The sequence below is a fragment of the Erythrolamprus reginae genome, chromosome 10, assembly GCF_031021105.1.
Source record: "Erythrolamprus reginae isolate rEryReg1 chromosome 10, rEryReg1.hap1, whole genome shotgun sequence".
Classification (NCBI taxonomy): Eukaryota; Metazoa; Chordata; class Lepidosauria; order Squamata; family Dipsadidae; genus Erythrolamprus; species Erythrolamprus reginae.
Genome location: NC_091959.1, coordinates 46,363,979 through 46,431,572, shown reverse-complemented (window position 1 = coordinate 46,431,572; position 67,594 = coordinate 46,363,979). Strand labels below are relative to the sequence as shown.

The 67,594-nt window shown below is 44.4% G+C and overlaps 1 protein-coding gene across 8 annotated transcripts; it reads left to right on the top strand.

Moving 5' to 3' along the window:
• Positions 1–6,884: 6,884 nt before the first annotated feature.
• Positions 6,885–56,203, top strand: NF2 (NF2, moesin-ezrin-radixin like (MERLIN) tumor suppressor). Of its 8 annotated transcripts, none has more exons than XM_070763127.1 (13): positions 6,885–6,975; positions 8,715–8,797; positions 10,343–10,418; positions 11,286–11,420; positions 14,971–15,045; positions 17,781–17,894; positions 23,504–23,626; positions 25,428–25,645; positions 26,764–26,869; positions 33,468–33,598; positions 35,075–35,234; positions 44,453–44,512; positions 53,962–56,203. In XM_070763127.1, the coding sequence occupies exons 2-12, from the start codon at positions 8,733–8,735 to the stop codon at positions 44,486–44,488; spliced, it is 1,239 nt and encodes a 412-aa protein (XP_070619228.1). In that variant the 5' UTR covers positions 6,885–6,975; positions 8,715–8,732; the 3' UTR covers positions 44,489–44,512; positions 53,962–56,203. The 8 variants fall into 8 exon arrangements, with proteins under 8 accessions (XP_070619228.1, XP_070619225.1, XP_070619224.1 ...); XM_070763124.1 differs by having other exon boundaries at positions 14,950–15,045; positions 33,471–33,598; XM_070763123.1 differs by having other exon boundaries at positions 14,950–15,045.
• Positions 56,204–67,594: the final 11,391 nt, after the last annotated feature.

Sequence of the window (67,594 nt, the reverse complement as noted above, 5' to 3'; positions counted from 1 at the left end):
ATCCGTGTTCTTTCGAGAAGAACCGTTTCCCTGGTGCTTGCAAAAGAGGGAATTTAAGTTAGCTGGTTTTTCATACCAGCCTCTCTTGAAATATTCATGTTCCTCTTCGTCTCTTCACCCACCTTTTTGAATCTGAAGCCCAGTTCACTAAGGGGGGGGGGAAATATTTCTTCATTTTTGATAACTGAGAAGCCGGTTTGGTCTGATGGTTAAAGAACCAGGCTAGAAAAAGACCTGACAGTGGGTTCTAGTCCTGCCTTAGACATGAAAGGTAGGTGACTTTAGGGCAATCGTCAGGAGACGGTGAGTTCTAGTTCATCCTTAGCATGAAAGCTGGCTGGGTGACTTTGGGCCAACCCACACTCAGTAAAAGACACTTGGAATACTAATATCGAATGACCTAAGTACTAAAGCCCACTGCAACAATATCGCCAAAAAAGCTTCTAGAGTTGCTAACCTGATCCTACGCAGCTTCTGCTCAGGCAATCTCACACTACTCACAAGAGCCTACAAAACTTTTGCCAGACCCATCCTAGACTACTGCTCATCTGTCTGGAACCCATACCACATCTCAGACATCAACATCCTTGAAAATGTCCAAAGATATTTCACCAGAAGAGCCCTTCTCCACTCGAAACAGAATGCCCTACGAAAATAGACTAACAATCCTGAGCCTAGAAAGCCTAGAACTACGGGGCCTAAAACATGATTTGAGTATTGCCCACAAGATCTTATGCTGCAACGTCCTACCGGTCAATGACTACTTCAGCTTCAACCGCAACAACACAAGAGCACGCAACAGATTCAAACTTAATACGAACTGCTCCAAACTTGACTGTAAAAAATATGATTTCAACAATCGAGTTATTGAAGCGTGGAACTCATTACCGGACTCAATTGTGTCAACCCCTAACCCCCAACATTTCTCCCTTAGACTCTCCACGATTGACCTCGCCAGGTTCCTAAGAGGCCAGTAAGGGGCGTATATATAAATAAATAAAATATAAGTGCACTGGTGTGCCTATTCGTCCCCTATCCAATTGTCTTTCCTTTCTCTCACTTATCATATATATTTTCTTTCTTTCATATATCCTCTCCCCCAAGTTCACTTTACCCTTATATATATTACTACATGTCTATTTTTCTTCCTATGTATTTGTGTATTGGATGAATGAATGAATGAATGAATGAATGAATAAATCGCTAGGCGCCTGCGAGTTCTAGTCCCACCTTATGAACGAAAGCTGGCTGGGTGACTTTGGAGCAATCACCAGGTGTCTGGGAGTTCTAGTCCCTCCTTATGCACGAAAGCGATTTGAATGACTTTGGGACAATTACCAGGAGACGGTGAGTTCTAGTTCCTCCTCCAAGCATGAAATCTTGCTGGGAGACTTTGGGCCAATCACCAGGAGTCTGGGAGTTCTAGTCCATTCTTAGCACGAAAGCCGGCTGGGTGACTTTGGGCCAATCAACAGGAGATGGTGAGTTCTAGTCCTTCCTTAGCATGAAATCTGGTTGGGAGACTTTGGGTCCATCACTAGGTGCCTGCGAGTTCTAGTCTCACCTTATGCACAAAAGCTGGCTGGGTGACTTTGGGCCAATCACCAGGAGACGGTAGTTCTAGTTCATCCTTAGCATGAAATCTAGTTGGGAGACTTTAGGTCCATCACTAGGCGCCTGCGAGTTCTAGTCCCACCTTATGCACGAAAGCTGGCTGGGTGACTTTGGGGCAATCATCAGGTGTCTGGCAGTTCTAGTCCCTCCTTATGCATGAAAACCATTTGGATGACTTTGGGACAATTACCAGGAGACAGTGAGTTCTAGTTCCTCCCCCAAGCATGAAATCTTGCTAGGAGACTTTGGGTCCATCACCACAAGTCTGGGAGTTCCAGTCCATTCTTAGCACGAACGCCGGCTGGATGACTTGGGGTCAATCACCAGGAGATGGTGAGTTCTAGTCCTTCCTTAGCATGAAATCTGGTTGGGAGACTTTGGGTCCATCACTAGGCGCCTGCGAGTTCTAGTCCGTTCTTAGCACGAAAGCCGGCTGGGTGACTTTGGGGCAATCGCCAGGAGACGGTGAGTTCTAGCACCCCTTAGCATAAAAGCACCAGTAGCAGCCGCTGGTGACGTCACGCCGACATCCCAGAACCGGTTCTGTCGATGCCGGCCGGGGACCCTGCCATTAATTTTTTTTTGGGGGGGGGGGGGGAGAGAGGGATTTTGGGAGTGGCCGTCCTCCTCCATTGAAACCGGGTGGAATTGGTGGCCGGGGTTTTTAATCGCTAATGCTTCCGCTGGCTCTTTGAAGGGTACTGCTCTTTGGATTGCACGGACGTCCGTGAATAATGATTCGGTCCTCTCTCCGTAACCCAATTTAGGTAAAAGAGCTTTTGGCAGCCAGACAAGGGCTTGTCTGAGATGCTTCCGGCTGGCCCTCTAAATCTCGCCTCCAGCAAAAAAGACCTTCACAGGTGGCAGTCAAGTTCAACGATGCAGAATCCACCGCAGGGAAGGGGTGGAGGGTTTTAAAAGGGCCCCTGAGGGCTTATTTCTCCCCCCCCCCTTTTTTAAAAATAAAAGTTTTTATTTACAAAGATACAATAAATACATTTAATTACAATTAACTATATAGACATGTCAAAATACAAAGGGAAAAGGAATATGAGGAATGGGTAGTTGGAGATTAAAACAATAATCATGTCGAATTATAGTCTAAACAATATGCATTTGACAATAGACAAACAAATAAACAAAAAACGTCGGCAGACATACAGAGAGAAAAGGTAGAAAGAAGAAGGAAGAGAAGAGTGAAAGAAAGGAAAGAGCGGGCGGGTGTATGGTAGATCTGTATTGAAATTGTGAACTAGACATATTTTCAGTAGCTCATTTCCTTATACAGTGATACCTTGTCTTACAAACTTAATTGGTTCCGGGACGAGGTTCTTAAGGTGAAAAGTTTGTAAGACGAAGCAATGTTTCCCATAGGAATCAATGGAAAAGCGATTAATGCGTGCAAGCCCAAAATTCACCCCTTTTGCCAGCCGAAGTGCCCGTTTTTGCACTGCTGGGATTCACCTGACGCTCCCCTCCATGGGAAACCCCACCTCCGGAGTGCAGGGGAATCCCAGCATCGCAAAAACGAGCGCTTTGCTGGCAATGGAAGTCCAGAGGTGGGGTTTCCCAGTGAAGGGAGCATCAGTGAAATCGCAGCATCGCAAAACCACCGAAGCCCTCGAAACTCCACCTCCGGACCTCTGTGCTTTTGCGATGCTGCGATTTCACTGAGTCTCCCCTCGCTGGGAAACCCCACTTCCGGACTTCCGTTGCGAAACTCCCATTTTTACGATGCTGGGATTCCCCTGCTGGGATTCCCCTGCAGCATCACAAAAACGCGTGCAAGCCCAAAATTCACCCCTTTTGCCAGCCGAAGTGCCCATTTTTGCGCTGCTGGGATTCCCCTGAGTCTCCCCTTGCTGGGAAACCCCACCTCCGGACTTCCGTTGCCAGCAAAGCGCCCGTTTTTTACGCTGCTGGGATACCCCTGCAGCATCACAAAAACATGGAGGGGAGCCTCAGGGGAATCCCAGCAACGCAAAAATGGGTGCTTCGCTGGCAACGGAAGTCCGGAGGTGGGGCATCCCAGCGGCGGCAGTGGGTTTGTAAGGTGAAAATAGTTTGTAAGAAGAGGCAAAAAAATCTTAAACCCTGGGTTTGTATCTCGAAAAGTTTGTATGACGAGGCGTTTGTAAGATGAGGTATCACTGTATCTAATATTTTAAGATTATAGATAAATAAGAGAAAGTGTTGAATAAATCAAGATAAAGAGATTTTAAGAAAGCCAATCTAATTTTAGCATATATATCGATGTCTCATACATTTTTTTCCTTTTTATTTATCATTTTATTTAGTTGTTTTGTCAAGTACGTATTGACAAAATTGATATATATGGATATATTGACCTGCAGGTCAGCACTTCAAATCCCAGCACTGGCTCAAGGTCCATCCTTCCGAGGTGGGTCAAATGAGAACCCGGATTGTGTGGGCCATAGGCTGGCTTTGTTAAAAAAAGTGCTATTACTAACATTTTGTAAGCCGCCCTGAGTCTAAGGAGAAGGGCGGCATTAAAAAAAAATTGAATAAATAAATAAATAGTGGTGGTATGCAAAGGTATAATAATATTCATATACATGATACTAGTAGAAACGCAAAAAAACTATTAGGACAGGGGACGGAAGGCATGCTGGTGCACTTATGCGCGCCCAGAAATCAATGTTAGGGCCTCTTTGTGATTGGTAGCAATAGCACTTAAGACTTATACACCGCTTCACGGTGCTCTGATAGCCCTCTCTAAGCGGTTGACAGAATCAGCCTCTTGCAAGCCCCCAACCATCTGGGTTTCCTCATTTGACCCACCTAGGAAGGATGGAAGGATGGGTCACCCTTGAGTCAGGAAGGAAAGAAAGAAGGGAGGGAGGGAGGAAGGAAGGAGGGAAGGAAGGAAGGACAATAGTACTTAAACTTATATACTTCTTCACAGTGCTTTCAAGCCATCTCTAAGCAGTTTATAGAATCAGCCTCTTGCCCCCAACCTCATTTTACCCACCTTGGAAGGATGGACGAATAGGTCAATCTTTAGTCAGGAAGGAAGAGAGGGAGGAGAGGAAGGAAGGAAAGAAGGAAGGAGGGAGGGAGGGAGGGAGGGAAGGAAGGAAGGAAGGAAGGAAGGAAGGAAGGAAGGAAGGAAGGAAGGAATTGGTCTGCAAGACACTTGTGACTATGAAAGGAGAGACGAGCGTAACATCTTGGAAATGACCAGCAAGTCATCCTACATACATGAATTATACCTACCTACCTACCTACCTACCTACCTACATGAATTGTTGCAACCTGCTGGCTGTCATGCCTAAGGTGGGACTAGAACTCACTGTCTCCTAGAGATTGGCCCAAAGTCATGGAGCTGACTTTCATACTAAGGCGGAGCTAGAAATCACCGTCGCCTAGAGATTGGCCCGAATTGACGCAGCTGGCTTCCATGTCTAAGATGGGACTAGGACTCACAGTCTCCTGGTGATTGGCTCAAGGTCATCTAGAAGGCTTCCATGCCTAAGGCAAGGCTAGAACTCACCGTCTCTGGCGATTGACCCAAAGCCCCCCAGCTAGCTTCCATGCCTAAAATGAGACTAGAATTCACCGTCTCCTGGTTTTTACCGTCTCCTGGTTCTCTAGCCTTTAACCACTAAACCAAACCAGCTCATCTGCTGGATATTTTTTTTTTTTTAGAAACCCCACATATTTGCCGAAGGAATAATTATATAGAGACGGGTCGGTTCCTTCCTCTTGTCCTCCTTTCCACTTTTATCCCTCATTCGGAATCCAGCCACGGTTATCTTTTGGCATTAAGTCAGGTCTTAGATGTTCCATTTTTCCTGCAGGCCCCATTAATTATCCAAAATCTTATCCTTTCGGTGAGAAAAAAAAAGGACCGTTTTCTTTTCCTGCTCCAGTTCTGCAGCCCTGCCGTAAATATCGCCTTGACGCCAACCGTTCTACTTTTATTTTTAATTTCCTTCCAAAGATCTAAGGGTTATCCTAGACTAGAGGCTCCAGAGGAATTTCAAAGGGTGGGTTTTGCTGTCTCTCTCTTTCTCTCCCTTCCCATGCGGAGTGGAATCAGTTACATAATAGATATTTGCATGCCGAATTCATCCCTGAGCCACTGAACTCAGCTATTTCTCCCCCCTCCTTCAATGTTAGTGAGCTGGCTTAGGAGCCCAATGCAGCAGCAGTAGCCTCTCTGCTTTTTGGTCCATTTGCTTAAAAAAACCCAAAAAAACAAATTTGCTGCGCACACCATCATTTTTAATGGACGGCTTTCTTAAAAAACCGAATCTTAATTGTGGAAAGGGGGAGCGTGTTCAGTTTTTATAGCAGGACGAAGAATAAACACACTGGTCCCATCCAGAGTTTGCAGGAAGGTTGTGCGGGAAGGGGTATACATTTTTAAAAATCCTTTATCCCAAGAAAGAAAGAAAGAGAGAGAGAGAGAGAGAGAGAGAGAGAGAGAGAGAGAGAAGGAGACAGAGATAGAGACAGAGAGGAAGGAAGGAAGGAAAGAGAGAGAGGGAGACAGAAGGAGGAAGGAAGGAAAGAAAGAAAGAGAGGGAGACAGAGACAGGGAGAGAAGAAGGAAGGAAGGAAGAGGGAGGGGAAGAGAGAAAGAAAAAGAGAGAGAGGAAGGAAGGAAAGAAAGGAAGGAAGGAGGAGGGAGGGGAAGAAAGAAAGAGGGGAAGGGAGAGAGGAAGGAAGGGGAAGAAAGAGAAAGAAAAAGAGAGAGAGGAAGGAAGGAAGGAAGGAGGGAAAGAAAGAGAGTAAAAAGCAAAACAAGACTGAATATAAAACAATATAACCTTAGAATTGTTTTGCCGATAGAAATAGCCGTAAGAAAACCCTTGGGGGTATAGTTTATTGAATAATAATGCAATAATTTTAATGCATATATAGTTTATAGCTTATTAGATTTGTATGCCGCCCCTCTCCGGAGACTCGGGGCGGCTCACAGCAATATATGTATATATGTTTTCGTTGTTGTTTTGTTTTCTGTTTTCTTATTGTTTTTTCTTTTTGTATTGTTTTTAATGTATATAATTCAATAAAAATTATATTTTTTAAAAAAGAAAGGTCTGAAAGAAAACCACCAAGGTCAGAGAAGATCAGGGACCCCATAGTCCTTTTCCCCCTCTTCTTCCTCCTCCTCCTCTTTCGCAACCCCACTCCCTTCTAGTACTGATGGTGTTACCTAGCAGGTCAATGAAACGTCTGTAAGAAAGCCACCAAGGTCAGAAAACCTCAAGGACCTCACAGCCACAATGGTTCTAACTCCAGAAATCCCTCTTTTCTTTGCAGTATGGAGATTACGATCCCAGCGTTCACAAGCGCGGCTTCTTGGCTCAAGAGGAGCTGCTTCCAAAACGGGTAAGGGTGATGGATTTCATACTCACTCGGCTCGGCTGGGATTAGCGGGAGGGGGTCTGCCTTGGTGGGAAAGCGCGATGCACCGGAAAGGACCAGAAGCAATAGCAATCGCCCTTTGACTTATATACCGCCTCACAGTGCTTTCCAGGCCCCTCTAAGCGGCTCACAGAATCAGCCTCTTGTCCCCCAACAATCTGGATCCTCATTTGACCCACCTTGGAAGGATGGAAGGATGGGTCAACCTTGGGGAAGGAAGGAAGAAGAAAAGGAAGGAAAAATAAGGAAGGAAGGAAAAGAAGAAGGGAAAAAGAAGGAAGGAAAAGAGAGAAAGAGAAGAAGGGAAGGAAGGAAGGAAGGAAGGAAGGAAGGACAATAGCAATAGCACTTAGACTTATATACCACTTCACAGTACTTTTACAGCACTCTCTCTAAGTGGTTTACGGAATCAGCCTCTTGTCCTGCAAAATCTGGGTCCTCTTTTGACCCATCTCGGAAGGATGGAAGGATGGGTCAACCTCGGGGAAGGAAGGAAGAAGAAAAGGAAGGAAAAATAAGGAAGGAAGGGAAAGAAGAAGGGAAAAAGAAGGAAGGAAAAGAGAGAAAGAGAAGAAGGGAAGGAAGGAAGGAAGGAAGGACAATAGCAATAGCACTTAGACTTATATACCACTTCACAGTACTTTTACAGCACTCTCTCTAAGTGGTTTACGGAATCAGCCTCTTGTCCTGCAAAATCTGGGTCCTCTTTTGACCCATCTCGGAAGGATGGAAGGATGGGTCAACCTCGAGGAAGGAAGGAAGAAGGAAAGGAAGGAAAAATAAGGAAAGAAGCAAGGAAGGAAAAGAAGAAAGAGAAGAAGGAAGGAAAATAAGGAAAGAAGGAAAAATAGAAAGGAAGGAAAAGAAGAAAGGAAAAGGGAGGAAGGAAAAATAGGAAGGAAGGAAGGAAGGAAGGAAGGACAATAGCAATAGCACTTATACTTATTTATTGATTGATTTGATTTGATTTGATTTGATTTGATTTGATTTGATTTGATTTGTATGCCGCCCCTCTCCGTGGACTCAGGGTGGCTAACAACAGTGATAAAGACAATATGTAGCAATCCAATAATAAAACAACTAAAAACCCTTATTATAAAAACCAGACATACATACTGACATACCATGCATAAACTGTAGACGCCCAGGGGGAAAGAACATCTCAGTTCCCCCATGCCTGACAGCAGAGGTGGGTTTTAAGGAGCTTACGAAAGGCAAGGAGGGTGGGGGGCAATTCTGATCTCTGGAGGGAGTTGGTTCCAGAGGGCCAGGGCCGCCACAGAGAAGGCTCTTCCCCTGGGTGCTTTCCAGCCATCTCTGTTTACAGAATCAGCTTCTTGTCCCCCAACAATCTGGGTCCTCATTTGACCCACCTTGGAAGGACGGAAGGCTGAATCAACCTTGAGCCTGGTGAGATTTGAACTGCCCAGAATTCAATAACAACAACAATAACAAAACAGAGTTGGAAGGGACCTTGGAGGTCATCTAGTCCAACCCCCTGCTTAGTCAGGAAACCCTACACTAATTCAGACAGATGGCTATCCAACATCTTGTTAAAAACTTCCAGTGTTGGGGCATTCACGACTTCTGGAGGCAATTCTGGGAATTGAAGTCCACACAACTTAAGTTTTCAAGATTGAAAACCTTGGATTATATTAAGACTGTGAGTTATGGTTCTATTGATTTATTTATTTCAATCCTAGGTGATCAATCTCTACCAGATGACTCCGGAAATGTGGGAAGAAAGAATCACAGCCTGGTATGGCCAACATCGAGGTAGAGCCAGGTGAGTGACTTAAAAGGGACAGGTAAGCACAGATTACCTACGGGATCGTCTTCTGCCTCATGCGTCTCAGTGGCCGGTCGGTCCCACAGAGTCGGCCTTCTCCAGGTCCCGTCACTTGGCGGGCCTAGGGGAAGAGCCTTCTCAGGCGGCCCCAGATTTTTGGAACCAACTTCCCCCAGAGATTCACACTGCTCCCATCCTCCTCGCCGTTCACAAGAGACCCATCTTTTCCCGACAGGCTTGGGGGCCGCTAAGACCAACAACTAGCCCCGGCCAATGAATGAATTTATGTCTGCTAGTCTGAATACAAATGACTGGTTTTTTTTAAAGATACTACGGATTTAATATGGTTTTTTAAAATTTAGATTTCTATAGGTTTTGTATTACTTTATTGTGAGCTGCCTTGAGTTTGAGGATAGATAGATAGATAGATAGATAGATAGATAGATAGATAGATAGATAGATAGATAGACAGACAGACAGACAGTCAGACAGACAGTCAGACAGACAGTAGAGAGATAGATAGATATTGTTGTTGTTGTTATTATTATTATTGTTCTAGTTTCTGGTAGAAATTTAGTAATTACAAATAACTCTTATTAAATGCATCATTTCATGAATAAAGCAACTCCGTTTATTTCTCTGCTCTCCTGTACTTCAAACACATTCCATACCGCACTCGGTCCGTTATCTCTCTCTTAGCCGCATTTTTCACATTCCTTTTCCTGCTTCATTTAAACAAGATTTATTTTCCTAACCACATAAATTTGAAAAAACAGCAGCACTGACTAAATACAATACAAAATACTTTGGCTTACTTTAGCGTGGCAAAAACACATCCATTATTCTTTTCGGCAAGGTTGAAACTCCACCCTTCTTCTCCACTAGCCCCCTGATGTGCCAAATACATCACTACAATATTTAACCCATTCCTCTCCTTAATATCTTCTTCTAGACCTCTGCTCTCTATGTTTCTGGACCCTTCTGAATTTAGGGTTAACCCAGCGAGCGTCTGATTCTCCCTCACTAGATCCTGAACTCATAGCCCCATCCTGTGGCTGGCCTCCCACCTGTTCTACTACCTGTAACCCCAGGCCCCCCACTACTTCATAAACACTATCTGAATCCGAGTCCTCAATATCTTCATCATCCTCCAACTGATCAGGAGTATGTACAACAATTATTAATTAGATTTATATCCTTCTCTGAAGACTCAGGGCGGTTCACAAGATAGATAGATAGATAGATAGATAGATAGATAGATAGATAGATAGATAGATAGATAGACAGACAGACAGATATGGATGGATGGATGGATGGATGGATGGATGATAGACGGACAGACAGACAGACAAACAGAGTAGATAGGTAGGTAGTTGGTAGGTAGGTAGGTAAGTAGGCAAACAGACAGAGAAAGTAGATAGATGGATAGGTAGGTATGTAGGTAGGTAGGTAGGTAGAGTCCACAAGTCTTAAAGTTGCCAGGTTCGAGGACCTCTGCTCTAAACTGTCCCCACCATTTCTTTCCCACACCCCCTTTTGCAGGGACGAAGCAGAAATGGAGTACTTGAAAATAGCGCAGGATCTAGAGATGTACGGCGTGAATTACTTCGCCATCCGGGTACGTACATCTAGAAATACATAGCGCGTAACATCACTCTGCAGTTTGGGGTGTTGATGGAGGCGGCGAGCGGGGGGGGGGGGACGGGACGGACGAGGACGAAGCCTTCAGGCCGAACCCTGGTCCCATTTGCCGAGAAGCGTTCTGTGACTTTTTTTTTTTATAAAATACTTTATTAAATATGTACATTAAAAAAGAAAGAAAACGAAGAGAAAACAGAACAACAATACAACATTTGATATACTGTATACATATAACATACAACAAAAAATAAAGCATCATGCTTTATACATGGATTATTTGATATCATAGTTTAGTATTAACACCTGCTGAATAGCAGTGTAATTAGTTTGCAGCTCATTCATTTTATTTATTATTTAGATTTGTATTTATAATAATATTTTCCCTTTATTGGTTATTACACATATATACATCTTGTTAATTTTCCTATTAATATGTCCATTTTTTTGTTTCATTTTCTCAATGGTATAATAGTGCCTTATATTAATAATATTTCCTCTTAATATCAATTTGATTTTTCTCTCTAAATTTAATATTTTAAATAATTTTATCGTTATTCCCATTTTTCTTTTCTTTTGTTTTGTTTTTCGCAATCTAGACAAATAGCATTTCCCTTGTCACATCCCCGGGGAGGCCGGGGGGGGGGGGGGGGGGGGCAGAAGGAAATTTCTGATGGGGAACAAACGAGTCATTGGCACCGCAGTCCATGACAAGTTGGAAAATTCCCAAATTTAATGCAGCAGAACCAAAGTGGAGGGAGTTAAAGGAGCAAATATATGTGGTTGATTTGCATGACGGCTTCGAGTGGAATTAAGTCTCTCCATCCCACTCCCCGTTTTCTTTTAGAACAAGAAGGGGACAGAACTGCTCCTCGGTGTCGATGCGTTGGGCCTCCACATATACGACCCGGAAAACAGGCTGACCCCCAAAATCTCCTTTCCGTGGAACGAGATTCGCAATGTCTCTTACAGCGATAAGGAGGTAGGCCCCAAACTGTATAAGCACGGAGAAAGCAACAGTACAGTGGTACCTCCACCTACGAACGCCTCTACTTACAAACTTTTCTAGATAAGAACCTGGGTGTTCAAGATTTTTTTGCCTCTGCCTCAAGAACCGTTTTCCACTTACAACCCTGAGCCTCCAAAACACACCGCAAAAGGCAGGGAGAAGCCTCCGTGGGGCCTCTCTAGGAATCTCCTGGGAGGAAACAGGGCCGGAAAAGGCAGGGAGAAGCCTCCGTGGGGCATCTCTAGGAATCTCCTGGGAGAAAACAGGGCCGGAAAAGGCAGGGAGAAGCCTCCGTAGGGCCTCTAGGAATCTCCTGGGAGGAAACAGGGCCGGAAAAGGCAGGGAGAAGCCTCCGTGGGGCATCTCTAGGAATCTCCTGGGAGAAAACAGGGCCGGAAAAGGCAGGGGAGAAGCCTCCGTAGGGCCTCTCTAGGAATCTCCTGGGAGAAAACAGGGCTGGAAAAGGCAGGAAGAAGCCTCCATAGGGCCTCTCTAGGAATCTCCTGGGAGGAAACAGGGCCGGAAAAGGCATTGAGAAGCCTCCGTGGGGCCTCTCTAGGCATCTCCTGGGAGAAAACAGGGGCCGGAAAAGGCAGGGAGAAGCCTCCATAGGGGCCTCTCTAGGAATCTCCTGTGAGAAAACGGCCAGAAAAGGCAGGAAGAAGCCTCCATAGGGCCTCTCTAGGAATCTCCTGGGAGGAAACAGGGCCGGAAAAAGCAGGGAGAAGCCTCCGTGGGGCCTCTCTAGGCATCTCCTGGGAGGAAACAGGGCTGGAAAAGGCAGGGAGAAGTCTCCGTGGGGCCTCTCTAGGAATCTCCTGGGAGGAAACAGGGCCGGAAAAGGCGTGGAGAAGCCTCCATGGGGCCTCTCTAGGCATCTCCTGGGAGGAAACAGGGCCGGAAAAGGCGTGGAGAAGCCTCTGTGGGGCCTCTCTAGGAATCTCCTGGGAGGAAACAGGGCCTCCACCCTCCCTGTGGTTTCCCCAATCACACACATTATTTGCTTTTACATTGATTCCTATGGAAAAATTGCTTTTTCTTGCAAACTTTTCTACTTAAGAACCTGGTCACGGAACGAATTAAGTTCGTGAGTAGAGGTACCACTGTATATATATATGTAAGTATGTATGTGTGTGTGTGTGTGTGTGTGTATCTATATCTATATCTAATCTATCTAATCTGTCTGTCTGTCTGTCTGTCTGTCTGTCTGTCTGTCTGTCTGTCTGTCTGTCTGTCTGTCTGTCTGTCTATCTATCTATCTATCTATCTATCTATCTATCTATCTATCTATCTATCTATCTATCTATCTATCTATCTGCCACTCACTCCAAACGGACTCTGAACGGCTAACAATAAGAATAAATACAACAACAATAAAAACAGTTAAAATCTAATAATAATGAATGTTTTTCCTCTCCCTCCGTCTCTATTTATAAATAAGCTTTTGGCTTCTCATTTGGAACTGACGAACGTTTTCCTGCTGTGCTTCAATTAACCTGACCTCCCTTTCCCAGGTCTCGCAATTGCCTTTCTAATTGCCCTTTCTACTGTGTTTATGTACAACCGCACAATTGGAACCCTGGCGGTCCGGCAGCCCTTAAGTGAAATTTCTAAGTGCTGCATTTAAAAAATCCAGAGGCATTCAAGAAGTTTGGAAAGTGAATAGGAGCCTTCCTTCTTGGGGGGTATAGACTGAGCCTTTTAAGACAGACAGAAGCACTAATTTGCAAGGAGGAGGGGGTCTTGTTTTTCTTAGATTTTACCAGATAACTTTGATAAAGAAGGGACATATTTAATTATACGTATAATTACAGCAGCTACGATTGTATACGCACCAAGTTGGAAATTGAATGGGATTCCAACGGAACCGGACGTTTTGAGAAAAATTATGGGATTGTGCAGAGATGAGTAGATTGACTTTGAAACTTAAAGATAAAAAGGACTCGGATTATTTATTTATTTATTCATTCATTCATTCATTCATTCATTCATTCATTCATTCATTCATTCATTCATTTATTGGATTTGTATGCCGCCCCTCTCCGGAGACTCGGGGCAGCTAACAGCAACAATAAAACAGTGTACAATAGTAATTCAATACTAAGAACAATTAAAAACCCATTAATATAAAAAACCAAACATACATGCAGACATACCATGCATAAAATTGTAAAGGCCTAGGGAGAAAGAGGATCTCAATTCCCCCATGCCTGACGGCAGAGGTGGGTTTTAAGTAGTTTACAAAAGGCAAGGAGGGTGGGGGCGATTCTAATCTTTGGGGGGAGTTGGTTCCAGAGGGCCGGGGGCCGCCACAGAGAAGGCTCTTCCCCTGGGTCCCGCCAAGCGGGTTATAAAATTATAAATTATAAAATTTGGGGGAGGTTTTATGCTTGGATAGAAAACTAAGAGATATGTACGTATTAGTAATTGGTTAATTTTGGGAAAAATTGAAATATGAGAATTTGATTTAAATTTTGGAAGCTGTTTCCATGAACAGATCGGTGATCCCAGGTGTATTGGGGGACAGCCCAACACTAATTCTATCCTATCCCTATCCCTATCCCTATTTCTCTTATTCTATTCTAGGCTAAATTTTAGCAGGGGGTAGAAAAAAAACAGGCAATTCAGGCTATTTTTTTTTTCTGGACCAGTGCCCAATATTTTAGAAGGAACGGGGATGTTTCATAGAAACACAGAAACATAGAAGATTGACGGCAGAAAAAGACCTCATGGTCCATCTAGTCTGCCCTTATACTATTTCTTGCATTTTATCTTAGGATGGATCTATGTTTATCCCAGGGATGTTTCAATTCAGTTAATGTGGATTTACCAGCCACGTCTGCTGGAAGCTTGTTCCAAGCATGTACTACTCTTTCAGTCAAATAATATTTTCTCACGTTACTTCTAATCTTTCCCCCAACTAACCTCAGATTGTGTTCAGTTTCCTATTAAAAATACCTCTCCTGAACCTTATTTAACCCTTTAACATATTTAAATGTCTCGATCATGTCCCCCCTTTGCCTTCTGTCCTCCAGACTATACAGGTTGAGTTCATTAAGTCTTTCCTGATACGTTTTATGCTTAAGACCTTCCACCGTTTTTGTAGCCCGTCTTTGGACCCGTTCAATTTGATCCATATCTTTTTGTAGGTGAGGTCTCCAGAACTGAACACAGTATTATTCCAGATGGGGTCTCACCAGCACTCTGTATAGCAGGATCATAATCTCCCTCTTCCTGCTTGTTATACCTCTAGCTATGCAGCCAAGCATTCTATTTGTTTTCCCTACTGCCTGACCGCACTGTTCACCCGTTTTGAGACCGTCAGAAATCACGACCCCTAAATCCTTCTCCGGTTCCTGTCCAAGGCCTGGGAAAGATAGTTCCAGTTGGAAATTATCTCAACCTGATGAATCAATGTTCCAGCTCGAGAGAATGCCGTCTAATCCTTATGCGTTGCCTAACCATCAGCTCCTTTGTTTTTAAAAAAATAATGTACACAAAGCTCCTTTTGTTTTCCATCCAGTTTACCATCAAACCTCTGGACAAGAAGATCGACGTCTTCAAATTCAACTCCTCAAAACTGCGGGTGAATAAACTGGTAGGTATTATTGTCCTTGTTCCTACAAGGCTCTCTACATGGGGTTTACGTTGAAGAGTGTTTGGAAACTACAAATCGTGCAGAATGCAGCCACGCAAGTGGTCATGGGCTTTCCCAAGTATGCCCATTTTTCTCCAACGCTCCGCGGACAGCATTGACTGCCGATTGGTTTCCGGACACAATTCATAGTGTTGGTTATGACCTATAATGACCTATGTTTGGAAACTTCAGATCGTGCAGAATGCAGCTGCGAGAGCAATCATGGACTTCCCCAAATATGCCCATGTTACACCAACACTCCGCAGTCTGCACTGATTGCCAATCAGTTTCCGGTCACAATTCAAAGTGTGGGTTATGACCTATAAAGCCCTTCATGGCACCGGACCAGATTATCTCAGGGACCGCCTTCTGCTGCACGAATCCCAGCGACCAGTTAGGTCCCACAGAGTGGATCTTCTCCGGGTCCCGTCAACTAAACAATGTCGTTTGGCGGGACCCAGGGGAAGAGCCTTCTCTGTGGTGGCTCCGAGCCTCTGGAACCAGCTCCCCCCAGAGATTAGAATAGCCCCCACCCTCCTTACCCCAATACACCTGGGATCACCGATCTGTTAATGGAAACAGCTTCCAAAATTTAAATCAAATTCTCATATTTCAATTTTTCCCAAAATTAACCAATTACTAATATGTACATATCTCTTAGTTTTCTATCCAAGCATAAAACCTCCCCCAAATTTTATAATTTATAATTTTATAACCCGCTTGGCGGGACCCAGGGGAAGAGCCTTCTCTGTGGCGGCCCCGGCCCTCTGGAACCAACTCCCTCCAGAGATTAGAATAGCCCCCACCCTCGTTGCCTTTCGTAAGCTACTTAAAACCCACATCTGCCGCCAGGTAAGGGGGAATTGAGATCCTCTTTCCCCCTAGGCCTTTAGAATTCTATGCATGGTATGTATGTATGTATGTTTGGTTTTTATATTAATGGGTTTTTAATCTTTTTTAGTATTGGATTACTATTGTACACTGTTTTATTGTTGCTGTTAGCTACCCCGAGTCTCCGGAGAGGGGCGGCATACAAATCCAATAAATAAATAAATAAATATAAAGCCCTACATGGCATCGGACCAGATTACTTGTGGGACCGCCTCCTGCCGCATGAATCCCAGTGACCGGTTCGGTCCCACAGAGTCGGCCTTCTCCAGGTCCTGTCAACTAAACAATGTCAGTCGGCGGGGCCTAGGGGAAGAGCCTTCTCTGTGGCGGCCCCGGCCCTCTGGAATCAGTTCCCCCTGGAGAGTCACACTGCCCCCACCCTCCTCGTCTTCGGTAAGAGTCTCAAGACTCATCTATTCTGCCAGGCCTGGGGCTAATAGACTCTACCCCCCTGGCCCATGAATGATATGTATGTTGTTGAGTGGGAATGATTGATTTTTAATATAACTGGGATTTTAGATTAGATTAGTGGGTTTTATATTAATTGGATTTAGGATTTGTATTGTATTGTTCTTTTTTATATGTTTTAAGCTGCCCCGGTTCCCCCGAGATGGGCTGCGGATAAATCCAATTAAATAAATAACACCCCCCCCCTCCAATTTCCCATCATAAAAAGCATACAGCTTTATTGCTCATTGGTTCCTCTATATTCCTATATTTTGGGTAGCACATGTTGTTTTCTTAAAACTACCTAATCAAAATTATTTAATAAAATAAAATAAGGCTTTGTTCCCACGTGGTGTAGTGTTAACAAGGACATATCCCGCATATGAAAATATTATTTGACTGAAAGAGTAGTAAATGCTTGGAGCAAACTTCCAGCAGACGTGGTTGATTAAATCCACAGGAACTGAATTTAAACACGCCTGGGATAAACATAGATCCACCCTAAGATAAAATACGGGAAATAGTATAAGGGCAGACTAGATGGACCCGGAGGTCTTTTTCTGCCGTCAATCTTCTATGTTTCTATCAATGAGGAAGGGAGGGAGGAAGGAAAGAAAGAAGAAAGAAAGAAAAGAGGAGGGAAGGAAGGAAGGGGGAAGGAAGAATCCACAGTAACTGAATTTAAACCGCCCTGGGATAAACATATATCCATCCTAAGATAAAATACAGGAAATAGTATAAGGGCAGACTAGATGGACCAGGAGGTCTTTTTCTGCAGTCAATCTTCTGTGTTTCTATCAATGAGGAAGGGAGGGAGGGAGGAAAGAAAGAAGGAAGGAAAAAAAGAGGAGGGAAGGAAGGAAGGAAAGAGAAGGAAGGGAGGGAGGAAGGATGGAAGGAAGGAAGGAAGGATGAATCCACAGTCACTGAATTTAAACATGCCTGGGATAAACATAGATCCATCCTAAGATAAAATGCAGGAAATAGTATAAGGGCAGACTAGATGGACCAGGAGGTCTTTTTCTGCTGTCAATCTTCTATGTTTCTATCAATGAGGAAGGGAGGGAGGGGAGGGAGGAAAGAAAGAAGGAAGGAAAAAAGAGAAGGAGGGAAGGAAGGAAAGAAAGAAAGAGAAGGGAGGGAGGGTGGGAAAGAAGGAAGGGAGGGAGGGAGGAAGGGAGGGTGGGAAAGAAGGAAGGGAGGGAGGAAGGAAGGATGGAAGGAAGGAAGGAAGGATGAATCCACAGTCAGATAAAATGCAGGAAATAGTATAAGGGCAGACTAGATGGACCAGGAGGTCTTTTTCTGCCGTCAATCTTCTATGTTTCTATGCTTCCTTTCTTGTTGGCTGCACCCAGATCCTTCAGCTTTGCATTGGCAACCACGACCTGTTCATGAGGAGACGGAAGGCAGACTCCCTTGAAGTCCAGCAAATGAAAGCCCAGGCCAGGGAGGAGAAAGCCAGGAAGCAGGTGAGAATATTATACTAATTCATTTTTCGGGCTATGTTTTTGCAACAAGTTGCTGCGTGAACTGATTGTTGAATAAACGAAACGGGGGGAAAACTGGCTACCCAACTGCTGGGATCTGGGGCTGCTTTTAACCCCCTTCGTTTTCATACCCTGGCATCCCCCAAGAGCATTTAGACTTATATACCTCTTCACAGTGTTTTACAGCCCTCTCCAAGCAGTTTACAGAGAGTCAGCCTCTGCCCCCAACAGTCGGGGTCCTCATTTGACCCACCTCGGAAGGATGGAAGGTTGAGTCAACCTTGAGGAAGGAAGGAAGGAAGGAATAGCAATAGCATTTAGAAGGGAGGAAGGGAGGGAGGGAGGGAGGAAGGGAAGGAAGGAAGGAATAGCAATAGCATTTAGGAGGGAGGGAGGGAGGGAGGGAAGGAAGGAAGGAAGGAATAGCAATAGCATTTAGAAGGGAGGGAGGGAGGAAGGGAAGGAAGGAAGGTAGGTCAATAGCATTTATCTACTGCTGCTTCATAGTGTTTTTACAGCTGGTTTACAGAATAAGCCTATTGTCCCCAACAATCTGGGTCCTCATTTGATCCACCTTGGAAGGAAGGAAGGAAGGAAGGAAAAAAGGAAAAAATGAGGACCTAGATTGTTGGGGGCATAGTGTTTACTCTCCGTAAACAGCTTAGAGAGGGCTGGGAAGAACTATAAAGTGGTATATAAGTCTAAATGCTATTGCTCTTCCTTCCTTCCTTCCTTCCCTCCCTCCCTCTTTCCTTCCTTCCTTCCCTTCCTTCCTTCCTCCCTCCCTCCCTCCCTCCTTCCATCCTTCCTTCCCTCCCTCTTCCTTCCCCTCCCTCTTTCCTTCCTTCCTTCCTTCCTTCCTTCCTTCCTTCCTTCCTTCCATCCTTCCTTCCTCCCTCCCTTCCTCCTCCCTCCCTCCCTTCCTTCCTTCCTTCCTTCCTTCCTCTGTGTATTTTGTGTGTGTGTGCTGGAGCAGCCAGGAATCAGTTACTGGGAAAAACGGGACCCAGGAGGAAAGAGGAGGGAGGAGGAGGAGGAGGAGCTGTTCCCTCCTCTCTCCTAATTAAACGATAATGAACTGTGTGGCCGAGATGTGCGGCTCGCATGCTGCCTGCATGCTAATGCACGCTCCTGGCCTCCTTTCCTCCCATCTGGCCGACGCAGCGCATAGCAGTCTGCAGCAGAGAGCCAGGAGAGCATCTCTGCAAATTGGATTAGCATGAATCATGCGCGCGGAGCTTCCCCTCTTTGCTGAAACCCATACAGCTATCTCGCCGGCCGCCAAGCGGAATATTGATTGCCCCTTCTGGGTCCACTGCAGGAGAGCACGAGAAACCGCAGCGGCTGAGCCTCTTGGTCAGGGGGTCCCCAAGCTGTGGACCGTGGGCCACTAGTGGGCTGCCAGGGCTTTGCTGCTGAGCTGTGGAAACGTGTATCCTCACAGTGGATAGATAGATAGAATAGAATTCTTTATTGGCCAAGTGTGATTGGACACACAAGGAATTTGTCTTTGGTGTAGATGCTCTCAGGGTACATAAATGAAAAGTTCATCAAGAATAGAATAGAATAGAATAGAGTAGAAGAATAGAGTAGAGTAGAGTAGAGTAGAATAGAAGAGTAGAACAGAAGAGTAGAGTAGAAGAATGGAGTAGAGTAGAATAGTAGAGTACAGTAGAAGACTAGACTAGAATAGAATAGAGTAGACTTGACTAGAATAAAATTCTTTATTGGCCAAGTGTGATTGGACACACAAGGAATTTGTTTTTGGTGCAGATGCTCTCAGGGTACATAAAAGAAAAGACACATTTGTCAAGAATCATGAGGTACAACACTTAATGACAGTCATAGGGTAAAATAAGCAATCAAAATCATAGAGTAGAGTGTAGACTAGAGTGTAGACTAAAGTAGAGTAGAATAGAGTATAATAGAATAGAATGGAATAGAATATAGAATAGAATATAGACAGAATAGAACAGAATAGAATATAGAACTAGAGCAGACTAGAATAGAATAGAATAGAATATAGAATAGAATAGAATAGAATTCTTTATTGGCCAAGTGTGATTGGACACACAAGGAATTTTGTTTTGGTGCAGGTGCCCTCAGGGTACATAAAAGAAAAAGAGACATTTGTCAAGAATCATGAGGTACAAACACTTAATAATAGTCCAGGTAAAAATAAGCAATCAAATAATAGAGTAGAGTGTAGAGTAGAGTAGAACAGAACAGAATAGAACAGAATATAAAATAGAATATCTAGAATAGAACAGAATAGAATATAGAATATAGAATATAGAATATAGAATATAGAATATAGAATATAGAATAGAACAGAATAGAATATAGAATAGAACAGAATAGAATATAGAATAGAATAGAATAGGATAGAATATAGAATAGAATAGAATAGAATATAGAATAGAATAGAACAGAACAGAATTCCACCTCTGCTCTGGTCCCAGTGACCGACTCCAGATTGGATCCTGGAAGGGAGAATTGCTCATCTTGAGTCAGGTTGCCAGATTGGCAAAGCTCACGAGATGCTTTCAAATCTCCCTCGCACGCAAGGTGGGTTTCCCCCGAGGAGCAAGCGATTTGGCCAAGAACTTAGACAATGGTCTTTGAGAAGAAGGAAACCTGTTTCCTGTCGATAGGAAGTAGAACAAAAGGGAGCAAATGGATTTGGCAACGGGGCTGTGGCTGGCTCCTTGGAAGGCCCCGCGAGACACCCCCCCCACACACACACCTCTTTGTGCCATGCTGCAAAGAAGGAAGAAGGCCTCCCAAATCCTCTTGGCATTTTTTGCTTTTCCTTCTTAGCAACCTGCGAGGGTCGCCCAGAAAGTAATGCACCCCATTTTTTTTCCTTCAACAATTATTTATTGAACACAATGAAACTTACACACAAGAAAGAAGGATGTTTATTCTGCACTTCCTATTTTTCCACGTAATCTCTGTCCCGTTCTATGTCCTTCCTCCAGTGAGACACAAGGGCGTGTATGCCCTTGTCGGTACCAACTCCTTGTTCTGGTCACGAAGCCATTTCTGCACCTCTGTGCCAGCGACTAACTGTACTTCTGTCGACTGCAGATTCTCCATCAACTGTCCACAAACGTTTGTGAATGTTCCCAATAGTTTCTTTTCTCCGCAGTGAGAAATTCAATGATGACACGCTGTTTGTAACTTACGTCACTGACAGGCGCCATTCCGAAACACTGCTGCTGCTACGCTATCTTGTCTGGAGAAAGGCAAAATTTACAGACACACCCTCCTGACAATTCAAATAATGTCTACCTAAAGTTTTTTGAGAAAAAAAACGTGGTGCATTACTTTCTATGCGACCCTCGTACATTCTCATTGTGCCCAGAGAGAGAGAAACATATGTCTCTCCATAGAAACATAGAAGATTGACGGCAGAAAAAGACCTCCTGGTCCATCTAGTCTGCCCTTATACTATTTCCTGTATTTTATCTTACAATGGATATATGTTTATCCCAGGCATGTTTAAATTCAGTGAGTGTGGATTTGCCAACCACGTCTGCTGGGAGTTTGTTCCAAGCATCTACTACTTTCAGACAAATAATATTTTCTCTCCTTGCTTCTGATCTTTCCCCCAACTAACCTCAGATTGTGCCCCCTTGTTTTTGTGTTCCTATTAAAATCACTTCCCTCCTGAACCTTATTTAACCCTTTAACCTATTTAAATGTTTCGATCATGTCCCCCCTTTCCCTTCTGTCCTCCAGACTATACAAATGGAGTTCATGAAGTCTTTCCTGATAAGTTTGATGCTTAAGACCTTCCACCATTTTTGTAGCCCGTCTTTGGACCCGTTCAATTTCATCCATATCTTTTTGTAGGTGAGGTCTCCAGAACTGCGAGACCGCCTTGTGCCGCACGAATCCCAGCGACCGGTTAGGTCCCACAGAGTTGGCCTTCTCCGGGTCCCGTCGACTAAACAATGTCGTCTGGCGGGACCCAGGGGAAGAGCCTTCTCTGTGGTGGCTCCGAGCCTCTGGAACCAGCTCCCCCCAGAGATTAGGATTGCCCCCACCCTCCTTGCCTATCGTAAACTCCTTAAAACCCACCTCTGCCGTCAGGCATGGGGGAATTGAAACATCTCCCCCTTGCCCATGTAGTTTTTGTGCATGATTCGATTGTGTGCTTGTTTTTTATATATTGGAGTTTCTTTTTTCTTTTTGGGAACTTTTCAACCTAAAACTATAATTTAGACTGCTAAATATTAGATTTGTTACTATGTACTGTTTTTACCATTGTTGTGAGCTGCCCCGAGTCTGCGGAGAGGGGCGGCATATAAATCCAATGAATCTAATCTAATCTACCTAGGACCGAACTCAGTCTACTGATTGTGTGGTGAATGCTCCACCTCTAACCCACCCCAGCGCTCCCTTTGCTGAATTGCGTACGATCTGCATCCAAGGGCATGGGGTGAGGTATCATCAATATGCGGATGATACCCAGTTGTACATCTCCACCCCATGTCCAGTCAGCGAAGCAGTGGAAGTGATGTGCCGGTGCCTGGAGGCTGTTGGGGACTGGATGGGTGTCAACAAACTCAAACTCAATCCAGACAAGACGGAGTGGCTGTGGGTGTTGCCTCCCAAGGACAATTCCATCTGTCCGTCCATTACCCTGGGGGGGGAACTACTGACCCCCTCAGAGAGGGTGCGCAACTTGGGCGTCCTCCTCGACCCACAGCTGACATTGGAACATCATCTTTCGGCTGTGGCGAGGAGGGCGTTTGCCCAGGTTCGCCTGGTGCAACAGTTACGGCCCTATTTGGACAGAGAGTCATTGCTCACAGTCACTCATGCCCTCATCACCTCGAGCTTCGATTACTGCAACGCTCTCTACATGGGGCTACCTTTGAAAAGTGTTCGGAAACTCCAGATTGTGCAGAACGCAGCCGCGAGAGCCATCGTGGGGCTTCCCAGATTCGCCCACGTTTCTACAACACTCCATGGCCTGCATTGGCTGCCGATCAGTTTCCGGTCACAATTCAAAGTGTTGGTCATGACCTTTAAAGCCCTACATGGCATGGGACCAGAATACCTCCGGAACCGCCTGCTACCGCACGAATCCCAGCGGCCGATAAGGTCCCACAGAGTTGGCCTTCTCTGGGTCCCGTCGACTAAACAATGTCGTCTGGCGGGCCCCAGGGGAAGAGCCTTCTCTGTGGCGGCCCCGGCCCTCTGGAATCAACTCCCCCCGGAGATCAGAACTGCTCCCACCCTCCTTGTCTTCCGTAAACTACTTAAGACCCATCTATACCGCCAGGCATGGGGGATTTGAGACACCTTTCCCCCAGTCTTATTATAATTTATGTTTGGTATGTATGTGCTGTTTGGTTTTTAAATTGATAGGGTTTTTAGTTTTTTCTTAATATTAGATTTGTGCTTGTACAATATTGTTTTATCGCTTGTTGTGAGCCGCCCCGAGTCTTCGGAGAGGGGCGGCATACAAATCTAATAAATTATTATTATTATTATTATTATTATTATTATTATTATTATTATTATTACCTCTTTTTAATTTTTTCCCTCCCCGCCCCCATCGCTTGCCTTCTCCCTAGATGGAGCGCCAACGTTTAGCCCGAGAGAAACAGATGAGAGAAGAGGCTGAACGCACCAGGGACGAGATGGAGAGGAGGCTCCTGCAGTTGAAAGAGGAGGCCACAATGGCCAATGAAGCTCTGGTAAGGTCCTTCCGATGCTCCTTCATCCTTATAGCATTTAGACTTAGATACCGCTCACAGAGTGCTTTTCCAGCCCTCTCTAAGCGGTTTACAGAGAGTAAGCATATTGCCCCCAACAATCTGGGTCCTCATTTTACCCACCTGGATGGAAGGTTGAGTCAACCTTGAGGAAGGAAGGAAGGAAGGAAGGAAGGACAATAGCACTTAAACTTATATATTGCTTCATAGTGCTTTCAAGCCCTCTCTAAGCAGCCCTCTGGCCCCCAACAATCTGGGTCCTCATTTTACCCACCTTGGAAGGATGGATGGTTGAGTCAACCTTGAGGAATGAAGGAAGGAAAGAAAGAAAGAAAGAAAGAAAGAAAGAAAGAAGGACAATAGTACTTATATTTATGTACTGCTTCATAGTGCTTTCAAGACCTCTCTAAGCAGTTTATAGAATCAGCCTCTTGCCCCCAACAATCTGGGTCCTCATTTTATCCACCTTGGAAGGATGGATGGTTGAGTCAACCTTGAGGAATGAAGGAAGGAAAGAAGGAAGGAAAGAAAGAAAGAAGGACAATAGTACTTATACTTATATACTGCTTCATAGTGCTTTCAAGCCCTCTCTAAGCAGTTTATAGAATCAGCCTCTTGCCCCCAACAATCTGGGCCCTCATTTTACTCACCTTGGAAGGATGGATGGTTGAGTCAACCTTGAGGAATGAAGGAAGGAAAGAAGGAAGGAAAGAAAGAAAGAAAGAAAGAAAGAAAGAAAGAAGGACAATAGTACTTATACTTATATACTGCTTCATAGTGCTTTCAAGCCCTCTCTAAGCAGTTTATAGAATCAGCCTCTTGCCCCCAACAATCTGGGTCCTCATTTTACCCACCTTGGAAGGATGGATGGTTGAGTCAACCTTGAGGAATAAAGGAAGGAAAGAAGGAAGGAAAGAAAGAAAGAAAGAAAGAAAGAAAGAAAGAAGGACAATAGTACTTATACTTATATACTGCTTCATAGTGCTTTCAAGCCCTCTCTAAGCAGTTTATGGAATCAGCCTCTTGCCCCCAACAATCTGGGTCCTCATTTTACCCACCTTGGAAGGATGGACGAATGGGTCAACCTTGAGTCAGGAAGGAAAGGAAAGGAAGGGAGGAGAGGAAGGAAGGAAGGAAGGAAGGAATTGGTCTGCAAGATGCTTGTGACTCTGAAAGGAGAGATGAGCGTAAAATTTTGGAAATGACCAGCAAGTTATCCTACATACAGGAAAAATAGGAAGGAAGGAAGGAAGGAAGGAAGGAAGGAAGGAAGGAAGGAAGGAGAAGATAGCAATAACATTTAGACTTATAAACCACCTCGCAGTGCTTTTACAGCCCTCTCTAAGCGGTTTACAGAATCAGCCTCTTGCCCCCAAAAATCTGGGACTTCGTTTGACCCACCTCTGAAGGACGGACAATACTACTTCATCCGTTGTGTGGATGCTGAATGGTTTAGGTGGGAAATTGTGTGGGGTTGAGCCTGTTCTTTCGCATTGTTATGTATGTTGAGATTGGTCTTTGGCGTCATACGAATTTTGTTGCATGGGTATACTGGGTATATACATACAATGACAATAAAGCATTTATTTGTTTATTTATTTATTCATTCATTCATTCAATTATTTGTTTGTTTGTTTATTTATTTTATTGTATTTTATTTATTGTATTGTATTGTATTTTATTTTATTTATTTTTATTTATTTTATTTTATTTAATTTTATTTTTATTTTTTTATTTTTTATTTTTTTATTTATTTATAATTCTCCGCTCCTTCTCTGCCCAGATGAGATCGGAAGAAACTGCCGACTTGCTGGCTGAAAAAGCTCAGATCACCGAAGAGGAAGCCAAGCTCCTGGCTCAAAAAGCCGCCGAGGCGGAGCAGGAAATGCAACGGATCAAAGCCACGGCGATACGGACGGAGGAAGAGAAGCGGTTGATGGAACAGAAAGTGTTGGAGACGGAGATGCTGGCGCTGAAAATGGCGGAGGAGTCTGAACGGAGGTGATGCCACAGGAGGAGCTTAGACCCAGCGGTAGGCAAAGTTGGCTGTGGACTTCAACTCCCAGAATTCCTGAGCTAGCATGATTGGCTCAGGAATTCTGGGAGTTGAAGTCCACAAGTCATAGAAGGGCCAACTTTGCCTACCCCTGGGTTAACCTCTCTGGTATGCCCACTTCGGCTTCTGATGTAGGGATACTTACTGGGTCTCTTTAACTTCAGGAATAGCACACTCTCTATAAGATCCCTTCTGTTTTGTCGGGCTCTCTGGTAGACTCCTCCCAAAAATTCACAGGTACAAATTTCAGACACACACACGTTTGAAAATTCAAAACAATATTCTTTATAATGAAAATTCCCTTAACCTAAGCCCTCTTTTGGTATAGCAAAGAGCCCTCGTCTCCAAACAAACTGGCAATTGGTACAAGTCCCTTATCAGTTCTGTGATACTTTGCAGCTGTGAGGCCATTCACAGTCCTCCTTCTTTCACAAAGTGAAAAACACTTTGCTCTGGTTTAGTTTCAAAGTGGGGAAAAAGCAGCACACAAAGGTCAAAGTCAGCAAAGCAGGCACGAAACACAAGGATCAGATAATCCTCCACAATGGCCAAACCCACAGGCTGCTCTTTATAGCAACCTCACTAATGACCACAGCCCCACCCAACCACAGGTGGCCTCATTTTCTTTGATAATCTCTCAGTTGTTGCTGCCTATGCATCGCTCTCCGCATGCGTGGCTGTATCATTAACTCTTGTTCCGAATCCAAGGAGGAGCTAGAGAATTGATCTCCTTCTGAGCTGTCTGCCACACTCTCCTCCTCCCTGTCACTCATGTCTTCTTGGTCAGAGAAGCCTTCATCATCAGATTCCACCGGGGGCAAAACAGGCCTGCAGCATGTGGATGTCTACCCCATGTCCACAGTCCTTGGGGCAGGAGCTGGGCCAGAGCTAACCACAACAACTTCCAATTCTACTAATCTGTAAATCTGAATATATTGATCGGACGTGACATTGCTCAGCCTTCAGTGAGGTGAAGCATTTGCCCCCTCTTGCCTTTTTTGGGGGGTGGATAAATGCTGGTGTGGGTCTGATGGTGGCTTCTTCTCTTCTCGGCTGCCTGCAGGGCGAAGGAGGCCGACCAGCTCAAGAACGACCTGCAAGAATCCCGCGACTCCGAAAGAAGAGCCAAGCAGAAACTCCTGGAGATTACTAGCAAGTCATCCTACACCGTAAGTGTTATGAGTGCTCCTTGTTCAGGTAGGTAGGTAGGTAGGTAGGGAAGGAAGGAAGGAAGGAAGGAAGGAAGGAAGGAAGGAAGGAAGGAAGGAAGGAAGGAAGGAAGGAGAATTGAAAGATAAATATTATAAGCCACCCCGAATCCTTTGGGATTGAGCAGTATAGAAATCAAATTAATTAATTATATAAATGAAGGAAGGAAGGAAGGAAGGAAGGAAGGAGAATTGAAAGAGATAAAAGAGAAAGATAGGGAGGAAAGGAGGGAGGGAGGAAAGAAGGAGAAGAATTGAAAGTTAAAGAGAAATATTATAAGGGAAGAAAGTGAGGAAGGAAGGAGGAGAATTGAAAGAGATAAAGAGAAATATGAGGAAGGGGGGAAGGAGGGAAAGCTGGAGAGGAATTGAAAGAGATAAAGAGAAAGATTATAATGGAGGAAAGATGGGAGGGAGGAATAATAATAATAACAATAACATTAGCACTTATATACCGCTTCATGGTGCTTCACAGCCCTCTCTAAGCGGTTTACAGAGTCAGCCTCTTGTCCCCCAACAATCGGAGTCCCCATTTTACCCACCTTGGAAAAAAAACCCTTTCCTCCCAAAAGGGTGCAAGTAATATCCTATGAAGCTTGCAAGAAGTTTACAAATCTCTTTAAAATGGCATTCTTGATTGTCAGGGATGCTCGGGGCTTTTTTGAACTTTTAGGTGCCGACAGCAAGAGTTTTAAAAACAAAAACAAATCCTTGAATGATGTGGCTGATGTCTTTTCATGATCTTGGGATGAGAGGGTGTTCTTAAAAGATTTGCCTGCTGTGTGCAGTCAGCGTTTCCAGAATTAGCCAAATTTTCGGAGGTTCTAGTCTGCAGATGATCCCTTAAATCTCTTTATCCCCTTTATCCCCTTAATACAGTGCTTCTCAAAGAGTGGGTGGGGGGATACAGAGCGATGCCGGGGGCGTCACGTGTGATCCCGTGGAAACACGCGTGGTCCCTCTCTGTTAGCATGTCTCGGTGCAGCTAGGCTGCGAGACCTTCGACATACGCAGAGCAGAGTTTAAGGGTATGAGTGTGGATATGTGATACAGCCAGTAACGACACAGACTTGCTAAACAAGTATTATTTACATACAGTGATACCTCGTTTTACGAACTTAATTGCTCCAGGGACGAGGTTTATAAGGTGAAAAGTTTGTAAGATGAAACAATGTTTCCCATAGGAATCAACGGAAAAGCGATTAATGCGTGCAAGCCCAAAACTCACCCCTTTTGCCAGCCGAAGCGCCCGTTTTTATGCTGCTGGGATTCCCCTGAGGCTCCCCTCCATGGGAAACCCCCATCCGGACTTCCATGTTTTTGTGATACTGCAGGGGAATCCCAGCAGGGGAATCCCAGCAGCCCAAAAACGGGTGCTTTGCTGGCAATGGAAGTCCAGAGGTGGGGTTTCCAGCGAGGGGAGCCTCAAGGAAATTTCAGCATCGCAAAAACATGGAAGTCTTCGAAACCCCACCTCCGGACTTCCGTTGCCAGCGAAGCGCCCGTTTTTGGGCTGCTGGGATTCCCCTGCAGCATTGCAAAAACACGGAAGTCCGGAGGTGGGGTTTCCCATGGAGGGGAGCCTCAGGGGAATCCCAGCAGTGCAAAAACGGGTGCTTCGCTGGCAACGGAAGTCCGGAGGCGGGGTATCCCAGTGGTGGCGGCTTGGGTTTGTAAGGTGAAAATAGTTTGGAAGAAGAGGCAAAAAAATCTTAAACCCCGGGTTTGTATCTCGAAAAGTTTGTATGATGAGGGGATTGTAAGATGAGGTATCACTGTATATATATATTTACAAGCACAAAGCAGAAATAAACAACAGAACGCACATAGCAGCGTGAAGCAGAATATACTTCGGAGAGGGGCGGCATACAAATCCAATAAATAAATAAATAAATACCCCCCCCCCTTCAAGGTAAAGGCAAAAAATGAATGAGCTCTCCAGCATCAGCATCGGGAGAGAGTGTGCTGGCGCCCTCTTATGGCAAACCAGCCAAAGTGCTTAAAGGTATATTGCATCTATAAAGGTACAAACTACAGTTGGTAGTCTACATACATGGCAACCCCAAATACTGGTGAGTACCATGTGCTAATACTCTCGATCGATTCCCCCAGACGGGGGGTGTTTTCCCAGTTGCACGCTGCTCCGAACCCAGAAGGCAACCAGGTGGGACATAGCGACTGCGTAGGTAGTGATGGCGAACCTATGGAACAGGTGCCACAGGTGGCACATGAAGTCATATCTGCTGGCACGCGAGCCGTTGCCCTAGATCAGCTCCAACGTGCATGTGTGTGCTGGCCAGCTGATTTTTGGCTCTCGGAGGGCGATTTTGGCTTCCTCTGGGGCAGTGCGGGAGGGCTTTTTTACCCTCCCCTAGCTCCAGGGAAGCCTTTGGAGCCTGGGGAGGGCGAAACACGAGCCTACTGGGCCCACCAGAAGTTGGGAAACAGAGAAGAGCAACAAAGAGGTTTAGGGGACTGGAGTCTAAAACATATGAAGAACTGTTTCAGGAACTGGGCATGGCTAGTTGAATGAAAAGAAGGACCAGTGGGTACATGATAGCAGTCTTCCAATATCTCAAGGGTTGCCACAAGGAAGAAGGAGTCAATCTATTCTCCAAAGCACCTGAGAGTAGAACAAGAAGCAATGGGTGGAAACTAAACAAGGAGAGAAGCAGCTCAAAACTAAGGAGAAATTTCCTGACAGTCTGAACGGTTGATCAGTGGAACAGAAGTTGCCTCCAGAAGTTGTGAAGTTTTTAAGCAGATGTTGGATAACCATCTGAAGTAGTGTAGGGTTTCCTGCCTAAGCAGGAGGGTTGGACTAGAAGACCTCCAAGGTCCCTTCCAACTCTGTTGTTGTTGCTGCTGTTTTGTTGTTGTTGTTATTATAAGTTATAAGTTATTATAACTTACATGTATTATTATTATTATTATTATTATTATTATTATTATTATATATTAGAAGTTATTACTATATTATTATAAGTTAGGTCCCTTCTAACTCTGTTGCTATTATTATTATTATTATTATTATTATTATTATTATTATTATTATTATTATACATCTTCCCCAGGCCTATATAGTTTATGTATGGTATGTTATGTATATGTCTTTTTAAATTATGGGTTTTAGATTTTTAAATATTAGATTTGTATTGTACATTGTTTTTTAATATTGCTGTGAGCCGCCCCGAGTCTACGGAGAGGGGCGGCATACAAATTTAATAAATAATAATAATTATTATTATTAGGGTAGAGCTGCCTTCCCCAACCAATAGTTTGCTTGCAGCTTATAATAAATAAAATAATAAATATGAACACCACAATTCCATTGAGGCCCAGATCGGAGAGTTGGGGGGCTGCGCAAAATGTTTGCTTCTTCCTAGCGGGGGTGTAAAAGAAAATAATTGAGCAGCACTGCCTTAATAGTAGCAAACTTAGGAGATCTCTGATTGCAACGCAAGGCAATGGATGTTAAAGAGGAGCGGGGGGGGGGGTAAACCCCCCCACCGGTTTTCCATTTTGAAAAGCGTGGTATTTATTAGCCCGGAGAGTCCCTCGTGGTAGAACAGTTCCCCTCCTACCTTTTGCAATTCCCCACTCTCTGTTTTGTTCCGGTTTTTTTTTGCTGGGAGCATGAATCATTCCAGGTCTCGGTTTAAACAGCCAGAGTGCAATCGCCCAGAGATTTGATACTGTCATAAAAGACGTCTTCGGCTGAGTAGGGAAGGAAAGGCAGAGTGCGAAAAGTAAAGAGGGTTTTTAAAAAAGAGAAAGGAAAAAAAAACACAGTGCAATAAAATTAATGTTCTTTGGTAACTGCTTCAAGGCAAGGGGGAGCTTCCCAGTCCAAAATAGGTAGACCGAGGACATGTAAAAGATAAAAGTTCCCCTTGCATAGATGCGCTAGTCGTTCCCGACTCTAAGGGGCGCTGCTCATCTCCGTTTCAAAGCCAAAGAGCCAGCGCTGTCCAAAGACGTCTCCGTGATCAAGTAGCCAGCACGATTAAATGACAAATGTGCACCGAACGCTGTTACCGTCCCACCAAAAGTGGTCCCTATTTTTGTATTTGCTTTTTTTTTTTTTAAGCATGCTTTCAAACTGTTAGTTTGGCAGAAACATAGAAACATAGAAGATTGACGGCAGAAAAAGACCTCCTGGTCCATCTAGTCTGCACTTATACTATTTCTTGTATTTTATCTTAGAATGGAGATATGTTTATCCCAGGCATGTTTAAATTCAGTGACTGTTTTCAGATCTATCTATCTATCTATCTATCTATCTATCTATCTATCTATCTATCTATCTATCTATCCATCTTCTTCCTTCTATCTATCTGTATCTATCTATCTCCCTATCTCTCTCTCTCTCTCTGTCTATCTCTATCTATCTATCTATCTATCTATCTATCCATCTCTCCCTCTCTCTCTCTCTATCAATCTGCCTCCCTCCATCCCTCCATCTATCTATATCTCTTTCTTTCTATCCATCTTTTTCCATCTATCTTCCTGCCTGCCTGCCTGCCTATCTATCTATCTATCTATCTATCTATCTATCTATCTATCTATCTATCTATCTATCTATCTATCCATCTCTATCTATTCATCTATCTATCTATCTATCTATCTTTCTAAGTATCTATCTATCTATCTATCTACCTCTCTATCCATCTGCCTCTCTCCCTCCCTCCCTCCCTCCCTCCATCCATCCATCCATCCATCCATCCATCCATCTATCTATCTATCTATCTATCTCTATCTATCTATTCATCTATCTATCTATCTATCTATCTATTTCTCCTCTCTCTCTCTCATCTATATCATCTATCCATTTGTTTATATCTGTTTATCTATTTATCCGTCTATCCATCCGCCTGCCCGTCTGTCTGTCCGTCTATTGATCATCTCCACTTGTCCATCTATTCATCCATCTATCCATCTACTGTTCCTGTCTGTCCATCTTGGGAGTTGGCCATTGTGAATCCCTTCTTTGGTGACACCCTTAACATTCTCGTTCATCTTTCATTGGATTTCCAACTATGGATGTTGTTGATGTGAATGGGTGTCTGACACCGACAAAAAACCACCAAAACCCCAGCCAAGTCTTCTTGATTGAAAGGTGGAAGGGGTTTTTTTCAAATGAGGATCGAGCCCCCTTCAATCAGGAGCCATCAAAACCCCACGCGTCCTTTTGCCCCACGCTCGCCCTCCGTTTAATCAAGGTTTCGAAATAAGACCTGTTTTCCCAGCTGTTTCTCAGCCCTTTCATGCTCTTACAATTTGTCTTGCAAGAGTTTAAACAAGCCCAGACCGAAGTGGCTGGAATTTAATGGGGTTTTCCCCGCCTCCAGATTCTCTGCGGCTCTCTGCAATCATTTCTGAAGCTTTTAAAAGCACAGACCTAATGAACCTAGGGTTGCTCTGCTACTCAGCCGATGGCTCCTGTGCTGCAACGAAGGGAATCTTTGCAACAAATACAGTGGTGCCTCTACTTAAGAACTTAATTCGTTCCACGACCAGGTTCTTAAGTAGAAAAGTTTGTAAGTAGAAGCCATTTTTCCCATAGGAATCAAGGTAAAAGCAAATAAGGCGTGCAAACCTATTAGTTTAGTTTTATTGGATTTGTATGCCGCCCCTCTCTGGAGACTCAGGGCGGCTAACAGCAATAATAAAACAGTGTACAGTAATAATCCAATACTAAAAATGATTAAAAACCCATTAATATAAAAAACCAAACATACATTCAGACATACCATGCATAAAATTGTAAAGGCCTAGGGGGAAAGAGCATCTCAATTCCCCCATGCCTGGCAGCAGAGGTGGGTTTTAAGTAGCTTACGAAAGGCAAGGAGGATGGGGGCAATTCTAATATCTGGGGGGAGTTGGTTCCAGAGGGCCGGGGCCGCCACAGAGAAGGCTCTCCCCCTGGGTCCCGCCAAGCGGCATTGTTTAGTTGACGGGACCCGGAGAAGACCCACTCTGTGGGACCTAACTGGTCACTGGGATTCAAACAAATAGCAAACCTATTAGGAAAGAAATAAAAGCTCGGAATTTGGGTGGACAGTCGCTGCCCAGAGCGAAGGGAGAGTTTCTTTTCTCTGGGCGCTGGCAGAGGTTTATTCCCTTTCCAAGCGCCCAGATAAAAGAAAACACTCCGTTCACTCTTGGCTGCCAAAGCCTCCTTAAGCGCCACCGAAAGGCTCCTCTGGCAGCCCAGAAAAGCCCGAGATGGCCGGGATTAAAGGGCAAATGGCAGGAAACTGGACGGGCCTTCGTGCCCGTTCAGAAATTTCCTGGAAAATTTTTCCGGGCTCAGGTTCTTAAGTAGAAAATCTTGAACACCCGGTTCTTATCTAGAAAAGTTCGTAAGTAGAGGCGTTCTTAGGTAGAGGTACCACTCTACCTAGAAAACATTTGAAAACCAACCCACGAGCTCGGGGAATGAACCTTCACCTTCTTCCTCCACCCAACCTACAGATATTCACTCCTATGGTGAGCTAATCTAATACAAATCTAATAAATAATAATAATAAAAATAATCTCTTTATTTTGTCTTCAGCAGCCCATCAACGCCAGTACGACCACCTTGCCCGCCGACATGTCAACGTTTGGCCTCATTGGCGAAAGCCTCTCCTTCGACTTTAAGGATAATGACATGAAGAGGTTGTCCATGGAGATCGAGAAGGAGAAGTAAGTCCTCTTCATTACTTCATCCCAGGAACATTGCTTCCATCGACCTCTTGCGGGCAGGTTTTCTACCACGTGGAGAGGATATGCAGGAATGTTGAAAAGCCAAAGATTGGCAGAGCGGCTGTTGGCTGGTTTTTAGGTTGGCTTCAAGGTTTTGGCTTTCTCGGATCGTTTGTCCCTCTGCTCAGTCACTTTTGCCCTGGTCATCTTGTGCTTGGACTACTACAATGCTCTGTACCTGGGGCTACCATAAGACAGAGGCAATAAACACATAGATGATAGATTATCAATGAATGGATAGATGGATAGATTAGATATAAAGATAGAAGATGGATTGGATTGGATGGATGGATGGATGGAGAGATAAAGATAGATTGGTAAAACGGGGTCTCTCTCTCCTATCTATCTACTTACCTGCCTACCTATTTATTTATCTATCTATCATCTATTTATATCATCTAAACATCTATCTATGTTTCTTTCTATCTCTATTATATCTATATCTAGCTATCTTTCTACCTACCTACTCATCTAATATATCTATCTTATCTATCTATCTATCTATCTATCTATCTATCTATCTATCTATCTATCTATCTACCTAATCTATCTATCTATCTATCTATCTATCTATCTATCTATCTATATCTTATCTATCTATCTAATCTATCTGTCTATCTATCTATCTATCTATCTATCTATCTATCTATCTATCTATCTATCTATCTAATCTATCTATCTATCTATCTAATCTATCTATCTATCTATCTATCTAATCTATCTATCTTATCTATCTATCTATCTATCTATCTATCTATCGTATCTATCTATCTATCTATCTATCTATCTATCTATCTATCTAGTCTATCTGTCTATCTATCTATCTATCTATCTATCTAGTCTGTCTGTCTGTCTGTCTATCCTATCTATCTATCTATCTATCTATCTATCTATCTATCTATCTATCTATCTATCTACTGTGTTTCCCTGTAAATAAGACCCTGTCTTATATTTTTTTGGAACCCTGAAATAAACTCTTGGCCTTCTTGCCATGCATTCAAAAGCCCAATGGGGCTTATTATCAAGGGAGGTCTTATTTTGGGAAAAACAGGGTAGATGATTAGATTAGATAAGAAGATGATAGATATTGATACCTGATGGATGAATTTGGATGAGTTCTGATACTTCCTGCCTGCACAGGAAATGAAATCTTGTGAGAGGCCGCCCGTGCGCGTGAGATTTTGGCGCGTTCTTTTGCTTCCGTGCACGTACAGTAGCGAAAAGTTGCCGAAATTGCGCCCGCACATCCCCCTCGTGAGATTTCACTTCCTGTGCTCCATTTTCACTAGCGGTACGCAGTGTGGCCCGTACTAGGTATCTACCTCTGCTATCTCGGCCACCTATTTTTTTTTTTACCAAAGTCTGCCAAAATCCCTTCTGTGGCAGCTGACGGCGGTTCCTTTGCCCCTTGTCCAGGGTTGAATATATGGAGAAGAGCAAACACCTGCAGGAGCAGCTGAACGAGCTGAAGACCGAGATCGAAGCTCTGAAACTGAAGGAGAGAGAGACAACCCTGGATATCCTGCACGGCGAAAACCACGACCGGGGCAACAGCAAACACAACACCATTAAGAAGGTAACAACTCTCCCGGCTCTTTTCGACACGGCCAATCGTAGCCTTTGCTGACGTGGGGGGTCCCCAAGCTGGCTGGGAAACCCCTTTTCATGATAGCTGGGGATTCCGAGAGTTGCAAAACACGGGAAGGGGGGCATTCTGCAACCACCACCACCACCCCTTGGCAATTTTGTATGCCGCCCCTAGTCTATGGAGAGGGGCGGCATACAAATCCAATAAATGAATGAATGAATGAATGAATGAATGAATAAAACAAACAAAGAAACAAACAAACAAACAAATTCTCACTAGCCTTAACGTCTTTGGAGATTCTACATCAGTGATGGCGAACCTTCGTTGGAGATCCGTTGGGGATTCAGGATTGGTTATATCCTGCCCAGAAGGAATCTCATTTTAAGGCCTCTCGTTTTTAATTTCGGGAAGTTGGTGAAACAAGGGAATTTTGAACCGAGCAGATGGGGTCGAAAGACCTAAAAGTAGAGACGTCTCAACATTTAATTTAATTTAATTTAATTTAATTTAATTTAATTTAATTTAATTTAATTTAATTTAATTTAATTTAATTTAATTTAATTTAATTTAATTTAATTTAATTTAATTTAATTTAATTTAATTTAATTTAATTTAATTTAATTTAATTTAATTTAATTTAAATGCCGCTCTTCTTCTTAGACTCAGGGCGGCTTACAACATGTTAAGCAATAGCCCTTTTTAACAGAGCCAGCCTATTGCCCCCACAATCCGGGTCCTCATTTGACCCACCTCGCAAGGATGGAAGGCTGAGTCAACCTTGAGCCGGTGATGAGATTTGAACCACTGACTTTCAGATCTACAGTCAGCTTCCATGGCCTGCAGTACAGCACTCTACCTGCTGCGCCACCCCACCTTGGCGACTTTTAAAAGACTTGCCGACTTCAATTCCCAGAATTCCCCAGCCAATTCTGGGAGTTTGAAAGTCCACAATTGTTTTCCAAGTCAGAATCTGCTTGGCCTAAAGTGAATCTAATGCAGTCATGGTGAACCTTTTTTTCCCTTGGGTGCCGAAAGAGAGTGCACGCATGTTATCGCGCATGCACGAGTGCCCACGCCCATAATTCAATGCCTGGGATGAGCGAAAACAGCTTCCCCTGCCCTTGGAGTCTCTCTGGAGGCCGGAAACAGCCTGTTTCCTAACTTCTGGTGGGCCCAATAGGCTCGTGTTTCGCCCTCCCCAACCTCCAAGGGCTTCCCTGTTTGTTATGACCTATAAAGTCCTTCATGGCACCGGACCAGAATATCTCTGGGACCGCCTTCTGCCGCACGAATCCCAGCGACCAGTTAGGTCCCACAGAGTGGGCCTTCTCCGGGTCCCGTCAACTAAACAATGTCTTTTGGCGGGACCCAGGGGAAGAGCCTTCTCTGTGGCGGCCCCGACCCTTTGGAACCAACTCCCCCCAGATATCAGAGTTGCCCCCACCCTCCTAGCCTTTCGTAAGCTCCTTAAAACCCACCTCTGTCGTCAGGCATGGGGGAATTGATAACTTTCCCTCCCCCATGGCTTATAAAATTTATGCATGGTATGCTAGCATGTATGATTGGTTTCTAAATTGGGGTTTTAAATTAACTTAAATATTAGATTTGTTTACATTGTATTATTATTGCTGTGAGCCGCCCCGAGTCTGCGGAGAGGGGCGGCATACAAATCTGATAGATAGATAGATAGATAGATAGATAGATAGATAGATAGATAGATAGATAGATAGATAGATAGATAGATAGATAGATTAGATAGATAGATTAGATAGACAGACAGACAGACAGACAGACAGACAGACAGACAGACGATTATAGATAGATAGATAGATAGATAGATAGATAGATAGATAGATAGATAGATAGATAATGATAGAAAGATAGATAGATAGATAGATAGATGATAGATAGATAATGATAGGAAGATAGATAGATAGATAGATAGATAGATAATGATAGGAAGAAAGATAGATAGATAGATAGATAGATAGATAGATAGATCGATAATGATAGGAAGATAGATAGATAGATAGATAGATAGATAGACAGACAGACAGACAGACAGACAGACGATTATAGATAGATAGATAGATAGATAGATAGATAGATAGATAGATAATGATAGAAAGATAGATAGATAGATAGATCGATAATGATAGAAAGATAGATTGATAGATAGATAGACAGACAGACAGACAGACAGACGATTATAAATAGATAGATAGATAGATCGATAATGATAGAAAGATAGATACAGTAGATAGATAGATAGATAGATAGATTTAAAAAAAAAATAAGAGAGGGTAAAATCGCCCTCCCCCATCCCCCTGGAGGCTCTCTGGAGGCCGGAAACAGCCTGTTTCCCAACTTCTGGTGGGCCCAGCAGGCTCGTGTTTCGCCCTCCCCAATCTCCAAAGGCTTCCCTGGAAGCCAAAAACGCCCTCTCAGAGCCTCTGTGTGAGCCAAAAATCAGCTGGCCGGCACACACATGCACATTGGAGCTGAGCTAGGGCAAAGGCTCGCCTGCCAGCAGATATGGCTCCGCGTGCCACCTGTGTCCCCTAGGCCATAGGTTCACCATCACTGTTCTACATCATCCAGGTCATGGTCATCTCCATTTTCCCAAGAGGCAGCTGGACTTCCTGGGTTTTTTTTTTCTTTGAAGACATTTCGCTTCTCATCCCAGAAGCATCTTCGGCTCTGACCAGTTGGTGGGGGAAATGGAAGGATTGATACTCCTTGCCGAGAGATGGTCCCTCACGTCCTTTTGGAAGGGTCGTTGAGGCCCCTTGGAGGTTTTATCTGTGCCCTCGGGCTCCAAGAGGCCATCGATGCCAAAATTGAACGGCCCTCTCTCGACACACGGGAAGGGATACGAGACCATCCATCTCTTTTTTAGCTGTTCGGATTGTGAGGGACCGATGGACGCCGTGGCCTTTGATGAGAAAGACAATCTCTTTACATAGGTTAAAAACAGCATTTTCAGAAGGCTCCCTTTGAACCTTTCTCAAGCAGGAGAAGAACCTCTTCTCTTCTCTTCCCTTCCTCTTCCCTTCCCTTCCTTGTCTCCTTTCCTTCCTCCTCTCTTCTCTCCTTCCTCTCCCCTTTCCTCTTTCCTTTCTCTCCTCTCCTTTCTCTTTCCTTCTTCTCTCGTCTCGTCTCCTCCCCTCCCCTCCCTTCTTTTTTCTTTCCTTTCCCTCTCTCCTTTCCTTCCTCCTCTCCTCTCTTCTCTCCTCTCCTCCATTCCCTTCTCTCCTTCCTCTTCCCTTTCCTCTTTCCTTTCTCTCCTCTCCTTTCTCTTTCCTTCTTCTCTCGTCTCGTCTCCTCCCCTCCCTTCCCTTCTTTTTTCTTTCCTTTCCCTCTCTCCTTTCCTTCCTCATCTCCTCCCTTCCCCTGCCTTCCCTCCCTCTTTCCTTCCCTTTCTCTCTCCTTTCCATTCTCTCTCGCTTCTCCTTTCTCTCTTTCCTTCCTCCTCTTTTCTCCTCTCAACTCTCCCCTCCCTTCCCTTTGTCTTTCTTTCCCTGTCTCCTTTCTTTCCTCCTCCCCTCCCCTCTCTTCCTCTTTCCTTCCTTCCCTTTCTTTCTCTCTCCTTTCTCTCCTCTCCTTTCTCTCTTTCCTTTCTCCTCTCCTCTCATCGCCTCCCCTCTCTTCCCTTCATCTTTCTTTCCCTCTCTCCTTTCTTTCCTCCTCTCCTCCCCTCCCCTCCTCTTTCCTTCCCTTTCTCTCTCCTCTCCTTTCTCTCTTCCCTTCCTCCTCTCATCCCCTCCCCTTCCTTCCCTTTGTCTTTCTTTCCCTCTCCCCTCCCCTCCCCTCCCTTCTTCTTTTCTTCCCTTTCTCTCACCTCTCCTCTCCTTTCTCTCTTTCCTTCCTCCTCTCTTCTCCTCTCCTCTTTTTCCTTCCCTTCATGTTTCCATTCTTTCCCTCTCTCCTTTCCTTCCTCCTCTCCTCCCCTCTCCTCCCCTTCCTTCCCTTCCCTCCTTCCTCTTCTTTTCCCTTCCTCTTCCCCCCCTCTCTCGTTTTCCTTCTTTCCTTCCCCCTCTCTTCTCCCCTCCCCTCTCCTGTCCAAGTGCTTGATCTGAGCACAAAATAAAACGAGCCTGCCAGGGCAAAAAAACCCCAACCCACTCAATTCCTCCCTTGCTTCAGTAGAAGGATCCTGTGAATTCCTGCAATAGAGAACTCCAAAACCCCCGAAGAGGGGCAGGGATGCAGTTCCCAAGAAGGCCCTGGTGGAAGGAGATGAATCCCTCTCTCTGTTGCTAGAAAAGGAAAGGCCGTGTTTGTTTTCTCTCCCCTCCGTTAATGGCGAAGGCGTCCCTCTGTTTACCTTCCCAAGGAAAAGAGAACGGCAGAGGATTCAAAGGCAACTTGGAGAGGCAGGCTAGACCACCCTGAGCCTCCTCCTCCGTTTCTCCCTTTCCTCCTGTCCTGAGGCCACCCAGGAATGGGCAGGAAAGCTGAGCTGCAAACCCCAGCTCTCCTTCTGCCTCGGTGGTGACAGAAACGGAGCTAAAGAGACAAGCAGGGGTTTCGGTTACCTGCCATCTCCGAAGCTTGTGGAATACAGAAATCTCCCTTTGTGAGCCGCCTGAACAAACACGTCCCTGTTCCAAAAGCAAAAAGATCGGTAGAGGCCCAAACTTGTGAAACGTGACTAGTTTAAACAAGGCAGGGGATGTTTGCAGAGGTTAGCTTTTGGAATAATTCCTGTATTTTCTATCTGGTGGATAGGTCAGTATGATGATGATAGAAACGATGGATAGATAAATAAAAGTGATGATGAGGAAGATAGATAGATACGATGATAAATAGTTGTAGCGGTAGATAGGTAGGTAGTTATGATAGAAATGATTGTGATAGATGTGATAAATATGATAAATGGACATGATAGTGATAGATAAGATAGATATATGATTGATAGATAGATGGATGGATGGATGGATGGATGGATGGTTGGTTGGTTGGATGGATGGATGGATGGATGGATGGACGGATGGATAGACGGACAGACCGATGCATATATACATACATACATACAGTAGATATGATAGTGATAGATATGATAGATATGATAGTGATAGATAAGATAGATAGATAGATAGATAGATAGATAGATAGATAGATAGATAGATAGATAGATAGGTAGATGGGTAGATGGGTAGATGGGTAGATGGGTAGATGGACGGATGGACAGACCGATGCATACATACATATATACAGTATATATTATACTGATAGATATGATAAATAGATATCATAGTGATAGATAAGATAGATAGATGATAGATAGATAGATAGATAGATAGATAGATAGATAGATAGATAGATAGATAGATAGATAGATAGATGATGGACAGACGGACGGACGGACGGACGGATAGACAGATGCATACATACATACATACATACATACATACATACATACAGTAGATATTATAGTGATATATATGATAAATAGATATGATAGTGATAGATAAGATAGATGGTAGGTAGGTAGGTAGGTAGATAGATGTATAGACTGATAGATGGACAGACAGATACATACATACATTAGATATAATAGTGATAGATATGATAAATAGATCCCTCCAGAAGTTGTGAATGCCACAACACTGGAAGTTTTTAAGCAGATGTTGGATATCATTTGTCTGTAGTGTAGGGTTTCCTGCCTAAGCAGGGGGTTGGACTAGAAGACCTCCAAGGTCCCTTCTCACTCTTTTGTTATTATTATTATTATTGTAAAAACCTCCCAGGAGTTTGTCAGCCACGAATTTCTCCACTTTTGCCAGATAAATATGATTTCTGCGAAATGAATGCCGTAAGAACCCAGCAGAAAATTTGTTATCAAAAGAATGAAGAATTTCATTTTATTTCTTTAAAGAAAAACCACTTTCCTCTCTAAAGAGCTTGGGGCTCATGATGTAGCTTATTGATATTTCATGTATTGTCCCCAGAGGCCAGGGATGTAGGTCAAGCCCACCATCTCAGCCTTTTCATAACAGAGATTTTCATCTGGTTTTTATTGCAATTATGACCCCTGCAAAGGAAAGGTCACTCCATGGTTTATTTGCCAGAGTGGAGATATTAGCAGGCACTATTGTCATGCAAATATGAAGATATGTATGCCGATTTTCTTCTGCCTTTTAATTTGTATCCATACGCACATAAGTATGCTTTGGTGGGTTCTTTGTGTGTTTGTGTGTGAGAGAGAAATATACAAAACAGAAGAGATGGAGAAAGGTAGAAAGAAAGGGAGAGAAAGAGATGAGACAGAGAGAGAAGATAAAGAGACAGAGAAAAAGACAGGTGAGAGATTTAGATGGAATACAAAGAGAAAGACAGAGAGAGAGAAGAGGAAGAAGTGATAGAGGAAGACAGAAAGACAGAGAAAAAGACAGGTGAGAGGGATAGATGAAATAAAAAGAAAGACAGAAAAAGAAAAGAGGAAGAAGTGATAGAGAAAGAGAGGAGAGATGAGACAGAGGAAGAAATAGACAAAGAAGAGGAAGAGGAAGAAGTGATAGATAAAGAGAGAAGGAAAGATGAGACAGAAGAAATAGACAAAGAAAGAAAAAGAAAAAAGAAAGAAAGAGAAAGAAAGAAATGAGACAGAAGAGATGGATAGAAGGAGAGAAAGAAAGAGAGAAAGAGTGATGAGATAGAGAAAGAGAAAGAAATGCAGAGATAGGAGGTGATAGGAGAGAGAAAGATGAAAGAGACAAATAGAAGAAAGAGAGAAAGATGAGACAGCAGACATAGAAGAGAAAGAAAGAGCGAGAGATAGAGGAAGAAGTGATAAATAAAGATAGAGAAAGAGATGAGACAGACATAGAAGAATTAGAGAGAGAAAGATGAGACAGACAGAAAGATAGAGAGAGATAGGAGAGGAAGAAGTGAGAAGAGAAAGAGAGAAAGAAAAAAGACACAAATAGAAGAAATAGAGAGAGAGACGGAGAGAGACAGAGAGAGAGATGAGACAGGAAGAGAGAGGAAGCAGATAGGTAAGAAAGGAAGGAAGGAAGGAAAGAAAGAAAGTAGAAAGACACAAATAGAAGAAATAGAGAGAGTGAGAAAGAGAGATGAGACAGATGGAAGAGAGAGAGAGAGAGAGAAAATTGATTTTCTCTTTTTAAAAGAAAATAATGTCACCAAGGCCGAGATCGCCCCGCTACCCTCTCGGCTGGAGCAAGATCTTCTTCTGGAAGACAGAGGAGTAGAGTTAATTTCTTTATTGGATTTAAAAGTATTTCGAAAGTGCGACGTTTGTGCCGAAGAGCTCAGAAAGCATATTAGTAAGGAGACTTTTCCCTGCTCTTCAGGCTTAAATAGTCTTAAGGATGTGAAGCGTTCGGGCCAAAGGGACGAAGGGAAGAGAGGAGAAAGCAGGCTTGAAACAATGCAAGTTATGTCCCAACCTTTATCGAAGAGGGATCTTCTCCAAAAGCTCATAGGTGACAAAGGGGGGGGGGGTGTTTCTCCATCCTGGCTGATGTTAAGGCACTTATTTCACTCGTAAAAAAACCCCACCCCATAATGAAACTCACTTCTGATGGCCTTGAGCTCGGTTGCAGGTTCCTCCTTTCTCACAAACAATATCTATTATCAATATTATCAATATCTATATTATTATCAATATTATCAATATCTATTATACCTACAAAATATCTATTATACCTACAAAAGCCTCTACTTACAAACTTTTCTAGATAAGAACCGGGTGTTGGAGATTTTTTTGCCTCTTCTCAAGAACCATTTTCCACTTATAAACCCAAGCCTCTGAAACTCTAACCAGAAAAGGCAGGTAGAAGCCTCCGTGGGGCCTCTCTAGGAATCTCCTGGGAGGAAACAGGGCCGGAAAAGATGGGGAGAAGCCTCCGTGGGGCCTCTCTAGGAATCTCCTGGGAGGAATCAGGGCCGGAAAAGGCAGGGAGAAGCCTCCGTGGGGCTTCTCTAGGAATCTCCTGGGAGGAAACAAGGCCGGAAAAGGCGGGGAGAAGCCTCCGTAGGGCCTCTCTAGGAATCTCCTGGGAGGAAACAGGGCTGGAAAAGACAGGGAGAAGCCTCCGTGGGGCTTCTCTAGGAATCTCCTGGGTGGAAACAGGACCAGAAAAGGCAGGGGGAAGCTTCCGTGGGGCCTCCCTAGGAATCTACTGGGAGGAAACAGGGCCGGAAAAGGCAGGGAGAAGCCTCCGTGGGGCCTCTCGAGGAATCTTCTGGGAGGAAACAGGGTTGGAAAAGGCAGGAGGAAGCCTCCGTGGGGCCTCTCTAGGAATCTCCTGGGAGGAAACAGGGCCGGAAAAGGCAGGGAGAAGCCTCCGTGGGGCCTCTCTAGGAATCTCCTGGGAGGAAACAGGGCCGGAAAAGGCAGGGAGAATCCTCCGTGGGGCCTCTCTGGGAATCTCCTGGGAGGAAACAGGGCCGGAAAAGGCAGGGAGAAGCTTCCGTGGGGCCTCTCTAGGAATCTCCTGGGAGGAAACAGGGCCGGAAAAGGCAGGGAGAAGCCTCCGTGGGGCCTCTCGAGGAATCTTCTGGGAGGAAACAGGGCCGGAAAAGGCAGGGAGAAGCCTCCGTGGGGCCTCTCGAGGAATCTTCTGGGAGGAAACAGGGTTGGAAAAGGCAGGAGGAAGCCTCCGTGGGGCCTCTCTAGGAATCTCCTGGGAGGAAACAGGGCCGGAAAAGGCAGGGAGAAGCCTCCGTGGGGCCTCTCTAGGAATCTCCTGGGAGGAAACAGGGCCGGAAAAGGCAGGGAGAATCCTCCGTGGGGCCTCTCTGGGAATCTCCTGGGAGGAAACAGGGCCGGAAAAGGCAGGGAGAAGCTTCCGTGGGGCCTCTCTAGGAATCTCCTGCTGATTGGCCCAAAGTCATCCAGTTGGCTTTCATGAGTAAGGCGGGACTTGAACTCGCTACCTCCTTTTTCTTGCCTGGTTTGCTTTCACCACTGGACCAGAACCATCTCTGTGTAGACGTTGCTACGTGGTCCATAAACAAGGCTCTGGAAGATGCTCGCTTTCTTCTATCTCCCTGTGCTTAAAAATTGAAGCTTTTTATCTGGATTTTATGGAACTCCCCCCCTCAAAACCTCCTGAATCCAAAGAAAATGCGCCCCCCCCCCGCCCCCCTGAACCTCTTAGTGTGATGCACAAAACCGTGGCTACTCTCTTGAATTCATGGAGGACTCTTCTGTTTCTTATCGTTACCGGTTTTAGCCTCAAGCACCAGGCAGAAGACCTATCTGCATTTGAACTCCCCAAGTAACTTACTCCAAGGTACTTTTCAATGTTTGGTGTCGGGTGTGGGTGTGTCTCTCCTACTAACGCCTGCATGAACTCGCCTGTGGCAGGTTGCTACTACTTCACCAGCTTTCCGTCTCTTGCTCCACACAAGGGTGTCCGTGGTGTGTTTGTGCGTCACGGTTTCTAGATAGCCGCCAAACTTAAAATCAAGAGCCCGAGGCAGAAACATTCCTCCAAAGTTTGGTATCTCAAAGCCGGAGAGAGGTTTCTCCTTCCTGATTTTGGTGTCTGGGCTAAAAGGTGCCTGGACATGGGCAGTGAGGATGGAGGCGGCTTCCAGAGGCTGAGCACAGCCGACAACAATTCCAGAGGCCTCTGTGTGTGACCACAACGCTCCCATCATCCCAAACCATGGGCATCCTCCTTCTCTCCCTCCCTTCCTTTTTCTTCTCCCTTCCTTCTGTCCTTTTTCTCCTTTTTCCTTCCTTCCTTCCTTCCTTTCTCTCTCTCTCTCTCCTTCCTTCCTTCTTTTCTCTCCTTCCTTTCTCTCTCTCTTTCCTTCCTTCCTTCCTTTCTCTCCTTCCCTTCTCTCTCTCTCTCTCTCCTTCCTTCCTTTCTCTCCTTCCTTTCTCTCTCTCTCTCCTTCCTTCCTTCCTTTCTCTCCTTCCTTTCTCTCTCTCTCTCCTTCCTTCCTTCCTTTCTCTCCTTCCTTTCTCTCTCTCCTTCCTTCCTTCCTTTCTCTCCTTTTCTCTCTCTCCTTCCTTCCTTCCTTTCTCTCCTTCCTTTCTCTCCTTCCTTTCTCTCTCTCTCTCCTTCCTTCCTCTCTCCCCTTCCTCCCTTCCCTCCTTCCTTCCTGTCTCTCTCCTTCCTTCCTTGCTCTCTCTCCTTCTTTCCTTCCTCTCTCCTTCCTTCCTTGCTCTCTCTCCTTCCTTCCTATTGTTTTCTCTCTCTATTCCCTTCCTTCCTTCCTTCCTTCCTTCCTTCCTTCCTTCCTTCCTTCCTTCCTTCCTCCCTTCCTTCCTGTACAGTAGTTAGAAAGCAGTGCTGCAGGCTAACTCTGCCCACTGCCAGCAGGTTGATCCTGACAGGCTCAAGGGTGACTCAACCTTCCATCTTCCGAGATGGGTAAAATGAGGACCCAGATTGTTGGGGGCAACAGGCTGGCTCTGTAAACCACTTAGAGAGGGCTGTAAAAGCACTGTGAAGTGGCATATAAGTCTAAGGTGTATTTCTATCTCCTTCCTTCCTTCCTTCCTTCCCTCCTCCTTTTCTCTGTTTCTCCTTCCTTCCTTCTTTTCTCTGTTTCTCCTTCCTTTCTTCCTTCCTTTCTCTCTCTCTCTCTCTCCTCCCTCCCTCCCTCCTGGTTAGAATGCAGTACTGCAGGCTGACTCTGCCCAGTGCCAAGAGTTCGATCCCGACCAGCTCAGGTTGACTCAGCCTTCCATCCTTCCGCAGTGGGTAAAATGAGGACAATTAAGGCGGTGCAGACGACAGGCTCAATCATTCCTCTGTAGAACCGCGCCAGCAGCAGAGGCTTTTTTCGCTTCGGTTTCAGCAACCCGTAGTAAGCTTGTTTAGATTCCAGCGTCCTCAAATCTCTTTCCTCCCCATCGCTTCTAGATATTAATTTCTGCTCTGTGTTGCGCTGATTAAGCTACTAGGACCCAAGGACCCCATTTAAAAAAGAGAAAAAAAATTCAATATGTATCTCAGTCGAAGCCGCCAAAGTTCTCCATTGAAGTGAGACCTATTGTATTAGCCATAAAGATTTTTTTTCCTCTCTTTCTCTCTTGACACTAAAATCAACATCCAGTAATGAGCTCGGAGTACTTTATGGAAATCTGCACGGACCTTTTGCTGCAACCTCCCCAGCAGACGATTAAATAGTGGAAATTGTAGATGACCCGAAGCCGCTCTGTTCTTTGAGATAGAAGGTTAAAAAAACCCCCAAAAATGATTCCCTTCTTGTCATGCTAATCTTGTTTGGTGGTGGTGGGGGACCCAAATCCAGACAACAAATAGAGATTTGATTCACACATTTTTCAGTTTTAACAAGGTTCAGCTCAGGTAACAATTAACCCCGGGGAAATAATAATCGTGCCTAGAGAATTGCATAAACTCTGTAAAAAAAAAGCACCCAACCGTATTTATAAATTCTACTAGTTTTTCCTCATCGTTCCTATCACCCATCTCCTCCCACTTATGACTGTATGACTGTAACTTGTTGCTTGCATCCTTAAGATTTTTATTAATATTGATTGTTTCTTCCATTGCTCATTTGACCCCTATGACAATCATTAAGTGTTGTGCATTATGATTCTTGACAAATCTATATTTTCTTTTGTGTACACTGAGAGCATCTGCACCAAAGACAAATTCCTTGTGTGTCCAATCACACTTGGCCAATAAAGAATTCTATTCCCTTCTATTCTATTCTATTCTATTCTATTCTGAGTCTATGGAGAGGAGTGGCATACAAATCGAATATATTATTATTATTATTATTATTATTATTATTATTATTATTATTATTTCTATTCTATTCTATCTTTTCTTTTATGTACACTGAGAGCATCTGTACCAAGGACAAATTCATTGTTTAGTTTAGTTTAGTTTTATTGGATTTATATGCCGCCCCTCTCCGAAAACTCGGGGCGGCTAACAGCAATCATAAACAATATACAGTAATAATCCAATACTAAAAGCGAATTTAAAAACCCCTTAATATATAAAAAAACCCAAACATACATGCAAGCATACCATACATACAATTGTAAAGGCCTAGGGGGAGAAGGAATCTTAATTCCCCCATGCCTGGCAGCAGAGGTGGGTTTTAAGTAGCTTGCGAAAGGCAAGGAGGGGGGAGTTGGTTCCAGAGGGCCGGGGCCGCCACAGAGAAGGCTCTTCCCCTGGGCCCCCGCCAAGCGGCATTGTTTAGTTGACGGGACCCGGAGAAGACCCACTCTGTGGGACCTAACTGGTCGCTGGGATCCGTGCGGCACAAGGCGGTCCCTGAGATAATCTGGTCCGGTGCCATGAAGGGCTTTATATTGTGTGTCCAATCACACTTGGCCAATAAAGAATTCTGTTCTATTCTATTCTATTCCTATTCTATTCTATTGCGAAGGGAGTTTTTTTAAGGTTTTATGAAATATCAGCAGAGCTGGGACCTTTTTTCTAGAACAGGCCCCTAAACCCCCTCTCTCAATCTTACACTGATTTGACAGAGCCTGGTTCGATAAAAGCTTTAAAAAATGTTGCTGTTTTACAGGCAAGGGATTAGGATGTTAATAGGGCTTGTGAGATGGATTTGTATTTCTACAGGGGAGTCCTGGACGTACGACCACAAGTGAGCTTGAAATTTATTTGATTTGTTGAAATGGATTTATTGAGCCGGTCAGGATCGAACTCCTTGGGCTGGGCAGAATGAGCTTGCAATATTGCAATTTAACAGCAGGGAAGAGAAAGGGAAGGAAAGGGAAGGAAAAAAGAAAAGAAAAGAAGGAAAGGAAGGAAAAATGGAAGGAAGGAGAAAGAAAAAGAGAAAAGAAGGAAGGAGAAAAAAGGAAAGAAGGAAAGATAGAAATAAAAAGAAAGAAAGAGACAAGAGGGAAAGAAGGAAGCAGAAAGAAAAAGAAAGAAGGGAAGGAAGTAAAGGAAGAAAGGAGAAAAAAGGAAGGAGCATGAGAAAGGAGGAAAGAAGGAAAAAAAAGAAGGGAAGGAAGGAAGGAGAAAAGAAAGAGCAGAGAAATAGCACTTAGATACCACTTCACAGTGCTTGCCAGGACCTTTCTAAGCTGTTTACAGAGTCAGCCTCTTGGCCCCCAACAATCCAGCTCCTCATTTTACCCATCTCGGAAGGACGGAGGGCTGAGAGCAACAATGAAAGTGGGTAAGAGCCGCTCCGAGTCTTTGGAGAGGGGCAGCATACAAGTCTAATAAATAATAATAATAAGAGCCGGGAACATCGTTAGCACCTGGTTAGGGCTGGAAAGAAACTTATTCGGAGCAAATTAGAGCAATGGGAAAAACCCTGCAAAGACTTCAAGCTTGGAAAACATTCTTTGCAGAGAGTAACAATGAAAGAGCTTGCAAGCGGGTAAGAGCTGGGAACATCATTAGCACCTGCTTAGGGCTGGAAAGAAACTTATTTGGAGCAAGTAGAACAATGGAAAAAACCCCGCAAAGACTTTGAGCTTGATAAACATTCTTCGCAGAGAGTAACAATGAAAAAGCATGCAAGGGAAGAGCTGGGAACATCAGTAGCACCTAGTTAGGGCTGGGGGGGAAGCTACATTCAGAGTATAAGATGTACCCAAATTTATCAGAAAAAGGTGCATCTTATACTCCCCCAAAAATACGGTAATTCAGGAATAACACAGGGATAAACCAACTGGCTCACCTGCCTGTATTCCATTGGGTTTCCCGAATAAAGAATTAGGCATCGGTGGCTTGCAAGGATAAACAACCTCTCTTTTCTTCCCAATTATATTTCAAAGGAAGCTTTAACCAAAAGCTTCCTTTGAAGGGAAGATCTCGGGAAGCCTTTGCCAGCAAGCTTTGGTGGGTTTCATGTTGACCTTGTCTTGTTAAGTACCGGGTTTTTTCCCATCATTTTTATGCTGCTGAAAATCTTAAGGCAAGGGGAACAGCAGTATTTATTTATTTATTTATTAGATTTGTATGCCGCCCCTCTCCGAAGACTCGGGGTGGCTAACAACAGTTTAAAAAGACAATGTAAACAAATCTAGTAGCATCGATAAAGGATGTCGTTAAGTTTTTTTTTCCCCACTCGGCGTTCTGCGAAACCTATCTAAATTTTTCTGCGCAAATCTAAATATATTCCCTTTTTTTAGGGGGGAGAAAAGCTTTAGATGTCATGGATGGTGTTGTTATTGCCAGGAGGTTTGTTGCTTCCTCAGATCCATCGCCTTGATTCTCTTGTTTCAGCCCTGCCTGGTGTGTTTATTTAGAATTATTTCTACACAAATGTGCATGCACACACACAAACACCCAGAGAGGGACTTGTTCTGTCCCAGCGACGACCCCCTCTCCAAAGAAATAGGTCCGCACACAGAGAGATTTTACAAGATTTAAGCATGTAATTCTAATATTTTCGGAGCAGGGAGGTTTGGGTTTTGAAATCCAGCAACAAAGCAAGCAAGAAGTCTGTTTGGTGGCCAACTGCTCATTAGTGTCCAGAACTGAACCCAAAACCCACAGATATTTTCTTTGATCGCACGGCTCTCAGTATAACTGACTCACTTCGAGTTGGATGGAAGCCCGGAGATAATGAGCCGAACTCCCCAGTTTGTAATTCATCATTGAAATAATAAATAATCTAAGAGAGAAGTCCGAGCAGACATCTGGAATGCAATGGAAGTTTGAGCTTCCGCACTGAAGCTCAAATGTAAATAGCCAATTGTTCTAGAGGTCTATTCGCGCAGAGATCGCCTCTTGCTTAGCCACTCGTGCCTTCTGGCAACCCTGCGTACCCTAGCATCTTTTCCTGAGGCTCTTTTCCTGAGTCACTCATATGCACCTCGGGAGGTGCAGAAGTCCCTGCTTGGCTTTCAGCTTCGGACACCCCATCCTCCCCGACCTCCCGATTCTCAGACTCGGGTACCGAATGCACTGGCCTAGGGTACCAGTCCACACCCGTCTCTCGATGCTCGGAACCCCTGACCAGCTGTCTGCAGGGGATATAAACCCTTCCACTCCCCACCATTCAATCCGAACTTAAGAATCTTCTTCGAGGAGAAGGGAAATGTCTTCAAACAAAAAAAAAGCATTTTTCCTTCCTCCCAAATCCGGACGCCTCCTTCCCTTCGCTTGGGTTTTTTTCTGCGCGGTTCGAAACCCTCTTGGGAATTTCGGACTGCCGAATCCAGCCGGAATCCGAGTTTTCCCTCCTGGTTTTTTTTAAACCCAGAACCAGCCTTTTTGGGAAAGGAACGGGGGGGGGGGAATCCCCTTTAGCAGGTCGCGTAATTTCAATTCTACGAGAGTTTGCGGAGGCAGCAGAAGTTCCTCGCCTCTAGTTATTGAGTTAGCAGCTGCAAAACTGATTTGGCCGCAATGGAGTTTTCAGATAATGGAGAGGGGGGAAAATCTAATAATCCATCCAATTCATGGGAAGAATGAAAAACATCTGGCAGAAGGAGGATGCTCCTCTGTCTCTTCCGGGTCCCCAGATCTCCTTTGCGGTCTGGCTGCTTAATTATCACCATCTGCCTCCCCTCCCTCCCTCCCCTCCCCCCTCTCTCTCCCTCTCTTTCTTTCTTTCTTCTCTTTCTCTCTATCTCTCTCTTCTCTCTCTCCCTTTCTCCACCCTTATTCTCTTTCTCTCTTTTTCTTTCTCTCATCTTTCTCTCCTCTCTTTTTCTTTCCTCTCTTTTTCTCTTTCCTTTCTCGTGTCTTTCTTCTCTCTCTTTCTTTCTCTCTCCCTCTCTCATCATTCTTTATTTCCTCTCTCTTTCTTCTCCTTTTCTCTCCTCTTCCCTCCCTCCCCTCCCCCCCTCTTTCTGTCTTCTCTTTCCTTCTCATCACTATCTCTTCTTTCTCTTTTCTCTGTTTCTTCTCTCCCCTTTTCTCCACCCTTACTCTCTTTCAGTTTCTCTTTCTCTACTCTCTTTTTCTTTCTTCCCTTTTTCTCTTCTCTTCTATTTCTCGTCTCTCTCCTCTCTCTCTTTTTCTTTCTCTCTCCCTCTCATTCTTTATTTCCTCTCTCTTCTCCTTTTCTCTCTTCCCTTCCCTTCCTCCCCCCCTTTCTGTCTTCTCTTTCTTTCTTTCTCATCACTCTATCTCTTCTTTCTCTTCTCTCTGTTTCTTCTCGCTCTCCTTTTCTCTGCCCTTACTCTCTTTCTGTTTCTCTTCTCTTTTTCTCTTCTCTTCTATTCCTCATCTCTCTCTTCTCCCTTTCTTTTTCTTTCTCCCTCTCTCGTCATTCTTTATTTCCTCTCTCTTTCTTCTCCTTCTCTCTCTTCTCCCCTCCCTCCTTCTTTCCTCCCTCCTTTCCTTACCTAAAGTCATTTATACATTTATAGTGTAGCGCAGGCTCTGTGTGCGAAAATCTTCCCAACAGATTTCCCCCATCCCCCCCAAAAAAAGTGTTAGAGGCATTCTGTGTTTCGGGTAATTTCCTTCCTTTCACACCTAAGCAGAAGCCACATGCTTTATGGGCAGTGGCACTGCGGAACCTTATTGCTTTTTAACAAACTGCTGGGATGAAATTAAAAGCAGACTGAATTATGCAAAGCCAGAGAAATCACGCAAATTTATTTATAATTATATCCATAATTTATGGAGACAGGAGAAATTTCGGCTTCTCTGGTGGTGGCAGGGTTTGGATCAGCGTAGGAATTTTCTCACAGGCGGAAAGGGGCAAACGGTGTTGGAACATTCACAACTTCTGGAACACAAGTTTGTTTATTTGTTTGTTTGTTTATTTGACAAACGTACAGGATAGTAATAGTTTGTATAAACATAACATAAGCATCTAAGACTGTTTTTGTGTTGTTGTTGTTGTTGTTGTTATTATTATTATTATTATTAATTAGATTTATATGCCGCCCCTCTCTGAAGACTCGGAGCAGCTCACAACATTTACTACTACTATTATTTATTTATTTATTTATTCATTCATTCATTCATTCATTTATTTAATTATTTAATTATTTATTTGATTATTTAATTATTTAGTTATTTATTTATTTGATTTTTATGCCGCCCTTCTCCTTAGACTCAGGGCGGCTTACAACATGTTAGCAATAGCCCTTTTTAACAGAGCCAGCCTATGGCCCCCACAATCCGGGTCCTCATTTTACCCACCTCGGAAGGATGGAAGGCTGAGTCAACCTTGAGCCGGTGGTGAGATTTGAACCGCTGGCCTTCAGATCTACAGTCAGCTTCAGTGGCCTGCAGTACAGCACTCTACCTGCTGCGCCACCCCGGCTCAGAAATTTTGGGCTCAATTGTGGTCATACATCATCATCATCATCATTATTATTATTATTATTATTATTATTATTATTATTATTATTATCATCTTCCTTTACCTTTCCTTTCAAGGACGTTGTATGAGTGCTGTGCTGTGTTGTGCGAATTGTGTGTCCACCCAAAACTGACCGCATGACAATCAGTTTCTCCAGCTTCGCTCCCCGGTGAGCCTTTGCAAATCGGAGCGCCTAGCGTTTCTGTCCGGTCCCTCCAGGGTTTAGGAACCATAAATATTTCAGTGAATTGTCCATCCGGGGATGATTCATTGTCTTTTTAGACAGGGAGAAAGGGGGGGTGGGGGCAACCACGGAAAAGGAAAGGAGGAGGGGAGGGGAGGGGGGTTGAGTGGGCTGTTCCTTGGCTGGCCCAGAGGATCTCAGAAAGCTTTGCAGAAGCTGGAATGCGCTCGGTAAGCTTGAGATTGGATGGAGCGCTCCATCCCTGTAGCTTTGAGGTGTGTGTGTGTTTGTGTGTGTGTTGGGGGGTGGATGAGTGGAAAACAAGGCCTTTTTTTTTTTAAGATAAGCCCCACTGGGTCTGAGGTATGCTGTCCACATGCTCTTCATTCTTGCCCAGGACCCCGTATTCATTTACAGATTTTATTTTTATCCCATCTTTATTGCAGATGTCTTTCATGCCTAAGGTAGGACTAGAACTCCCAGGCTCCTGGTGATTGGCCTAAAATCCCCCAGTTGTCTTTCATGCCTAAAGTGGGATGAGAACTCACCATCTCCTGGTGATCGGCCCAGAGTCACCCAGCCAGCTTTTATGCCTATAGTACCAGTAGAACTAGAACTCCCAGGCTCCTGGTGATTGGTCCAAAACCCCCCAGCTGTATTTCATGCCTAAAGTGGGACTAGAACTCATATCTCCTGGTGATCGGCCCAGAGTCACCCAGCCAACTTACATGCCTAAGGCGGGACTAGAACTCACAGTCTCCTGGTGATTGGCCCAAAGTCAACCACCTGTCTTTCAAGCCTAAGGCTTGACTAGAACTCACTGTCTTCTAGTGATTGGCCCAAAATCACCCAGCCAGCTTTCATGCCTAAGGCGGGACTAGAACTTCCTGTCTCCTCCTCCTCCTCCTCCTTTCCTCAAACTCCATTCTCTTCTAGCACTGATGATGTTACCTAGTTTGGGCCATGAAATGTCTGCAAGAAAATAGCCAAGCTTTGGAGATAAGAAAAAAGAGAAAAAATATTATATTTTATATTTATTTTTTTTATTTTTATTTTTATTTTATTTTATTTTTTATTAATTTAATTTAATTTAATTTAATTTAATCAAATTTATAGGCCGCCCTTCTCCAAGGCTTTATTTCTCTGTAAAACCCCATAGTTTTATGAGTGAACTTTTCAGCTGGAGCTTCTCGTCCCCGGAGCCCGAACAAGCCGCGACGAAAGCCGTCCGTCTCGGCAAAGATGCCGAGAACAAGCCTCCTTCAGTCTCCCTTCTAACCCTGTTCTTTCCTTTTGTTTCCTCAGCTCACCTTACAAAGCACCAAGTCCCGGGTGGCCTTCTTCGAGGAACTGTAGGAGAAGCCTCCCCCTCCGCTGATCCCGGGACAGCCTTTTATCCCTTGGGAGGCCCAGCCATAAAGCACGATGCGTTGCTTCTTCCGCACCAAGAGTTCCAACTTCCGACTTGACGGGTTGCGGTGAATCGAGGCTCTTCGGTCGCTGGGAGAGTTTTGGCGCGAAGCCTTGTCGATCTTTATAATCTACATAGAGCCAATCGTTTTATCTTATAGCTTTCTTTACCTCTTTTCTCTCTCGTTCTCGGTCCCTGTTCGTATGGGTTGCGTACCGCGGAAGGCTATTAGCCGGAACGCTAAATTAGGCTCATTGCTGCGACTCGTAAGCACGGAAGCAAAAAAAAACATCGCCAAAATACGGGCGCACATGCGGATCCTTGTGCGATTTTGCTACCTCCGCAGCTGCAGAAGAAAAACCGCGCTGGCCCCCACAAACACTCACAAGCTGCGGTGGCGAGCGCAATTTAGCGTTCTGGTTAGCGGTCCAACGCGTGACTCGGATTCGGCTCCTACAGCAGGAGACCGGATTCCGTATTTTAATTTTTTTTCTCTTTCCCGAGTCTGTGAAAACGGCTTTCTGTTCGAGGGAAGAGCCGAGTCCCATTCTTCGATCGTCCGCGAAATGTTTGGGGGAAGCGTGGGTCTGCTTCCACGGCGGAATTTAAGGGCTCACAAAGTTCCTCGCGGAACCGTGCTAGCGTTTATAAGTTTCATCCCGATTCCAGCTGACTTTGAAAGAGGGGTTTTCCTTCCTCCTAGAAGCCAAGCAGGAGATCGGTTGGGGATTCAGGCTTGGGTTATATCCCGCCCCGAAAGAATCGCATTTTAAGGCCGATCGTTTTTAATTTTGGGAGGTTGCTAAAACGAGGGAATTTTAAACCGAGCGGATGGGGTCGAAAGGCCTAAAAGTAGAGACGTCCCAACCTTGGCGACTTTTAAAAGACTTGCTGACTTCAACTCCCAGAATTCCCCAGAAAATTCTGGGAGTTGAAAGTCCACAATTTGTTTCCAAGTCAGACACCCTGCCTGGCCTAAAGTGAATCTAAAGCAGTCATGGTGAACCTTTTTCCCCCCTTGGGTGCCCAAAGAGCCTGCGTGAGTGCCCACACCCATAATTCAATGCCTGTGGAGGGCGAAAACAGCTTCCCCTGCCCCTTGGAGGCTCTCTGGAGGCCAGAAACGGCCTGTTTCCCAACTTCTGGTGGGCCCAGTAGGCTCATGTTTCGCCCTCCCCAGGCTCCAAAGGTTTTCCTGGAGCCGGGATAAGGTAAAAACGCCCTCCCCCATCCCTCCAGAGGCTCTCTGGAAGCCAAAAAACCCCTCCCAGCGCCTTTGTGAGCCAAAAATCACCTGGCCGGCACAAACATGCATATTGGAGCTGAGCTAGGGCAACGGCCCGCATGCCAGCAGATATGTCTCCACGTGCCATCTCTGGCACCTGTGCCATAACTTCGCCATCACTGATCTAATCCATCAGAGGCAGTAAAGGGCTCCCCATTGCTCCCGGTGATCCCTGTGGGCGTCTCGTGTCGGCACGACATTTGGCTTTTGCAAATGCGCTGGAAGGCAAATCTTGTATGAGGTTGTGTGCCAGAGTGAGATTTCGGTGATTTTTGCCGATGTTTTTAGTTTCCACGCTTGCACGGAATAAAAACATTTTTGGCAAAAATCAGCGAAACCGCATTCTCGCGGGCATCCTGCTGCAAGGTTTCACTCCCGGCGCATCCACAGTAGCCAAACCTCGCGCCAATATTAGCACACGCCCGCCAGTCAGCTGGTGCCGGGACGCCGTATTGCGCCCCGTACCAGCTGCAATTCGCTACTGATCAGAGGATTCTTGCCTTCTGGGATTTTAAACATTTTGATAGCACTGGCATTTCTTGATACGTTTTTTCCTACTCAACGTCGACGATTGGAAATACTGCTTTTTTCCAAAGTAAACCGAGCACAATACTGTAATGGCTGCATACTGCCTGAAAAAATAAATACATATATATACAGTATATCTATCTTTCTTATCACGCGGGGCGTACCTGGATATTCTAAGTACAGGGAAGATCTTTGCGTACGAAGATCCATTTATGTTCGGCTTCTAACCCTTTGAACTTCCGGCCGTTTTGAAAATGTCATGTTTGTACAAGAACTTCCGCGAGACGTTCCTTCTTTTTATTAAAGTCTCTGCTATTTTTCAACTTGCCCGGCGTTGGTTGTCTCTCCGCGTCTCTCTTTATTTTTTTCCTTTGCAAGAGGGTCGCCCGGAAAGGAATGCAGCATATTTTCTTTTCTCAGCCTAGAAACATAGAAACAGAGAAGATTGACGGCAGAAAAAGACCTCCTGGTCCATCTAGTCTGCTCTTATACTGTTTCCTATATGTTATCTTAGGATGGAACTATGTTTATCCCAGGCATGTTTAAATTCAGTGACTGTGGATTCTTCCTTCCTTCTTTTCCTTCCTTCCTTCTCTTCCTTCCTTCCCTCCCTCCCTCCCTTCCTTTTTTTTTCTTTCCTTCTTTCTTTCCTTCCTCTCTCCCTTCCTTCCTCATTCATAGAAGACTGATGGCAGAAAAAGACCTCCTGGTCCATCTAGTCTGCCCTTATACTATTTCCTGTATTTTATCTTAGGATGGGTCTATGTTTATCCCAGGCATGTTTACATTCAGTGACTGTGGATTCTTCCTTCCTTCCTTCCTTCCTTCCTTCCTTCCTTCCTTCCTTCCTTCCTTCCCTCCCTCCCTCCCTCCCTCCCTTCCTTTTTTTTTCTTTCCTTCTTTCTTTCCTTCCTCCCTCCCTTCCTTCCTCATTCATAGAAGACTGATGGCAGAAAAAGACCTCCTGGTCCATCTAGTCTGCCCTTATACTATTTCCTGTATTTTATCTTAGGATGGATCTATGTTTATCCCAGGCAGGTTTCAATTCAGTGACTGTGGATTCTTCTTTCCTTCTTTTCCTTCCTTCCTTCCCTCCCTTCCTCCCTTCCTCCCTTCCTTTTTTTTCTTTCCTTTCTTTCCTCCATCCCTCCCTTCCTTCCTCATTCATAGAAGACTGATGGCAGAAAAAGACCTCCTGGTCCATCTACTCTGCCCTTATACTATTTCCTGTATTTTATCTTAAGATGGATCTATGCTTATCCCAGGCAGATTTCAATTCAGTGACTGTGGATTCTTCCTTCCTTCTTTTCCTTCCTTCCTTCCTTCCCTCCCTCCCTTTTTTTTCTTTCCTTTCTTTCCTCCCTCCCTCCCTTCCTTCCTCATTCATAGAAGACTGATGGCAGAAAAAGACCTCCTGGTCCATCTAGTCTGCCATTATACTATTTTCCTGTATTTTATCTTAGGATGGGTCTATGTTTTATCCCAGGCATGTTTAAATTCAGTGACCGTGGATTGACCAACTACGTCTGCTGGGAGATTGTTCCAAGCATCTACTCCTCTTTCAGTCAAGTAATATTTTCTCACGTTGCTTCTGATCCCAACTAACCTGAGATTGTGCCCCCTTGTTCTTGTGTTCACTTTCCTATTAAAAACACCTCCCTCCTGAACCTTATTTAACCCTTTAACATATTTAAATGTTTTGATCATGTCCCCTCTTTCCCTACTATCCAATTAAGCCTGCCGTTAATGGTACGAATACTAAAATTAGATAGACATTATCTGAATGGTCAGGAGTGTAAGCGTGTGTGTAAATTTTGCAGTTATTCAGACAGGTAGCGTAGCTGCAGCCGTGTTTCGACATGGCGTCTGTAAGGGATGGACGTTACAAACAGTGTGTCGTCATTGAATTTCTCACTGCGGAGAAAAGAAACTGTTGGGAACATTCACAAACGTTTGTGTACAGTTGATGGAGAATCTGCAGTCGACAGAAGTACGGTTAGTCGCTGGGCACAGAGGGTGAGGCCATTAGAGGCGCAGAAATGCCTTCGTGACCAGAACAAGGAGTGGTACCGACAGCCACAACTGTGGTTGTTGGGTTGAGAATGACTTGTAATCATCGAAGGCAGGCACGTCCATCCTTGGCAACCGTAAACCTTGTGGATTTCAACTCCCAGGATTCCAATCTTAACAGTTGCCAAGGATGTGGGGTGCCCCTCATCTAAAGAGATTGGCAATTCTGAAGATGGATTGATTGCTCCAAAGTCTTTTTTTCAGTGACATTCTGGCCTTGTTCCCAGACCACGGCTACTCTTCCCTGCTGCCCTTTTCATCTGTTCTCAATTTGATGGAATGCCTGTAGCAAATACAGGGGGTGGACCAAAAAATGGAAACACCTTGCAGCCGCCCCAAGTCTACAGAAAGGGGCGGCATACAAATCTAATAAATAAATAAATGAATGAACAAACAATAAAATAAAATAAAATAAAATAAATCTTCCGTGGAATCCAGATTGGTGAAGCTCCCTTCGAACAGTTTTTGTGGAAATTGGGTTCCGTACGTGTCTATTGAGCTCCGCAGTGATTTTAGGAGCTGCGGTCTTGCGATCTGCTCTAACCATTCGCTTTAGAGTCCGACAGTCTCTCTCAGACTACTTCGACTTTCGACCAGACCTGTGCTTGGCTGAGGACGTTTTCCCTTCTCTTTCAAAAGCAGTCATGACTTTTGAGACATGACCTCTGGAAACGCCAAACATTCGGGCACTTTCTGTTTACACTAGCTCCTGCCATTCGCGCACCAACAATTTGGCCTCTTTGAAAGTCCGAGAGGGCTGCAATTTCTAGAAGGTTATAACCAATTTCCTTAAATTTCTGTTAAAAAAAAAAGGCAGTTTAAAAAAACATCAAATAACAGAATTAAAAAAAAATCCACATTATAATATGTCAAGTTTTGATTGATTTGAACATGTTCAAACATTATGATGCCAAAAAGTCAAGTGTTTCCAGTTTTTTGTCCACCCCCTGTATATGCCTTTTATTGAGTGGGTGGGTGGTGGAAAAACATCACATAAATGGAGGAAGAAGAAATGAATTATGGCAAGGAAGGGAGGAGGTTAGGGACAGGATGAGCCGCATCAGCGTGGCCCCATTTAAACCTCGATCGTGTAATATCCTCAGCCTGGGTTCCCGCTGAGTTCAAACACTGCCTTGGTTTCTGTCCTGTGTCCTTCGGCTACCTTGTCTCCATCCATTCATCCGCCCACCTGCCTCTATCAAAAGGCTTCAGTGGTGGCGATGTGAGGTTTTGGAATAGCATTTTTTTAAAAATACACAACGGTGGAGATGTTTATATGAGAAATATATCATCTTCCAACAGTTACAGGCAGTTCTCAACGTCAGTCCCAGCACTTAAGACTTATGTACCGCTTTGCAGTGCTTTTACAGCCCTCTCTAAGCGGTTTACAGAGTCAGCCTCTTGCCCCCAACAATCTGGGTCAGAGATTGTTTAAAGTGCCAAACTCCTGGTAGGTTGGTTATCGGCAGAAATAGCCTGCAGTACTGCGCTCTAACCACTGCACCACCGTGGCACCGTGGCATTGGGGAAAACCCTGAATTTTAAAGTCCCCGTGGTTCTCCTTCCCAGAAAATGCCCAATGCCTCTTCCATTCCTCCATTTACACACACATACACACACTCTGTCTCCCTCTTTCTCTTTCCTTCTCTCTCACTCTCTCTGTCTATCTGTCTCTCTCTCCATCTCTGTCTCCCTCTTTCTCTTTCCTTCTCTCTCTCTGTCTCTGTCTCTCTGTCCGTCTGTCTGCCTCCCTCTTTCTCTTTCCTTCTCTCTCCCTGTCTCTCTGTCTCTGTGTTTGTCTCTGTCTCTGTGTTTCTCTCTCCCCCTCCCTCCTTCCCTCCCTCCCCCCCTCTCCATCTCTGTCTCCCTCTTTCTCTTTCCTTTTCTCTCCTTCTGTCTCTCTGTCTCTCTCCCCCTCCGTCTCTGCCTTCCTCTTTCTCTTTCCTTCTCTCTCCCTCTGTCTCTCTGTCTCTCTCTCCTCCGTCTCTGTCTCCCTCTTTCTCTTTCCTTCTCTCTCCCTCTGTCTCTCTGTCTCTCTCTCCTCCGTCTCTGTCTCCCTCTTTCTCTTTCCTTTTCTCTCCCTCTCTCTCTGTCTCTGTCTCTCTCCTTCCGTCTCTGCCTCCCTCTTTCTCTTTCCTTCTCTCTCCCTGTCTCTCTGTCTCTGTGTTTGTCTCTGTCTCTGTGTTTCTCTCCCTCCCTCCCTCCCCCCCTCTCCATCTCTGTCTCCCTCTTTCTCTTTCCTTTTCTCTCCCTCTGTCTCTCTGTCTCTCTCCCCCTCCGTCTCTGTCTCCCTCTTTCTCTTTCCTTTTCTCTCCCTCTGTCTCTCTGTCTCTCTCCCCCTCCGTCTCTGTCTCCCTCTTTCTCTTTCCTTCTCTCTCCCTCTGTCTCTCTGTCTCTCTCTCCTCTGTCTCTGTCTCCCTCTTTCTCTTTCCTTTTCTCTCCCTCTCTCTCTGTCTCTCTCTCCTTCCGTCTCTGCCTCCCTCTTTCTCTTTCCTTCTCTCTTCCTCCCTCTCTCTCTCTGTCTCTCTGTCTCTGTGTCTCTCTCTCCCCCTCCCTCCTTCCCTCCCTCTCTCTCTCTTTCCCTCTCCTGTCTCCTTCCAAAGCTTCAATACTAGGCAGGGGATGGCAAGATTTCCCTGAGCCAGCGAAATGCCCGCAAATGGCTCCTCTTCTAATATTTGCACTTTAACGAGCCATTAAAAGCCTCCGACAAACACAACAGCAGCAGCAGCCTGCAGTGTTGTTTTTTTTCGTGCCCGTTCCCAGATTCCCCGATTTCCATGTGGGTCACTGAACGAACGCACTGCCGACAACTATTGTTTACCTTCTTCGTGTTAACTTACTCTCTCCTCTTACCATTCTACTTAGAGGAGGGGGGGGTTTTGTGTGTGGGGGAGAGCCAGGGATCTCCGATGCACGATTTGGCCACCCGGCAGTCAGATCGGTTGATCAGTGGAACAGCCTGCCACCAGAAGTTGTGAATGCCCCAACACTGGAAGATTTTAAGCAGATGTTGGATCACCATCTGTCTGAAGTAATGCAAGGTCTCCTGCCTGAGCAGTGTTCTGCCTGACTGGCTCGGCAATGCGTAATAGTCCAATGAAAAGAAATCAAACACACACGTGCTCTGCTAATCAGCAAACTTGTACTAGATAAACAAAAAGAGCTTACTTAAAAAACAGTTCTTAATGTCTGAAAACAATGCAAGGCTTACTTCAGCTGCATACAAAAAACACAGGGGAAAACAAACAAAGACAACCTGGAATGAGCAAAGACGTTTCAGGAGTCCTTTTGAATCTTTGAAGCAAACAGCAAGTCCCAGAGTTTTCACTTCCCACTTATCTGAAAAAGCTGGGTTGAAAACTCCAACGGCACAGAAACTTCGAAGCAGGAACCACAAAACAACACAGATAAACAGCCACAGTTTGCCTTGGCCTTTGTTCCCTTTTATCCCTTTAGCCCTCATTGAGGGAACCACACCCAGCCCTCAGTATAAGAACCACACCCAGCCCAGGTGCTCCTATAATGATTTGTAATACTCCTTAAAGCGATCCCTTCTTTGCATAGCTCTTCGGCTACGTAGATCAATATATTGATCTGCAGAAGAACCCAGGGAGGAAAGACTGTCTGAGGGACTGCAGGCCAAATCCCCTGGGCTGTCTGCTGAATCCTGTGTCCCAGTGGCCTCATCCTCCTGGCTGTCTGCCACATCTTCCTGGCTGTCAGCCAGGCTTTCACATTCACTTTGTGCCACGTCTCTCCCATCTGTGGGAGCAACGGCTGGCCCAGGCCCAAACACAACAAGCAGGGGGTTGGACTAGAAGACCTCCAAGGTCCCCTCCAACTCTTGTTATTGTCATAACATGTTGTGAGCTGCACGTTATCAATAGTTTGCGCAAACACCGAGTCTATTGTGACAAAGGACCCAACGAGGATCTTTTGGAGCTCTGCCTATTAATGGCATTAATCCTAACTGAGCCTGCGCTGTTCATTTACTCAGCAATTTACACCCTCGGATTAAGCCGAGACCTTCGTGAAGAGGGTTTGAATTCCAGCTAAAGCGAAAGCAAATATTTCTCCAGGTTGAATAATGAAAAAGAGGACACAAGGTGACCCCTGCAACGACTCTGGTTAATCCGATGTGTTTGTCTGGAAAGCCAGTCAGGTTATCTTTTCATAAGTTTCAAATGTGGTTTTTTTCCCCAGGAAATAGCTGGACTTTTTTGCTATTTTCTTTTTGTGTGATCAATTTTTGCTCCTGTAATTTATTTATTATTTATTTATTTATTACTTGGATTTGTATGCCGCCCCTCTCCGAAGACTCGGGGCGGCTCACAACATGTAAAAGACAAATCATAAGTAATCAACAATTTAAAATTTTAAAGATTTAAAAAACCCCACAAACTAACAGACTCACACACAAGCATACCATATATAAATTCAACGTGCCCAGGGGGGGGGGATGTTTCAATTCCCCCATGCCTGACGCCAAAGGTGGGTTTTAAGAAGTTTGCGGAAGGCAGGAAGAGTAGGGGCAGTTCTAATCTCCGGGGGGAGTTGGTTCCAGGGGCCGGTGCCGCCACAGAGAAGGCTCTTCCCCTGGGGCCCGCCAACCGACATTGCTTAGTTGACGGGACCCGGAGAAGGCCCACTCTGTGGGACCTAATTGGTCGCTGGGATTCGTGCGGCAGGAGGCGGTCTCGGAGATATTCTGGTCCAGTGCCATGAAGGGCTTTAAAGGTCATAACCAACACTTTGAATTGTGACCGGAAACTGATCGTAATGCTGTAATGGTCATAAGTGTGAAAAATGGTCATAAGCAGTGATTAACATTTATTTATTTGTTTGTTTGTTTATTTATTTATTTATTTATTATTTATTTGTATTTATTTATTTGTTTATTTATTTGTTTATTTATTTGTTTATTTATTTGGATTTGTATGCCGCCCCTCTCCGCAGACTCGGGGCGGCTAACAACAGCAATAAAACAGCATATAATAATAATCCAATACTAAAACAGTTAAAAACCCTTATTATAAAACCAAACATACGTACAGACATACCATGCATAAAATTGTAAAGGCGGCAGAGGTGGGATTTAAGAAGCTTACGAAAGGCAAGGAGGGTGGGGGCAAATCTAATCTCTGGGGGAAGTTGGTTCCAGAGGGCCGGGGCCGCCACAGAGAAGGCTCTTCCCCTGGGTCCCGCCAAGCGACATTGTTTAGTTGACGAGACCCGGAGAAGACCCACTCTGGGACCTAAGTGGTCGCTGGGATTCGTGCAGCAGAAGGCGGTCCCTATTAGCTTTTGGATAGAAACATAGAAGATTGACGGCAGAAAAAGACCCCCTAGTCCATCTAGTCTGCCCTTATACTATTTCCTGTATTTTATCTTAGGATGGATCTATGTTTATCCCAGGCATGTTTAAATTCAGTGACTGTGGATTGACTGACCATGTCTGCTGGACGTTTGTTCCAAGCATCTACGACTCTTTCAGTCAAATAATATTTTCTCACATTACTTCTGATCTTTCCCCCAACCAACCTGTGCGCAGATGAACCAAAAACACATGTTATGCGCACATGGCAAGAATGGTTTTTGCACAGCACAATTCCCCCCCCCCCAAAAAGCCCGCAGCCGAGTTGTCCAACAGGTAAATGCTTCCATGTCTACTTTTCACGTACTTTTGTTTTGTGCTGATGGGAAAGAGTTTACACTCTGCCAATATGATACACAGATCTAAAATAACGGCTAGTTCAGTTCCTGGGTGATGTGTGTTTTGCTAAACAGGGTTTAGCATTTAGCATGCTCTGTTAACTTGGCTAATTGCATTCTGGGTGAACCCGGTGACATTCATAGACATGCCTTATAGTCAACGCGTTATTGTACCATCTGTTCAAAAATGACCATCGTCTTTCCAAACCTTAATGCGCTATTCTGGCTCCATAAACCCAGAAGCCAATGGATGGAAAGAATGGGAAAAAAAGCAGAATTTAGATAGTCAAGAATCCTTTCCCTTCCCTCCACTCCTTTTCCTTTCCTTCCTTTCCGTCCTTCCTTTCCTTTCCCCCCCTTTCTTCTCCCCTCTCCTTCCTTCCTTCCTTCCCTCCTTCCTTCCTCCCTTTCCTCCTTCCTCCCTTCCCTTCCCTCCTTCCCTTCCTTTCTCCTTCCTTTCCTCCTTCCTGCCCTCCCTCCTTCCTTCCCTCCTTCCTCCCTTTCTTTCCTCCTTCCTTCCTCCTTTCCTTTTCCTCCTCCTTCCTTCCTCCCTTCCTTTTCCTCCTTCTTCCCTTCCCTTCCTTCCTTCTTCCTTCCTTTCTTCCCTCCTTCCTTCCTTTCTTCCCTCCTTCCTTCCTTCCTTTCTTCCTTCCTTTCCTCCTTCCTCCCTCCCTCCCTCCCATCCATCCATCCATCCTGTTAAAATGCAGTATTGTAGGCTAATTCTTCCCAGTGGCAAGATTTAACAACCTCCCCACCCGAAGAAAAAATTCTTAATTGTTTCTAAATATTGCTGGGGAAAATGGGCTCACTTGTAGCGGCTCCAGCAACTGACATTTCATCCCTGGAGGCAGCCACTTGCCTCCTCCCTCCCACCCACCATTTTTATAATTTCTAGGATGAAAGAGATCCACAGAGGGATTTGGGTTCTTTTTGTAAAATAAGATAAAATTGCTGCCTCCTTCATCAAGGGACACTTTTTTTTGAAGACCAAAGGGTTTTAAATCAGTGAATGTAACAAATCTGATTAATCTGTTGCAGCCCATTTAAGCATCTATCAGTCTAGAGACCAATTAGCAAGCTGAGTTGGCTGTTCGGGGGGGGGGGTTGTGTGTGTGTGTTTGTATGTGTGAGTGAGTGAGTGGGAGAGAGAGAGAGAGAAGGAAGTAAGGGAGGGAGGGAGGGAGGAAAAAGGAAAGTAAAGAAAAGGAAGGAAGGAAGGGAAGGAAAGAAAGAAAGAAAGAAAAAAGAAAAAGGAAGGAAGAAAAGAAAAAAGGAAAGAAAGAGAAAGAAAGAAAGAAAAAAGGAAGGGAAGAAAGTAAGAGGAAGGAAGTAGGGAAGGGAGGGATGAAGGGAGGGAGGGAGGAAAAAAGAAAGAAAGTAAAGAAAAGGAAGGAAAGGAAGGAGGGAAAGAAAGAAAAAAAAAGAGGAAGGAAGAAAAGAAAAAAGAAGGAAGGAAAGAAAGGGAAAGAAAGAAAAAAGAAGGAAAGAAAAAAGAAAGAAGGAAGGAAGGAAAGAATGAGACAGGAAGGAAGAAAGAAGAAAAAGAAAGAAAGAAAAAAGAAGGAAGAAAAGAAAGAAAGTAAGAGGAAGGAAGGAAAGGAAAGGAAGAAGAAAGAAAGGAAGAAAGAAGGAAAGAAAGAAAGAGAAAGAAAAAAGGAAAGAAAGAAAAAAGAAAGAAGGAAGAAATAAAGAAAGAGAAAGAAAAAAGAAGGAAGAAAAGAAAGAAAGTAAGAGGAAGGAAGGGAAGGAAGAAGAAAGAAGGAAGGAAAGAAAGAAAAAAGAAAGAAGGAAGGAAAGAATGAGAAAGGAAGGAAGAAACAAGAAAAAGAAAGAAAGAAAAAAGAAGGAAGAAAAGAAAGAGAAAGAAAAAAGGAAAGAAAGAAAAAAGAAAGAAGGAAGAAAGAAAGAGAAAGAAAAAAGAAGGAAGAAAAGAAAGAAGGAAATGAAGGAAAAAGGAAGAAAGAAAGGGAATGGAATGGAAAGGATGGGAAGATATATTCCTCCTTATCAGTGGTGAAATCCATTTTTTTTACTACCGGTTCTGTGGGCGGGGCTTGGTGGACGTGTCAGGGGAAGGTTATTGCAAAAAAAACCCTTGACTCCTCACTTCTCTGGGAAGGATATTGCACAACCGCCCACCAAGGGCCATCGGTTCAGCCTCAAATATTGAATTGTGGCCCATCCAAGAAACCCTAATTCAGCAAACCACAGCTTGCAGAAATACTCAAACAGGGTCCAAACACATTTAATGCAGGAGACTGATTTAATGCAGGGTGTAAAATCTGCAACCCCTCCCTTCCCCTGGCAGGAGAAGAAAAAAAAAAAAGAAGAAATATCCAAGGTCGCATCGTGTCGCATGTCGCAAACCTTGCGCCAACGTGTTTCCTTTGGATATTGTTGCCTATTGATTTCTCCTTGCCCTTGAGTGGCAGGACGAAACTCTTTCAACAACGGGAGGGTCACGCGATAAATTCTGCAGGGCTCCCGAGTTAAAAGTCCTCGGCAAGGAGAAAAAAGTCTCTTTCTGCGTGAAACTTTACAAGCTGTTCAAAGGAAGGAGAAGTGTTGGGAGAACAGCCTTGAAGAATTGGGGTCAAACTGAAAGCTGATTTTTTTTTTTTTTTGGAAAAAAGACAGCCTGGAAAATAAAACCACACAGTTGGAAGGGATCTTGGAGGTCTTCTAGTCCAACCCCCCTGCTTAAGCGCAAAACTTATCAGGAAAGACGGAATTAATTCCATCTGTAGAGTCTGGAGGACAGAAGGAAAATGGGGGACACGATCGAAACATTTAAATATGTTAAACGATTAAACGAGTCTTCGGAGAGGGGCAGCATACAAATCTAATAAATAAATAAATAAGGTTCAGGAGAGAAGTGTTTTTCATAAGAAAGTGAACCCAAGAACAAGGGGACACAATCTGAGGTCAGTTGGGAAAAAGATCAGAAGCAACGTGAGAAAATATTATTTTACTGAAAGTCGTCGATGCTTGGACCAAACTTCCAGCAGACGTGGTTGGTAAATCCACAGGATCTGAATTTAAACATGCCTGGGATAAACATAGATCCATCCTAAGATAAAATACAGGAAATAGTACAAGGGCAGACTAGATGGACCATGAGGTCTTTTTCTGCCGTCAGACTTCTAAGACCAGAAGCAACGTGAGAAAATATTATTTTACTGAAAGAGTCGTAGATCCTTGGAACAAACTTCCAGCAGACGTGGTTGGTAAATCCACAGGAACTGAATTTAAACGTGCCTGGGATAAACATAGATCCATTCTAAGGGGGGACATGATCGAAACATTTAAATATGTTAAAGGGTTAAATAAGGTCCAGGAGGGAAGTGTTTTAATAGGAAAGTGAACACAAGAACAAGGGGACACAATCTGAAATTAGGTGGGGGAAAGATCAAAGGCAACATGAGAAAATATTATTTTACTGAAAGAGTAGTAGATCCTTGGAACAAACTTCCAGCAGACGTGGTTGGTAAATCCACAGTAACTGAATTTAAACATGCCTGGGATAAACATAGATCCATCCTAAGATAAAATACAGAAAATAGTATAAGGGCAGACTAGATGGACCATGAGGTCTTTTTCTGCTGTCAATCTTCTATATTTTTTTCCTTTTTTTTCTTTTTTAGCTAGAGAGTTCAACTTTTATTATTATTATTGTTATTGTTGTTTTGTTGTTATTATTATTACTATTACTATTACTATTGCTATTATTACTATTAATTAGATTTGTATGCCGTCCCTCTTCGAAGACTCGGAGCGAGTTTATTTATTTATTTTTATTTATTCATTTGTCCAATACACAAATACATAGGAAGAAAAATAGACATGTGATAATATAAAAGAGGGTGAAAGTGGGCTTAGAGGTTTTATTTGGTTTTAAACCGGCAAGTTCCTAGTCCTTATGACTG

Coding starts and splice junctions, on each gene's coding strand:
- NF2 (XM_070763128.1), top strand. CDS start 8,733: ATGACTCCGGAAATGTGGGAAGAAAGAATCACAGCCTGGTATGGCCAA. Junction 10,419..11,285: donor TGAATTACTTCGCCATCCGG/GTACGTACATCT, acceptor GTTTTCTTTTAG/AACAAGAAGGGGACAGAACT. Junction 17,895..23,503: donor AGGAGAAAGCCAGGAAGCAG/GTGAGAATATTA, acceptor CCTTCTCCCTAG/ATGGAGCGCCAACGTTTAGC.